Source organism: Lolium rigidum, chromosome 4, assembly GCF_022539505.1.
Source record: "Lolium rigidum isolate FL_2022 chromosome 4, APGP_CSIRO_Lrig_0.1, whole genome shotgun sequence".
NCBI classification, from domain to species: domain Eukaryota; kingdom Viridiplantae; phylum Streptophyta; class Magnoliopsida; order Poales; family Poaceae; genus Lolium; species Lolium rigidum.
In genome coordinates, this window is record NC_061511.1 from 278,923,435 (window position 1) to 278,994,730 (window position 71,296).

Genomic DNA, 71,296 nt, shown 5'->3' on the forward strand with positions numbered 1-71,296 from the left:
GGGAAGGTGCCACGTGTCCTCTGCGGGGCAAGCCATTACATCGTTGAGAATATGCTAGGCGACAAAACGCTATCACGCGACCTAATAATGGTGTAATTATTGGTCTGACACGACTGACACATGAGTTGGCTACATGGGGACCGCCCCCCGACAAGGAGTAACTCCGTCACAACACACCGGGCCAGCTGGGCTTTGGGCTTGGTCATAGCCGTCATGGATCTATGACGGACATGCCTAACCGTCAGTCGGACCATCTGTGACGCGAGGTTTGCCACGGTATTCCAAACCGTCAGGATCACGTCTCCGTGACGGTTTTTGCACATTCATCGACGAAATAAAATCGTTATGGACTGACGAGTTGTTTGTAGTGCATTGTGGCTCGACGCACACGGAGACTGAAGCAAATTGCGCCACACAGCTTGTCATCTTCATCAAAGTCGGATGAGTCATGAGCGGCGCATCTTGCACGTGGTTTGTCAACCTTACTCTTGGTGATAACATTACGGGCGTCATGCCGACACGACCTTTGCTCCCATGGTTTCCGCCACAGGCTGCAACGTCGTGGAGAATCGTTACCTCTTCGAGGTGAGTGTTTGGGTTAGCGCGGTTCGATTCTTTTTCTCCGCCTCACCCACCATCTGAGTTGAGCACCGCTCGTACCAGGCATAAGCCTACGATAGCTTCTCGATGAACCATGTCTCTAGGGTTGTTGTCCAGACGTTGGTTGGACAGTAGGTATGTTGTTGCGGCGAAGAAAACACCTTCCGTGTCTTAGCCACAAGGTTGCCTAACGTGTCCCATGTAAATGCTGACTCGAGGCTTCTGGATATCTTGTGTCTATCGCCTTCGCACACACGAGGCAATTGCAACCTTCTCTTATGTATGCCACCCCCGCCGGTAGCAGTGTCAAACCAGCACGAGGAAGACAGGATGGGAGACAATGTTGCACGTCATGTACTTGACGCATCTGCACATTGTTTACACTCTTTGAGTTATAGTTGAACTTTGAGCAAGGTTTTATGCTTTAGGGACATGAGTTTGTGGTAAGCCATCAGTTCCTCTTAAGTCGAGCCATCGAGCATAGCAGTCGAATCTTATATGGCTTTCCTAGCTTTGTCTCGAGCTGCTTGGGAGATGTTGACAACCGTGCAATTGATTTCTTCATTTGTGCCTCCGTTGTCGGTACCAGGTTCGATAACCGCACCCACAAACCGAGGAGGAGGTGTCATGGAGATAACTCTCGCACCCGTCGGACTCGTCATTGGGGTCTCATGAGCGGTCGGTGCCGCTCGGTGTATGGTAAGCGCCGCAGTCGATTAGTAGAGCGGGGTCAAGGCAGACATCGGCTCGCCATAGGAGCCGGCAGAGGATGTCGTGGGCAACGATGCAACATTCGAGGAAGTGGTCGATTCCGCCGCGGGCGAACAAGTCGGATTCGGAAGGTGGAGGGTGCCGAGCTAGTTGACGCAGAACCGTAGGTTTCCAAACGCCATATCGATTCCCTCGTGGAAGGAGCTGAAGTTCCACCGCTGGGCCGGCGAGTGCGGCGTGAAGGTGAAGGATCTGAAGCAGATAAATTCATCCCGCATCGCCGAGTCGTAGATCTTGAAGGTCGAAGAAGTAGAAGCCATGACTTAAGCGCACAAGCTTCCCACAGATGACGCTAATTGACGTGGGGTTACCACGACAATGCCCATGGGTTATGAACTTGAGATTTTAGGGAAGAAGATGCGCTGGTGGACTCGTGGGCGTGCAAACAATACAACACACGGAACATGATTTACCCAACTTCAGGCCCCCGGAGGGAAAATCCTACGTGCTGCTCTTGATTGATGAAGATTAGAGCTACATGATTGTCACGATGTCTAGGATGTGATATCATCTCATCTAATTGCTCTTCCCGTCGATTCCTCCTGGTTCTTGTATAGGAGGCCATGTCTCGTGACTCCAAGTCGGTTACATGTTGGACTATCTTTGTATGGGCTTTTTCTTGTGTTGCAGAACAGGTTATGGGCTTCAATTTCTTGTTGTGTCCTGGGTTTTGTGGGCCTTCTGTCAAACCACACGCTGGTATGTTAATGGTGGGTACCCGATAAGGTATGCCCACATCATCGACGACATCGACGACAAGCTGCCCCTATTTCCTCTCATCATCTCTTAGCATGTGCTTCAGATAAGAGTGATTGGACTAGTCACCCCGAGCTCCGACGTTGTATCCCAAGCGTCCTAGTGTTGCGGTGGTTTATCATCGTGTCTGAACTCCGGTGTGGACCCGTCCAGTCAGTAAGACAATGAGACTTTTCCTTGGGGTACCAAACAACTTCAGAGTTCTATTTAGATCCGGATTGGTGAGCTCAGATTTAAATTTATTGTTCATTTCATCCATCTTTATAAGAGTTTAAGGTTTAAAATAGATTTTGTTTTTCATTTTTTTAAGTAGATCGCCTAGTCGTGGAGGCGCGGACGCAGTTCGTGGGCCGGCCAATGATAGCGATGGCCTGCTAGTCTGCTACGACTCGCTCCGCAAGCGGGTAATATAGTGTCTCCCTCTGAAAAAAAAGGGGTAATATAGCGGAAATTCAATTCGGCTCCCGGGTGCGTATGCTCCCTCTACCAACAAAACATATTTTGAAGTGTGGAAAAATTTTGACGAAAAATTCTACATGTACATCTCCATAATATATGTGTATGCGTCAAGTTTCACGAAAAAATAATATTTTTTGTGGCCTATGTAAAAAAGAGAAAACTTATCCTGTGAAAAGCATTGTTTTCAGCACTGACTTTTGTCTTTTTTACACATGTCAAATGATAAGTTCATTTTTTATGAAACGACTTTGTGAGCGTAGCACGTGAAGATGTACGTGCGAATTTTTTGTTTCAATTTTTTTAAAATTTAAAATATGTGTAAGATGCATTTCAAAATATAGGGAGCATATGCTCCCATGTTCCAAAACACCACTCCCGGTAATATAGTGTCTCCCAAACTTGAACCCCACGGTAGCGGACACCGCCGTTTCCTATAAAATTCCGCCGCCACCACGCTGAATCCTCGTTCTCCTGCGAACGGGCGGATTCATTCCCGACGGATCGAGTACAGGGTGAGGAGTGCGGCTTGCCGGTGAGGACGATGTCGGGGCGGTCGAGCCGGATCGCGGTGGTGGCGGAGGACAGATGCCGGCCCAGCAAGTGCGGCCAGCAGTGCCGCAAGCGCTGCCCCGTCAACGCCACCGGTACGTGCGTGCCGCATCCTCTGCCAGAAAAAGGTCGTCTCATATTTGGATTGCTAGCTGCGCGATTAGGAGCAGGCTTTGGTAGTTCAAAATTTCGTTAGGGGTCTCTGGCAGAAAAAGGTCAACAGAGGTTGTCTCCTATACCATATCAATTGTCGAACATTACGTGTGTTGGGTTTCCAATCGATTATTAAACTTATGAAACCATGAACGTTCTTGAAAATTTAAAGGGGATCCTGTTCGTCTTTTCAGAAAGATAAGTTGTGAGAGGAGCTACTCTCTTCACCCCGATGTCTTTTCAGCACATCTACTTCCAATTGGCCTTAAGGCATTAACCAAATACACCTTCCTCACTCAAATATCTTTTCCATTGTTAGTTTGTGATAATCCTCTACTATATGTCTATATCTAGTACTTTAATGCGTGCTCACTTCAGTTTGCCCTTTTGATTTGTTACACACATTTTTCAGGGCGGCACTGCATAGAAGTTACTCCATCATCTAAAGTCTCTCTAATTTCAGAGGATCTATGCATTGGGTGCGCCATTTGTGTAAAGGTCCAAGTCAATTTACTTTTGGGGCTATCTCTGGGTATGATCTATCTTAATCTGCAATAGTCTAAATATCATTCTCTCTTCTTGTGCTCATGCAGGTATGCCCGTTTAATGCTATCCAAATTATTAACTTGCCAAGTAGTCTTGAAAAGGAGACGACACATCGCTATGGACCAAATTCCTTCAAGCTTCACAGGTACACAATTATTTCTCATGTCTATGATATTCAATCCCCCCGTACTGTTCTTAAGTTATATTAGAGTTTTCTTTTGCCACTATTGTAGGTGTAGTTGCTGACTGTTGTCTACCTGAGCTGTTGTTGATACTTACTGACATATATAACTATCTTTTGTAGGCTTCCTGTTCCAAGACCTGGGCAAGTTTTGGGCTTAGTAGGGACAAATGGTATTGGCAAATCAACTGCACTTCAAATATTGGCTGGGATTTTTAAACCCAACTTGGGTAAATTCACAGTAAGTGGCAGTGAGTTATGTTTGTTATCCCTTGTTGTGCCTATAACTCTGCATTGTGGAACTGTTCACAACCTTTGCAGGTCACCCCAAGTGCGGATGAAATTTTGAGGTATTTCCGTGGATCCCAACTTCAGAAATACTTCACTCGTCTAATGGAAGACAAAATGAAGGTACTCCAACTATAATTCACTAATGCAGATTATAAAGATAATACACTTGCTATTGTATTATGTTGCCTATCATGCCCACATTATTATTTCCCCTTGTCGATCTTCCATTTTCAGAAACTTATTGTTTTGATTAAGACCAAGATTTTTATGCCTATGTTATTTGTAGTTTTATTTCAAAATCATTACACATAAGTGATCTTATATGAAAATTCGAAATATGGTAATGTAACTGATAGTTCTAGAATATATATACTGTTTTGGATGTGCGGGATAACAGCTATTGATGAAGTGAGACTTGAATCTTGGTAGGTGGGTTATTAACCTGGACTCTAACTGAGTTCTCGATTTTAGGATAATTGGCTCATACCTATCCATTTCTAGCCTTCATTATAGTCTTCTTTTCTTGGACCCCAAATATTTTCTTTTAGATAGTTGTTAATTTTGGGATATGGTATTAACAACTGTTTGTAGCTGTATATTGTAATATTTATATTAAACTGTGTTATTCATGATGTCTGACAGACTGATGCTCGGTTTCAGGCAACTATTAAACCTCAGTATATTGATAATATTCGAAAATCTGTTAAAGGGAAGGTTGGGGACTATCTTAGTAAGGAAGACCAGAGACAAGTGAAGGATACATTATGTGATGTTCTTGAATTGAATCAAATTCTGGACAGAGATGTCTCAGATCTATCCGGCGGTGAGCTTCAGAGATTTGCAATTGCTGCTCGTGCTATGAAGGAAGCAGATGTTTATATATTTGATGAGCCATCCTGCTATCTTGATGTCAAACAAAGGCTGAAAGCTGCACAAGTTATTCGTTCCTTGCTACAACCCAAAAAGTAAAGAGGGCGTACATCTCACAAAATATAAGACAGCCCTAACATTTTATTTATTTATTACGCAGCTAAGAGAGAATTTTCACTGTATTTTTGCAGCTATGTAATTGTTGTGGAGCATGATCTTAGCATTCTTGACTACTTATCAGACTACATATGTTGTCTTTATGGAACTCCAGGAGCATATGGTGTTGTTACTTTACCCTCTTCAGTCAGAGACGGAATTAACCATTTCCTAAATGGCTTTATCCCAACAGAAAATTTACGTTTCCGTGAGGAGAAACTTACATTTAGAGTAAGGACTAGGATTGTGGCCAAACACTTGCTCTTGTGAGCGTTAGTTTTGCACTTTCTAAGTGCTCTGTTTCTAAGGCAATGTTGTTTTGTTTCTTAGGTCACCGAGTCTACGGAGCAGATCATAGAGGGACAGACTTACCAATACTATAAGTATCCTCCCATGGTGAAAACAGTTCGTGGTTTCAAGCTCTCAGTAACGGAAGGCAGCTTTAATGATTCCCAGATAATTGTCATGCTTGGTGAGAATGGTACCGGGAAGACAACATTTATTCGTATGCTGGTATAACCTTTTCCACTCAAATATGCTTGGCAGACACATACAGATCTACTTTTTTTAAATTACTCTCATCAACTGTATCTTCTTTTTCTTGTCAGGCAGGGGAAGTGAAACCAGACAAAGTTAGTGATGAGCAAGTTGGTATGCCTGCATATACTGTCTCATACAAGCGTCAGGAATTGGTCTCTAAATATAGCTCTACAGTGAGGGACCTTCTAGAGGAGAAAATACCTGGATCATTCACACAAGCTCAGTTCAAATCCGATGTCATGAAACCACTGAAAATTGAGGAACTCATGGACAGGCAGGTTGAAAATCTTTCTGGTGGAGAGCTGCAAAGGGTCAAACTCTGTGTTTGTCTCGGAAAGGTAGGCTTACATATATTCCCCCTCTGCAGTTCTTTCCATAGGCATATTAGGATTAACACCTTGAGACATCATAAACAAATCATGTGTTTTCATGTTGTGGAATTCGTAAAAAAATGGGTCGATGAAACCTCCCAATGTTGGGGCCGGCTTCTGCAATCTTCCAGATTCCAGAACCTGACTCGTACCTTTTCGCCTCAATTATGAATTTTACCCATCAATTTTTCTGCGTGCACACGATTTTCCATATGTTTCGGACAAGAAATTACCTGTTTGTACCGTTGGAACAGGACTACCAACTGTACTATTATTTTGGTTTTTAAAAATATATGTAACTTTTAGAAGCAAAATATTTTTGTTCTGATAAAACATGCATGTATGATGCATGGACAGCTCATAGTGGTCAATATCTGATTACTTAGTTACCATCATTGCCTAGTTGGGTGCCTATTTCATCTTTTAATGGAAGTTGTCATTTCCTCTTAGGCAACCGATTTTAATAAAAAAAATGCAAAAAATGAGCTGACATGTAAATTCGTGAGGTTTTGAGTCCTTATAAGAATGTCGTGAGGTTTTGCAAGTAGAAAAATGTGAAACTAAACAATGATTAGTACAAGTTACCGAGGGAAACAGTACAAAAGATAAAATGTTGCCCTGCAGTGATGGCCAACCATGAAAATGTGCATAGTGGTTTTCTGCAGAGGTTTCAATCAGTTCTCATCACTCATGAAGTTTTAATAGCGTAAATACAGAAATGTTTGTAACTTAAATTATCTATTTTAGGAATACATATTTTCTCAAGGAGTTAAATGTGTATTTAACAGTAGGATACCCTTATCAGTAACATATCTCAGTGCGTGTTCCGTTTTTATTTGATGATCGCTTCCACTAAACATCGACTTCTTTACCAATTACTTTTTTTTCGTCTGCAGCCTGCTGATATTTACCTCATAGATGAACCAAGTGCTCATCTTGATTCAGAACAACGCCTTCTTGCAGCAAAGGTGATAAAAATGTTTATCCTTCACCAAAAGAAAACGGCTTTCATCGTCGAGCATGATTTCATTATGGCAGCCTACCTTGCTGACAAGGTTCTCGTATTTGAGGGAAAACCTTCAGTTGATTGTACTGCAAATGCACCGGAATCCCTGGCTTCTGGAATGAACCGTTTTCTGTCAGTAAGTTCGATATATCCTTTCCCTTTCCTCCCTCAGACTACGTGTACTCTATGTTTTCGAGGATGAAATAATCAAGTAATGAATATCTCTGATGGGTTTCACAGCCATTTTCAATGGCAATCTTTTACTGCGCATTTTAACCCCTGTCTGCCCCCGCAGCATCTTGATGTCACGTTTAGGACGGATCCGACAACCTACAGGCCACGGATTAACAAGCTGGGTTCGATAAAGGACACTGAGCAGAAAGCTGCTGGATGCTACTACTACCTTGAGTATTAATGTAAAGAAAGAACACCAGCCTTACTCCACTTTGGCCATTTCATATACAACTCATAGCCTGTATAATATTTACTTCCTTCTGCAGAATGCTTTCGCAAAGGGCACCTCTACTCTGCAAAAGATCCTTCAGGATCGGACAGCTCAACAGCTTGGGCGGTACACCCTGCCTGTCTACCGACGCGTACATACGCCTCTGCCAGTGCTCACGGCATCCGTCGGTATGTGCTTGCACTGGTTTTCCGTGTCCATTCTTGATACATGTAGGTTCTTGACGCGGTAAGATCGTTGCTTGTTTTTTTTTGCAGGACTGCTTTCGCACCTGCCGGACATGGCTGGGTCGGCAATACAGGGAAAAGAACATTATGAGGTTGCAACTGAATATAAGCAGGGAGTGCCATGGCTTGGAAGGTAACTCTCCAATGGATTTCTCCTACGGTAGAGCTGTCAAAAAAAACTCTCCAATGGATTTCTTAAAGACACTTCTAGTCTATGTCTGTACAAACCTCTTGCCCGAAAAAAGAACTGTGGATTTGGATGGTGTTTTAATCTGATAGCACTTGTTATGTGCAGGTTTATCGATGAAATTTGGGACCAATCGGTTGAAATTTCTCCATGGATGATATTGGTTGAAACAAGAGATTGCATCAGGATCTATCGCTTGGTGGACCTTAATAAACAAGATGGTACAGCCTGAAGAAGCTGTACCACCAGAGTCTCGTGGAACTTCGTATCAAATTGAATCAACTATCTGGACAGTTTAGTAGCATGCATGTGTGTCTTGTGATTTTAGAAAACTCTATCGTTCGTTGTGATTTCTGGGGTTGTGCTTGCTTGCCCTTCAGTCATCGAGTGATTTGTCATACAGGTTTTGTTTCTCTCTGGTATGTTGCACTATTATCTTGCGCGTTCTTAATTAATTAATTTCTGTCAGCAATGTACCCTTGTGGAAAGCGTCACACACTCAACACACATATTGGGTGCAAACGATTCTGAGTTTGGGTGGAGGCTAAAGCTTGCCTCAACTCGTATTATAAAACGCGCGAGATCATTCTGGCTTGAGATGTTGTGTTGAGCAGTTGCTCTTAATCGTCTTGTAACTATCTCAAGGCACTTTACCCTAGCTATATTGTGCCCATGTAGAATACCAAAAAATATCACGCCTATAAAAGGGTGACGAACTTTCTCGTAGAAACAAATCTATACATATTATTGTAATAATAAATAAACGGATTTTCTATTGGGAAAACATGCCTGCATTTGCCCTTTGGCGCCACGCAGCAAACAAGTTGCCAGGGTAAATTCCATGTGGACCTTGGCAACTTTGACATTTTTTTGGAAAAATGTGTCGCTGTTGGAGCCTTGGATGGGTGGCACACATGTCGTCGCATGCCCGTGCCAGAATCCACACGAGTTCACGCGCGAGCAGCGGCCATAGGTTTTCTTGGTTTCGTCCGTCCGTCATTGCAATTACCCATGAAGTTTGAAAATATAACCCACCGTTGTCATCGATAAGTTATCGCTTTAAAAAAGAGTAGCAAACTATATGCATTTCATGATAATCTCGATCGTTTTCACACAAAGACGCGCTGCCACTTCTACAAATACAAAAACCCAAAGGCTCAACCCCAGCCTACCAAACCCCAGCCCACCACATTAGCTCCCATCAACAACCCTGCAAACAACCTAAAAAAAAAACGTGCAAACTGTTACATCGACTTGGCCAGTTTTTATTTTTGTTTGTGACAAAGTCCTAGGTCAGTTCGACTGCTGTGAAGGACTCACGTCTGAACAAACAGTTGGGCAACGAACTGCAGACCACACACCATTCCACCCAAGAAAACAAAGCATGAAGATCATTTCAGATAATACGATCAGCAAAGCATCTGAATGCCTTTCAAGCAGTAATTCTTGTGGAAATGGGCCAAACAGGCAAGTGAAACACAAACATTAGCCACATTACTGATGTTAGTAAACAGAAATCAATGCAAAGATAGGACGGTAATCATGCGTGTACTGTATAGACAAAATATCGTGCTCATATTTTTTTGGTAATACAAGTCCATTTATTTGATTGCCTCTGTACAGTTCCCACACACTACGTAATACATTGTCATGCTAATTGAATCATGGAGTATATATCACAATAAACTAGACTTCAAATAAAGCATGCAGCTAGAGTGGATGAGGTAGGCTACCTCAACGCGTCCTCGATTTCAACATAGCATGGCATCAATTTGAGACCGTCGAGAAATGCATCACATGCCTTTTCATACTCCTAAGAATGAAGATATAGAGTTGAGTGGATCATCGAGAAGGTTTAGCCGCAAGATTTAAACAGGTGTGAAATAGTGATTCTGTATCACCTTTAGTTGCACATATGAGTAGCCCTGCAGCCCACATGTCTGCGCACAGTTAGGTCGCATTGTCCTGCAAAGAAGGGCATCACTTAAAGCACCCTCTCCATTGCCCAGTTGAAGGCGGCAAAACCCCCTATTGCCAAGCATGAATGCATCAACATCTTCAGAATCAACCAACAAAGCCTACAGCCAACAAACCGAACAAACATCACATATTTTCTGACAAATCCATATAGAACACAGATTTCTAGGACAAAGACTAGGTAAATAAATGAATAGGCAGTACCAAGCAAAGAAAGAGAACATACATCATAAACGACGAGATAAATCACATGTGGAGGTGTCTCTTCGAAAAGTGGAAACAGCTTTAAGTCAAAACTGCTCCCACAAGCAGCTAATTAATCAAGGCTGTTGATGCATATGTCAGGAAGTGAGAAGTAATGAGTGTATGCACACATCTACACTTAGCAAGGTAATGCTAAAACCTTTGACACCCTACCTAAAACATACCAAGCAAAGATTTGGAGATACACCCTTTTTTTTTTGCAGATGTGGCATACTAGAGCTATTAAATTTTATATAGCAGAGGGATAAAGACGAAAATGGAAAAAAAAATGGCTAGATCATCTGGTAGGCATGCACTGATCACATTTTCCCATAATTGTCGCCATTCCACAACAAACTTAAGCTTTCCCCATTATATCAGGAAATACAAATTCAAATGCTAAATGTAACCATGAAGAACAGGATAGACCTTTTCAGTATTTTCTCACTCTAAATGATCTACCAAATGGTATACTATTTTACATCTACGTTTTAATCATTGTACATAACCTAGATTAACAAACAAAGTGATTGACCAATAAATCCCAACACCACCCAATTCCCAAACTAAACCACTCTGATGAAAGCGCTGATCATGACCCACCATGGTTTCAATGAACTGTCTTAATTTAAGGGAATACGCTGAGACGGTTTCCGGACATGGTGATAGTCATATTAGCAGAGACGTGACCAGGCTTGTGCCAGGGACCCATATGATCATTAGTTCCACCCTGGTGCTATTGGGGTCATTGTGAAGGTCACACTGCTCAAGAATGTTAATATGTGTGAAGGCAAGAAATCACCCTAGCGATGACACGCTAAAAAAGCGACTCCATTGTGCAGGCCAACAAGCGTATGTGTGTTGGCACTAACAAGGTCACCGTCAAGCCATAACTCATAAGCGTGGATATTATAAGGGCATGTACAATGGGGGGCGCTAAAGCCAGGCGCCAGGGTTAATTTCCTGGACAATCGGCAGTTTCGGCTTCTAATCCTAGCGCCCGTGTTGCATCGACGCAACAATATGCGTCGGCCGCTTAGCCCTTTTCTCTGTGTACGGCGTGAAGCGGGGATGCTAGCGCGCATGAGTAGCTCGGCAGTTTTGCGGCCTTGATTAGCGCCTCGCGTTGAGCAGACAGGCGCTTAAATATGTTCTGATTTAATTACAATTATTTTATTCTTCTTAAGCGCCTGGATAGGCGTCCGCCATTGGACATGCCCTAAAGAGTATAAGTGCCTATACACTTTGTCCTTGAGTGTCCATGACCCTTGTGATACATATTTGTCCCTTGGGCTATGCAGTACAATTAGCAATTCACACTTGAACTCCTATTCTTATATCAAGAAATAAAACATTAAAAAGAGTAGGAAAATGTGAGCGAAGAGCAATAAAGCACGGTCAGTGACGGACAGCAGCAGAGCGACGTTTCTCTCTCCCTCCCGTGCTGCTCAGCACGGGGGCACCCGACATGGCGATCAGAGATCCTCCCTAAGTCTCCCTGGCAGCACCGGAGCGCCTGAGAGCATGTATAATGGAAGGTGCTTAAAGGGGTGCTTAGAAAAATAAATCAGTTTTTTCTCTAAACACCAGTGCTTAGCAAAATGCTTGGTTTATTTTCCTAAGCACCCCTCTAAGCATCTTCCATTGTACATGGCCTGACCTAGCTAACAGGGGAGCTCCACCCTAGCTCCCCCTGGACGCCGTGGTGGCGGGCCTCTATCCATGGGCATGCCTCTACCCCAAGGTGGAGGGCAGTGGCGTTGGCTTCGCAGGGCTCTCGTGGGCCCTTGTCCAGACGGTGGCTGGTGGATGGAGCCCAAAGGTGGCGGCTCGACGTGGATTGAGGTCCGCGATGGCTGGCCTGTGATGAGCAGGAGCCAGATTTGGTTGCGGTGATCTTCTGGCTGATGATCCTGGTCGTTGGGTGCTGCCGTGGTGGTAGGGCGGGTGCTCATGGACCTGGCTGGCGGTTGCGGCGGCCTCTGGCAATGATCAAATCTCCAGATCTGAGATGGGGGGCCGTGGTGGATGTGGGTGAAACCCCAACCCTGATTCTTATTGGGGCCAGCGACGTCTTCAGACATCGTCCAATCTTGGAGACGTCGCCTTGCAGCACCGGTGCCTCTTCCACCCTCACAGTTGTGGTTTTCCGGGTGAAAACCACAGACCGGTTTTGCCATGTCAAACAACAACCGCGTCACCCCCTCCTTAGAGGCTTCGTCTTCAAGATCACTACTAGCATCGGAGGCTGGCCTGAAGTGATGTGAATCTTGCTTGGGCCTGGCCTGTGGTTGCGGCTTCGGGGAAGTGGGAGCTCATCATCGATTGAGTGGCATTGGTCAAGGCAGTTGTCATATCTGCCTACATTTACTGGCGTAAGGATCTGGCTTCACTCTCCGGCCTGGAGCTCTGGCAGAGGATTGTTTTGCCAATGGGACTTTTTGGTGCAGCGATGCTTTGTGCCTAGGTTCCTAGGTTGCTTATCCATAGTCAGGGTTTTGCATGGTTTTCCTTGAATAAACGCTTTGTATGGTTCTCCTCATAAACCGGGTCAATTCTCTCTTTATAAATGAATTGCAGGTGCTCCCTGCCCTTCTTTGAGGCGTTCCTCAAAAAAATAAAAAATATAGCTTGCACAAGCATCCAGAAAAAACATCAGATAGTGATGTAAGCCATTGCAATGGATACAAATCAAATGAGATAACGATGGTAGGGGAACAGAAACAAGCATCAGGAGCAAGCATAGTGCAATAGTGTACCATGTTATAGAATTCTATTGCCGCGTTGTAATCCTTTTTGCACAAAGCTTTGTCTCCTTCTTCTTTCAACTTAGCTAATGACATTTTAGACAAAGGGAGATCCTGAAAATGTAAACAGAAATTAAACGGCATCGAGATTGAGGACATTGGTGTGCAAAGAACTTAAAAAGGAATAGAATTTTTTCATATTTAACTGCGTCATAATTTCATTTATGTGGTACGATTGCATGCTAGTGAAAACAAGCAGAAATTCAGGTACCATGTTGACTCCAAACCCCACAAGGTCAGTTGCACAATTACCTTTGTCATACTCTGACAAGCCCCAGAGGATCTCATTGTTTTTTCTTCATGAAATTTGTATGGTGCATCACAATTGAATGAAAACCAAAAACAGGGAATGTCATCTAGTGTAAGTTTTATAGTTCAAAAATATCAAAACGAGAATTCACGAAAAATGCAAGACCAAAGGTCTTTACGAATGAGAGATTAATTTTAAGTTTCTTGCCTAAACAGTTCCATTCAATATTTATCTTAAGACTACGGCACATAAGGAAATATATTCTAATAAGCACATGATGATCTTTCTCGTACCTCCAACTTTGGCTCTGACTTTATATAACTAATTATACCATCAACGCTCCAATCATGTAAAGCTGGAATACGAGAAGAAGTAACTTCAAACAGGATCTCAACATCTCTGCGTGTACCAAAGTATGCCGCAAGTTGTATTGGCAAGTGACCAAACTGTTAAGAAAAAGACAAAGTTGAATCTCATCAATGTACTTGTAGGAGAAATAGATTAACAGAAATTCAGCCAGATGCAAAGGTGTATAACTAAAAATATGCCCAATAGTATTCCATTCATGCCAAACTGTAGGTCATGGGATAAGTTCATCCTTATCCATAAGGCAGGGCACACACAAACCACTCGCCCAACATGCTTCCCTTGTTCTTCACCAGATCTGGGGACGGTCGGCCCCTCCCCTCTCCTCTCCAGTGGTGGCCGTCGGCCAGAAGGGTGAGTCCCTAGTAGTAGTCTAGGGTTACTTCTAGTGCTAGGGTTTGTGTTTGGCGCTATGCCCAAGCCCGGCGACTTCTAGTGGTAGCTCTCTTCTCCTTGGTGCTCCTATGGCGGGAGATGGAGGCGGAGGATGGTACCGCCGACATCTCCTTCAACAATGTGGCCCTTACTCGTGGCAGGAGACTGGGTTGACGCGGTAGTGTCCGATGTCTTCTTCGTTAGCATGGTGTCGATTGGGAGGAGCATGCTGATGCTGCTGTCGACGATTCCAGGTGGTCGAGGGGAAGATCAGTGCTGCAAATCCGAGATCTCCACATGGTTGCCTTGTCTCGCCAGTGTGATCTTTGGCTGAAGAGGCAGCCCCTCCGGACACCATTGAGGGCATTCATTCAATCTCCGGTCGGAGGCCCTTCCTAGGATTCTCATCGGTGTTCATCGCGCTTGCTGCCTCAAGTGTTTCTATCCCCGGTGGTGGCTCCGGCATATATGCCTCCAAGGGTAACCCCGTGTGTCGCACCCAAGGGCGACACCGGGGCGACTCCTCGCGCCGCCGCCAGAGCTCCACGCAGCCTCTGCTCCTCACGCCGCAGGCCCTCACGGCGGCGACGGGCCCAGCTGTCGTAGGTGGTTTGGGGGCAGAGGTCGTCGGGGATGGCCGCCCTAGGGCGGTGTTGGCTGGCTCGTCGTCGAGCAGCGACCACAGCAGCACCCCTGGTCGGGGTGGTGGCGGTATTCCTCTCCCGGCGGTGCCATGACCGGCGGTAAAGGTGCAGGGCCGGCGGGTGGTGGTGGTGGAAACCCTAGATCTCGATCTGGGTGTCCCATGCCGCCTCCCTGATCCGCTTCGGTGCGTGGTTGGGCCGGATCCGGTGGGGGATTGACCCTGCTATGTTATCTCCTTTCCCGTTGCTGGCCTAGCCCTCTAGGCTGCTGGTAGGGTTTGGTGTGGCGGCTTCCAGGGTGCCGACGGGTAGCACGGGTGCTGCTCGTACGGCATGAATAAAGGTGGTGGTCCTAGGATCTCACTCACGCCATGACGATGATCTGCTTGATGCATGCCTCCATTGATCTGGCCGGGGTGTCGAGTTCCGGAAGGCTCCACCGGCGAACTCCAAATGGACAACATGCCTGGAGGTTGCCGGATCGAATGGTATTCGGTCATGCGCAAGCATGTTTTTTTCTGACAGTTTGTTTTCAGAGGAAGCGAGGCGAAGCTTGTTCCCATCATGGGACATGTCTTTAGTTCCATGGTGAAGTCAATCGCGGAGAATGGCATGGAAGCCGAGTTCTGAGGACTATAAATGGTGGTTCACGTGCTAGTGGTGATGAGGAATTGGCTTTGGTGATTTGTAGGGTGAAAATCTGTAGAGATCAGAGGTGGCGGCTAACCTTGTGGGTGGAAGCTCACTCTCTATTCTGTCTAGGGTTACACGGTACTGAGGTGAGAATATATATAGCTCAGCCACATACACAGCAGATGGGCCACATGGGCCAGAAACATAAAGCCCAGTAACGGTTCAACATTCCCCCTCAAGATGGGTGATATATATCTATCATCCCCATCTTGTCACAAGCCAAGTTGCATTCCTTTGTTCCTAGTCCTTTTGTTAAACAATCTGCAATCTGCTGCCTAGTGTTCACATAATCAATCTTGATAATTCCAGCATCTAATTTCTCCTTGATAAAGAATCTGTCAATCTCTATATGTTTGGTTCTGTCATGTTGGACTGGATTGTTTGCTATACATATTGCTGACTTGTTATCACACCAAACATTTAAATGACCATCTCTTAGCACCTTCAGCTCACTTAAGAGATTTTTTACCCATAGCATATCACTCAATCCTTCAGACATGGCACGGTATTCAGCTTCAGCGGATGACTTTGATAAAACTTGTTGCTTTTTACTCCTCCATGATACTAGGTTACCTCCAACAAATACACAATATCCTGAAGTTGACCTCCTGTCATCAAGACAACTTGCCCAATCAGCATCACTATAACCATCTATTACTAGATGTCCATTACTTCTGAACCATAACCCTTTTCCTGGAGTTCCTCAGAATTCGATGTACTGCATCTAGGTGACCAGTCCTTGGTTCATGCATATATCTACTTACAATGCTCACTGCATAAGCAATGTCTGGCCTTGTATGACATAAATATAGCAACCTTCCTACAAGTCTTTGATAAGTTTCCTTTTCCACCAATTCTCCAGATTCAAATTCGTTATCTTATAATTTTGATCAATGGGGGTTGCGGCTGCTCGACACTGCATCATTCCTGTGTCATTCAACAGGTCTAGAACATACTTGCGTTGTGACAACACTATGCCCCTTGCCGATCGAGTTGGCCAAGATCCTTCACCTCAAAAACCCTACTTAGACACTTCTTCAATTTGAGTATTTCAGCTTCATCATCCCCAGTAATTATGATATCATCCACATAAACAGCCAGAATAGTAATCCTTTGGTTTGAATGCCTGTAAAATACAGTGTGATCACCATTGCACTGTCTATATCCCATGGCACATACGACCCTTCTAAACCGATCAAACCAGACTCTTGGAGATTGTTTCAGACCATAGAGAGCCTTTTTTAGTTTGCACACTTTACCTCCATTTTCAGCAGCAGCCATTCCTGGTGGCACCTCCATATACACCTCTTCCTGAAGGTCACCATGCAAGAAGGCATTCTTCACATCAAGCCGATGTAGTGGCCATCCAAAATTAGTCGCACAAGATATCAAGATCCTCACAGGTGTTCATTTTCGCCACAGGGGCAAAGGTTTCGTCATAGTCAATCCCATATGTTTGACTATATCCCCTTGCAACCAACCTTGCCTTATACCTTTCTATCTTTCCCTCCGGACTTTGTTTGACTGTAAACACCCACTTGCATCCAACAGCTTTCTTTCCATCTGGTAAGGTAGTCAACTCCCAAGTTTGATTCTTCCTTAATGCTTCCAACTCTTCTCTCATAGCAGCACACCATTTAGGATCTTGTTTTGCAACTTGTCCAATCGGTAGGAATATGCACTAATTGGAGAGACGCAACAAATGCCAGATGGGAGGGTGACAAGGCTTCATAAGACACATAGTTGCTGATATCATGAACATTAAACCCATATTTCTTCACAGGTCTGCTTGTAGCTGCTCTAGTCCCCTTTCTTAGTGCAATTGGTAGGTCTGCCGATCCTCTAGTGATATTTGAGTTCACCTCCAACGGTGCACTCGATGAACTGTCTTCAGCAGATTGTCTGTCTTCAGCAGATTGTTCTTCCTCTTGTATCTGTGACCCCTGTACCAAATTATCTTCCTCCCCTCGTTCGAGCATTCTCCCCCTGTTCAACATTCTCACGTCGCCTCCTTGTGTACACTTGAAGTTGCTTTTCTTGGCCCTGTTGTAGAGCGGTTACATGGGCACCTGTTGTGGTGCGGTTACATGGGCACCATCGGCTTCGGACTACGAAGAGATCGGATCCGATCCAATCACCGGCGGAGAAGGTTGACCCTTTGTTGTTGCATCGGAATTTTCGCGAGGTGTGACTGTACCGTTTGTATTCTCCCCCTCTTGATCAGCGCTCAACTGTGACAGATGATCAAGACCTTCAAACAATATGCTTAAGTCTGTTTGCTCACCATAAAAGGGTTCAGATTCACAAAAGGTGACATCCATACTCACAAAAGTTACGCGCTCGCGTTGGATTCCAGCATTTATATCCTTGTTGTCCGGGAGGATAGCCAATAAAAATGCATTTCACGAGCCTTGGGATCAAGCTTACTTGCCGATGGTCCGTGATCCCCGACAAAGCAAGTGCGTACGAAGACCTTGGGGGCAACAGGAAATTTGTTTTCTCCAAATAAAAGTTCACATGGCGATTTCATGCCCAAAATCCGTGAAGGCATGCGATTAATAAGAAAGGTAGCAGTTAGAACTGCCTCACTCCATAGAAATTTTGGTACATTCATAGTGTACATGAGAGAGCGAGTTACCTCTAATATGTGTCGATTCTTTCTTTCAGCTACTCCATTTTGGGGAGGAGTATCTGGGCAGGAAGTTTGATGCATGATACCTTTCTCGGATAAGAAACTGCCAAATCTGTTGTTAACATACTCTCTCCCGTTATCAGATCTGAGCATTTGTACCTGCACCCTAAATTGAGTGTTTACATATGCACAGAAATCCTGAAAGCATTGAAACACCTCATCTTTGTGGCGTAAAAGATACACCCAGGTCATGCGGGTATAACAATCAATGAAGGTTACAAAATATTTCATTCCACTAATCGACATAGTAGGACATGTCCATACATCAGAGTGCACAAGAGCGAAGGGAGCTATACTTCTCAGCCCCTTACTCACATAAGAGCATCTCCACTCGTCCCCCCGAACAGGCCCCCGGCGAGCGTTTTTTCCATCCGGACGGCGTAATTCGGCCCAGTCGCGCCCCCGGTTCCTCGTTTTCGTCCGGATTTGGGCCTAAATTCATCCGGCGATCCCACGACATCCCCGGCCCCCGGGAGCGCTCGGGGACTCCGGACGAAACGCAGCGCGCGAAACGGCGAGGAAACTTCCCGCGCGTCCGGTGGCCCCAACTTGTCGGCGAGAGAAACCGATCGTCGTCCTCATCGCACCGTCTTCCGCGCGGCTGTAAAGCCCGCCGCCGGTGCACGTCGCCGGCCACGCGGCGAGTTAATGTCGTCGTCTTCCGCGCACGCATCGTCTTCCGCGCGCACTAAAGGCTGCCGCCGGTCAGCTCGCCGCGGACGCGTCGCAATCCACGCGGCATTTAATCCCCGCGCCGGCCCACGCCTATATACGCCGGTCCGCTCGCCGCGAGGCGCACCCCGTGCTCCACTCTCCCTCCACTCTCCCTCTACTCTCAAGATGGCGTTCTACGACGACGACGGCGCAGCCAACAACGGCTTCCCCGCCGGTCGGCTCCACGCGTGGGAGGGGCACCTCCTCCACCGAGCGGGGTACCCCCGCCCGCCGGGACACGAGGCCTCCCGGAGGCGGCCGGCGGCTAAGTGCCGGTGGCGTTCCAATCCCGCCGCCGCCGCGGGGCCATGCCCTCGACGTCGCCATCGAGGAGGCGAGGATGACGATGACCGACGAGGAGCGCGCCGACCCGCGCCACCACCCCGAGAACTACACGCGGTGGAACTCCTACTTCCTCCCGGCGGTGGGAGCGGGAGCGGCGGCGCCTACGACGGCCCGCCGCCTCCGCCTGCGCGCAACAACGCCGCGGGCCGCCGACGGTGGTGGAGCGCGCCGGAAAGGACGTTGGCGAACGTCCTCGCGCACATCGAGGGCGGCAACTTCCGGTGCTCACGATGCCCCCTCTATCGGCATCGAGGGCATCGGCGAGCCGCCGTCGGGGAAGCGTCCCGGCAGCCACGGCGCATGGCTGCCGGCTCGTCGTCTTCGGATCGGCATCAAGGTCATCCTTGGCGCCGGTGAAGAGGAGGAGAGCGACGTCGCCTTCGACGCCGGTGCGCATCAAGAAGGAGCCGGCGTCTCCGCCGGCGACCGGAGGGCGCAGCAGCGGCGCCCTCGTCATCCGAGAACAGCCTTCCGCGCCGCGGGCGGCCGGAAGAAGACGAAGAAAGAGGCCGCCGCAAGCCGGCTCGCCGAGGAGGAGGCGAAGCGCGCGGAGGACGCCGCGATGGCGGAGGCGATCGCCGAGTCGGCTGCACGACATGGAGGAGGAGAAGCGCGCGGACGACGCCGCACCGGACCGGGCCGAGCGCGACCGGGAGCGCGAGGAGGCGGAGCAGACGGCGGCGGCTGCCTGGACCCGGCCGCCGCACGCCAACTCGCCGCCCGCGTCGCTCCAACCGCCAACGACGATGTCGCGCGGTACCGCCGTCCTGCGACACCTCCATCCGGCCGTCATCGTCCCCGTCGTCGACCTCGAGTCCTCCGACGACAAGCCGGTACAAGCCATCCCCGGGGTGGGGAGACGCCGGCCGGTGGCAGCGGCGAGCCGGGCCGCGCAGCCGAAGGCCAACGACGACGGCTCCGACGACGACGGCGGCGACTACACGGTGTTCTACCGCCATTTCGGCATGTAGAGCGCCGTGTTTTAAAATTAGCGTTTGAATTCCCTAGCCGAATTCGAAATATAGTCGAATTCGGCCTCTATGTATGAACTCCTCCTGTAATGTAATAAATATCATTAAATTTAGTCTATATTCACCCGTTTTTAGCCGTAGTTTGTCAAGTTTCCGTTTTTTAAATTCGCATCATCGACTTCGCCTGGGCACGCGGCTGGGAAACTACTACTCCCCACGCCAAATCTTCCTCCAATCCGGACGAAAATTTCGCCGGATTTGGGCGTGGGGAGCGCCAACGAGTGGGGATGCTCTAAGATGTTCTGGTATGTTTAGCATACTCACATGCATCACATTTCAGTTTGTTCATGTCTACTCTACTCATTACATCAGGACAAACTTTGCTCATCTTATCAAAGGAAATGTGCCCCATTCGGCAATGATGGATCATGGCCTTGCTCTCTTTATCACCTTGGACCGCTGCGAGCACCACCGAGTATCCCAGCAACTTAGGCTTCTCTCGGTCCAGGTACCATAACCCTCTACATCTGATTCCGTCCCCAAGCTTCCTTCCAGTCATCCTCTCCTGAATTAAACACATATACTTATCAAGAATAATGCGGCAATCAATCTGATCCACCAGGTTACTCAAAGAGATCAAGCTCACTGGAAATGCAGGCACATGTAGGACAGAGGATAACTTTATGTTAGATGAACACTGGACATCTCCAACACCTTTTACAGGTTGAGCAGTACCATCTGCAGTTTGAATGGTTTCATGGTATGTAGATGGGTACTGATTATACATCTCAAACTCTCTACTATTACCAGTAACATGCCTTGAGGCACCAGAATCTAATACCCAATCAGAATCAAGCTTATGAGCAGCCAGAGAGACATTTTCTGTATTACCTTTGGTGTAGACAAAATGAGCAAACTGCCCGAAGCTCGTTTCTCCTTGCTGTTCATTTTTCTTCACTTCCCCTTCAACACTTCCCTGATTCTGAGTTACTGATCTACCTCCCTCTGTAAATGTCATATTGGCTCTGGCCCCTCCTTGTGGACCGCCTGAGTTGTGGTAGTAATTTCCTCCGTTTCTGCCTCTACCACCTCTATAGTATCCCCCGCCATACCTGCTGCCTCTGAAACCTCCTCTGCCTCGGCGAGGTGGAGCTGTACATTGATGGACAAGGTGGCCACTTACTCCACAGTTGAAGCACTCTCTGGTCTGCTGCCACTCAGACACAAGATAGGCAGGCCTTTGTGTAAGTTCCCCTTTTCCATTGCACTTCAATCTTGTTTCCTCTTGTGCAATAGCGGCAATAGCAGCTTCAAGTGAAGGCAACTGAGTTTCATGCATCAGATTCGCCCTCCTATTCTCAAAGTTTTGATTCAGACCCTTCAAAAACTTGAGCACTCGCTTGCCTTCAATCCATTTCTTTGCTGCCACAACACATTCAGTATGGGTGAGCACCAAAGGATCAAGATGATCCAAATCAGCCCACAACTGCTTCAGCTCCCCCACATAAGTCATCACTGACTTTTCACCTTGAGTGAGATCATGCAGTCTATCCTCAAGTTGAGAAACAAGCATCACATTTCCCTTACCGGAATACATCCGAGACAAAGCTTCCCATACCTCTTTTGCGATGAGGCGGTGCCTCAACGGATGCAAAGAATCGGCGGGGTTAAAGAGCTGAGCAACCACGCAAGTATTCCTGAATCAGTAGTGCTCCATTTCTTCCACTCGGCACCTTGCTTCTCAACAGGTTCAACAACTTCTCCCAGAACATATCCTTCCAAAGCTTTCGTCTTCAGCAACAGCCGTCCTCTCCTAGACCAGCTCAAATAATTGCTAACACCCTCCAGTTTAATCTCGTTTGGTGCCGGTTCCGGCTTTTGCACCCCTCCGCCCGTGAGACTCCGGCAAGTAGAGCCCCATCTCCCGACCTGACCACAGCCCGTAGCCTCCGTAGTCTTGGCGGTGAGGATCTCCGCCGACCTGTCCGGTGCCTTTGCCAAATCGTCTCCCATGGCTCAGCCTTGCCACAACACTTCCCTCGGACCTCCCGATGCGGAACCACCAAATCCCTCGCAGCCTCCAACGAGATCCACTCACCGGGTCTTCATCTCCAGCCGCCACCCCCTCCATCCTCTAGAGCTCGATACCATGTAGAGATCGGAGGTGGCGGCTAACCTTGTGGGTGGAAGCTCACTCTCTATTCCGTCTAGGGTTACACGCATGCGAGGTGAGAATATATATAGCTCAGCCACATACACAGCAGATGGGCCACATGGGCCAGAAACATAAAGCCCAGTAACGGTTCAACAAAATCCAATGTCTGGCCTTAATTGGTTGTGTCTGGCAATGGCCTTGTTGAAGGCATTGTTTTGCGAGTGCGGACTTTCTCCAGGGTTAAAACCTATGATCTATGATCTATGATCAGGGCAGCGGTGGTACTTGTGCACTGTTTCCTTCTTGGAGGCGTCGCCTTTGGAGAAGATGGGTCTCTGGTGGTGATGAGGAATTGGCTTTGGTGATTTGTAGGGTGAAAATCCAATGTCCGGCCTTAATTGGTTGTGTCCGGCAATGGCCTTGTTGAAGGCATTGTTTTGCGAGTGCGGACTTTCTCCAGTGGTTAAAACCTATGATCTATGATCGGGGCAGCGGCGATACTTGTGCACCTGTTTCCTTCTTGGAGGCGTCGCTTTTGGAGAAGATGGATTTCGATGCTGCATTGGTGGTGTTTGGTTTAATGCTACAAAGAATAGATCCTCAGTAGCGGGACTTTTCTTTTATGTAATTCTTCTTTTTTTGGATGTGTGCATCCGTATTGCCATTAGGGGCATGCGTTGTTGCAGAGGCTGGGTGTAATTGGTATCTTCTTGATATTAATATATACTCTTTATCGAAAAAAATCCCCGGTGGTGGCAAGGGCAGCCGACAATGGAGTCCTCGTTCAGGTGGCGGAGGAGAAGAACACGATCATGTTTCCTGTCAGATGTTTAGGGTTCTTTCTGTAAAATTTGAGGACTGCTTTGTGTTTTCCTGTTTTGCCGATGTCCTCTCGTAACTCGTACTCCCCCAACGTTAGTAATGTAGCAGCTAGGCCCTTCCGGGCCTTTCCCTTGTTCAAAAATAATAAGGCAGTGCACATGTCTCCAAATAATCCAGCAAGTTTTTTTGTTGTCTTAAACTTATGGCTGTGTGTTATCTAGATGCGAGAGGCCGGGAGATTAACCCATCCATTATCTAAAAATCAGGCAACAAGTTCCTAAGCAACCTTTCATCACTACTTATTTTACTACTAGTATTTTTCATATTTAATTTACATGTCACTATTACTAGTTGACATCACCGAGTTTATATTAGCGCACTTAACCATAGTTAACTATTAGTTAGATACGACTGACTATGGTAATCATATTTCCACAGTTTAAGTATGTGCACCTACCTGAGTTAACTGTTATTAGATATGACTCGACAATGGGACTTGTATTACCAAAGGTCAAGGATGGACAATGCATAGTTATTTAATGTAAACAACCAACCATGATGTGATTGTGTACACCAGTGAACATGGAACTTACTTCATTTCGAACATTGGGATCTGCACCAGCGTCCAATAGGGGCTTGAGGACGTCAGTTAGGCCATTTCTTGCAGCAGCTTGCAAGGGGGTTGCAGTAAGCACGCCCTTCACATCCGCACCAGCCTAGCATATAACAGAATCAATGTTTCCTCTTGAGTAATATGTCTCATAATTCATCTGTCCGCATCTTCCCTACACCTAGATGCATTTTTAGCTTAACACATGAGATGGAGCCGTACCTCTAGCAGTAGGTTCACACATTTCACTGAGCGACTACAGATAGCAATTATGAGAGGTGAGTTGAAAATGCCCTGAATCTTGTTAAACCGAAAAGAGATGCAAGTAATTAGCTCAACAAATTCATGATACATAAATAACAAATAATACATATAATCACAATAAGATGAAACCATGTCACATGACAATGAACCTTAGTGAATGGAAGAAAACGAGGGCAGTTGGTGCAGCATTGCAAAAAAAAAAAAAAAAAAAAAAAAAGCACATCATCAACAATTCAACATGGCAATATTTGGTAACACAGTGCATCGCTAGTCAATTCTTCACTATTAGTCCTTATACCAATATGACAACCAACAACTTATTTGAGATATAAAGATAACAACTAAGACTTATGTATTGCTTCAATCGCCGATGTTCCATATTTTGGGCCATCACATCCGAAAAAACAAGCTCAAGAAGAAATACATGGTGACCTTGACGAGTTCGCTTGGGTACAGCGTACACCCAAAGAAGTTTAGAATCGAGGTAGAGAAGTTCAATTCATCGAAGTGGTCTTATTTGCAACCAACTTCGTGTCTGCCTCACCATCACATACAAGTTCCGCCTCTACCACTAAATATGTCCCCCAACCCACCATTTGCACGATAGGTACCACCTTTCCTCCCCATTTTGTATTGATGCTCGCATCTGTTGCCCTCCTTGTTCTCTAACTCCCTTAATGCTCCTTCTCAGCTCCACATATCTTTGAACTGAATCTAACCATCTCCAACAATTCATCCGTTTCCCCCACACAAAAAAAACAATTCATCTGTTTAGCATGACCATAGCAACACTCACAAAGAAGGAAAGCTTCTGCAAGTAGATGTTATTTCCAATGTGATAGGCCACCAAGTGCTGGTCATTCTTTAAAAAAATCAATTATCAGTTTGTTGACTTATTCCTAAATGGCTATTGCTCCGGTGTCCCCCCCTTTCTAAACTTTGTTCTATTTAGACGGCTAGGATCTGCTGATACCCCTTCGTGGGTTGACTTAACGTGTGTGTTTGGTTCATGGGCAAATATGTACGGGATGGGATGGGATAAAATCTGTTTAATTAAGGATTAATAGAAATATTAACACACTGGTTAATATGTAATTAAAGGGTCCTTTTCCCTTCGTGGCAGAGCCGGACCTAGCGGAGCGGCCGCCTACCCATGCCTAGCAAGGTCACTGCCCGCACGTATTTAGCGAGGCCGTTTCTGTCGATTGGGTGTGGCGTAGACGTAGCAAGCTCGCTGCTCACCATGCCATGAAGGCCACCGCCGCCGAGCTAGGGAGCCACGTTGAAAATCAAGCCCGCCGCTCACCGCGCCCTGGAGGCCGCTGATGCCGAGCTGGGGAGCCACGCGGAAAAGCAAGCCCACCGCTCGCCACGACATGGTGGCCGCCGCCGAGCTGGGGAGCCAGACATACGACGGTGGTAGGTGTCGGAGTCGCGTCGATGGCCATGGATTCTCAGGTGGCTAGTGAGATTAGTCATGAAATTCACGGATCATATGGTCCAGCCTTTCTCAGAAATATTCAGTTTTTGGGATGGGATCATCCATATTTTCTGGTCACGAACCAAACGCACGTTTACCCCCTTCAAGTTTGGTTGGAAGGGGGGGACACTGAAGCACGGCCCTTCCTAAATTTTGTGATGCAGTTAGCAGTAGTAAGCGTAGCTATTTGGGTGGGGTATCTTGGGGTTGACATGTGTGAAATATTAGATTCCTAAACAGAATGCGTTATGATAATCCTTTTCAACCTTAGAAGGTGAAACTATGTGTACACGAGAAGCATATAATCAAAGAAAGAGCCCATGACTCTCTGCTTACTACAGAACAGCATGTACGGTGAAACTAGTTTTCCAGCATCACTTAAAATTTCGCAGGACATCATTGTATACCCAATTGATCCGTAAAAGGAGAATGATAATCTAATTTCCAAATGTTCACAACTGTGTGTACTTCTCCAGATTCCAGAGACAAACCAGTAAAATATTAACTAATCTTACTGTCAAGATTCAACTAAAAGTAAAATGGAGAAAGCAGAAGGGCAAAGATTATCAACAAACGCAACTGCAAGAAAACTATAAAGAAACGCATGATGGAACTTACATCTGCACGGTGATCCAACAAAATCTTCATGGCAGCGTGCTGCTTATGCTCAGCAGCAACATGCAACGGTGTTCCATGATGAGTAGAAATTGGATCGACATAAGCGCCTCTAGAGAGCAAGAGTTCTACTGCTTCACAGTGCCCTGAATCAGACGTTTGGGAAGTAAATATAACCGACTCGCAAAGAAGAGAGTAAATGTAACCATTATTTTATTAGCAAGTCTTATATGCTCTACTTCAGTTCTTTCGACTCGTATCAATTGAGTTGAGACACGAAGCAGTTCAACAAAGCCATAGATCACTACGCGTGTATTGCGCACAAAATGGACCATGCACAGAATGAACAGTTTGTGAACATGTTCTATGCCAAAGAATTTTTTTTTTTTGCATCTTCTACTCTATTAGCACAGGCACAGAAATTAATCCCTTTTGTCTCTCTTCATCCACCTAGTGGAGACCCAACAGTATATAAATATGTTCACAACATTCATCACTTTTTTTCCTTTTTGCGAATGACAACATTCAACACTTGAAGACATGGAGTACTCAACGACATGTTGACGAAAGTAATGGCAGCACTGCAATGCATAGGAGAGAGAGAGAGAGAGAGAGAGAGAGAGAGAGAGAGGGAGAGAGAGTTGCCTATTTTGGTGGCCTCATGGAGAGGAGTACACCCTGTTTTGTCGACGTGATTTGGATTGGCACCATGATCAAGAAGATACCTGACAATATCCATCTTCCCTTTTTTACAACTAATTGCCCAAACGAGAGGTGTTCTACCTGTTAAGAACAAGAACAACAAGGAAAGGTTACGCATTTACATCAGAACAAACAAATAAAGTTGTCTATGCATATATTCAGATTTTCTACTGAGAGAGCAGACAGACCACACATGTCAAGTGCATCCACATCCACCCGGACATCCTCGACAAGGAACTCGCACACTTCGGCTTTCTTGCCCCCGGCGGCGAGGTGCAGCGCCCCAATGCCGTTATCTTTGACGGCTTCCACCGCCTCCGCAAGGCGGCCGCGACCACCATCGAGCTGAATCGCCATCCCTGCACGCACGTACGTACGGATCGATCGGCTCCCCAAAACCAAAAAAGATACTAAAATCGGGGCCGGCGCACACCAAAAAGGCCAGAAAGAAGAGAGGTGGGAGAGGGGCAGAACCGTACGCTCGAGGAGGGCGAGGTCGCCCGTGGTCGCCGCGCCGAGGAGCCGCATCTCCGGCGTCCCGTCAGCTGCAGGGAGAGGAGGATCCGTAACGGTTAGGTTTGGGGCGGCGGAGGGAGAGAGGGGGAGGATAGGCGCTTACCGTAGGCGAAGTCGTGGCTAGGGCGCGCCATGGCGGCGGGAATGGGAGCGAGCTGGTAGGGTTTGGTGGTCTGAAGCAGAGAAGCAGGAGATGGGGAGTGGAAGTGGGAGACAGCTGTTGTACTGTGTACTGGGCGGGAAGAGGAGATACCGAGGTCGCAACTCGGAAGGCTAGCTTTTGAGAGAAATTGCAGCCGTGACCAAAATTGCTATTCTACGGAGTACAAGAATTTAGGAGCTACAATTGTTCAGCAAGAATTTCCGGGACACCTATGTTCCGTTTGGATCTTCCATAGATACTACTCCCTCCGCCGTGAATAATTTAATTTTCCTTTTTTTGGAAATTAACATTTTACATTTAATCATTTTTTTAATAACATAACTTATATTAAAGAGGTAGTGCTAGCAATCCTCAGGAGGATTTTTTCCCCTCCCAGCCTCCTAGTCCACAGCGTGACATATGCCCAATTTCTGTCAAAATCATTAATTTGCTTCATCGCAGCAGAAAAAGCCTATTTTTGCTTCATTGAAGCAAAAAACGGTCCGCATAGATTGAAGACGCAGACCTCGTCGGAGATCTGGTAGCAAAAACTTTGTGCTATTGAAGCAAAACCGACATCACCGAAGACCTCATCGGAGATCTTATAGCAACAATTATGTACTAAAATAGAAAAACAATAGAATATTTGTAGAAAAAATATACTATCGTAGCACCGTTAGCTACTCGTCGGCACACCGTTGGCAAGTATCCTAACTCCGGCTAGAAGCACCCTCACATGCTTCTTGCAGCATTGACTGTTTGTAACACCGCGGCTAACATTTTGAAGCACATGCGCTGACTGTTTGCAGCACCGCTGATGACTGTTAGTAGCACCGTTTTCAACATCGATGGTGACAATTTTCAAATCTGCTGCTCGAAATTTGTAGCATCGCCGCTGACCAATTGTAGCTCGCGCACGCGCTCGTTGCAACTTCGGGATCCGCCCTCACCGGGAGTTGGCGGTGGAGGAACTCCGAAGAACTCATTGGGCACACCAGCGGCGTCGGTGGTGGAAGAGGCGCTACAGGCGCCACAGTGGAGGTCCTTCGCGATGAGCACGTCCTCGCTGGTTCGTGGAGGTCGACGACGGCCCCCTCATGGCATAGGGCGTCGGAGTGGAGGTCAGCGGCAGACCCCCTCGGAGTAGGTCGACGAGTTGGAGGTCAGCGGCAGCGGACTACGTAGTGGACGTCGGCGGCGGGCCCCCGGGGTACAAGGCGGTGCAGCGGAGGATGGTGGCGGCTCTCTCCGATGACGCGTGGCTCCAAGAGGCGGAGGTTAATGTCAACGGTGGCGGCGCTACGAAGGCACGGTGGTGGGTCTACCGAGAACGGGGCGTGCTGTGATCTGGATCACATGGGGGAAAAGATGGGGTGACGTTGACTTGTGGATGAGAACATGGGCGTGCTCCATGATAGTGTGTCAAGCGTTGGTCTGGTCCAGAGGATGAAGGCTATCCAACGGGCGTAGAGCCCGGAGGTTGCGCTAAATTAAATTACTATGTTAAAACTACATTAGTTTAGTATCATAAATGATGCTACTTATCTTAAGGAGTTGGTTAAGTTAATACAATTTATCTTAAGATACATCTAAACATATACTTATTTGTGGACGGTGAAAATACACTATATGGTACCCAGCCGGGCAAGATTTTGTAGCTAGCGCTACATATTGTCTGCAAGGGCTAAGCCGCTCGTTTGGTTCATCTAGTTTGCTGCTCCGTCAACTTTGCCACAAAATTAACCAATTAAACATGTGCTACGTGCTATAAAAAAATATACTGTTGGATTTTTTCAAATAAATGGTTAAAGTTGATGCAATAAAACAAGGACGCCATGTAAATGTGAGGGGTGGCGGGAGGGGGAGTACATACTAGCTAACCACGAACTATGAGCAAAACAATTAGAAATTGTCAAAGGACGACAAATGCCCATTTACCTAAAAGTAGATATTTGTTCTGGACAAATTTACATATTGCACTGAATTTACCTATTTGTCCAGCACAATGTTCAATTGTCCCTTCCTCTCGTTCCTTTATTTTTATTTTTCTGTTCTATTACAGAACATATTTGTTGGCACATTTAAATTCAACTATGAATACTGGAGTATTTACAAATTCAACAGCGTTCAAAAAATCAAATAATATAAACTAAAATTTAAAGTTTCTTTCAAATATCCTAAAATCTACATTGGCTTGCAAATTTGGCAGTGGACACTGAGATTTAAAAATCCACATCCCAAATTGACATAAATTAAATATTGTAAAATTTGATAGCAAATTAAATTGGGCTTTATTAGCAAAGTTAAGAATGCAAATTAAACAATGCACTTCTTTATTTATTTTCCCCATATCTTTTATCATTTCTTCTTTTTTATCTTACATCGAGAAATGGGAACGTAAGTGGTGCCAAACGCCAGCACGGAGGAGCTGAAGAACACAGTCATGATGCAACAACGGAGGAAGCGCCTGGACAAATGGCAGTGAGATCATGATGCAACAACGGAGGAAGCGCCTGGACAAATGGCAGTGAGGGAACCGAGAACATGGTTAGAGCATGTCTAACAGGCCCCGTATTTTTTCGCCCCTTAAAACGAGAGTAGAGGGCCCTGTATTCACTTTTCGCCGGCCGAAAACTTGGACGAGCTAGCAGACCCCGTATCCCCACCCCGTAAAACAGAATTCTGTTTTACATTCTGTTTTACGGGGTGGGGATACGGGAGCTGCTAGCTCGTCCGAGTTTTCAACCCCTTAAAACAGGGTTTTTTGACAAATTGCATATTAGAACCAACACACCATTCACATAAAATAAATGTTTTACATCACACAATAATCGTCTTAATTATTACAATAATGTTTTTCGGAAATGTCAACAAATGTTCTAATGGAAGAATTAAACAAATAACAAATGTTTCACACATACAACAAATAGGAAATGAATGTTTCACACATACAATAATGGGAAATGAATGTAATAAATCATTGGCCATGCAAGCTGCCAATGGTGATCAATCAAATCTTGGGTGAGCTGGTGATGAGTCTCGGCATTTTCAATGCCTCGATGAGCTGCAAGAAAAGCTTCAATCCGACCGAGGGTTCCTCTCGGGCTGCACTCGGGTGCCAACATTGTCATAGAAACATGGCAAGTTTAAACCTCTTTCATCTTCAATGATCATGTTGTGAAGAATCACACAACATGTCATGACATCAACAAGAGTTTCCTTGTCCCAAAACCTAGCAGGACCCCGGACAATTGCAAACCTTGCTTGCAAGACACCAAAAGCTCTCTCAATATCCTTGCGGCATGCCTCTTGATTTCTGGTGAAGCAAGCTTCCTTTCTTGTCAAAGCCCTGTCCTTTTTCTCTTTTATGGACTTGACAAGGGTTGCATAGTTAGGGTAAATACCATCTGTGAGATAGTGCCCCATGGTGTACTCATTGTTCATAACTTTGTAGTTACAAGGTGGAGCTTCACCCTTAACTAGTCTTGCAAACAAAGGGGATTTATTCAAGATGTTGATGTCGTTGAGTGTCCCCGGCAATCCAAAAAAAGCATGCCAAATCCATAAGTCTTGAGAGGCCACAGCTTCAAGAACAATGGTAGCATCACGGCTTTTGCCACAATAAATTCCATGCCATGCTTTTGGACAATTTTTCCATGTCCAATGCATGCAATCCAAACTACCAAGCATCCCCGGCCACCCCCTCTTTTCATTGATCTCCATGAGCCTTTTTGTATCATCCTCATTTGGAGCTCGGAGATACGTCTCTCCATACAACTTGATCACCATCTTGGCAAACATACGCACGCAATCCGTGGTTGTTTGCACACCAATGCGAAGGTACTATCGGTATAATCTGCTGGTATACCGTATGCAATAACCCTCATGGCGGCAGAAATTTTTTGATATGGGCTAAATCCCATGACTTGGGCAGCATTTCTTCTTTGCTTGAAATAATCGCAATTGGCCTCGCAATCTTTGACGATTCTCTCGAACAAAGACCTACGCATTCGGTACCGTCTACGGAAGAGGCGGGGAGGATAGGTCGGTACCTCGGCGAAATAATCTTGCATCAGCTGTTCGTGGCCGAGCGCGCGGTTCCGCGGAATGCACATACGCCCCATCACGGATCCTTTCCGCTGATCCAGCAGCTTCATGCGGTCCTCCGTTTGCTTCAAGCCGAACAGGAGCAGCATCATCTCCGTCTCGTCGTCGTTGAGCAACTCGTCGATATCCGAATCGTCGGAATCCGACGACGACCAATCGGTCGACGTCGCGTCCAAATTCGCCATGTGCACATCCTCCGAAGCCATCTACCACGGTGTACCATACATCAGCCCCAAATCCGACCAATTTTACCGGCGGCAACGAAGAAGAACGCGGCGGAATACTCACCGGCGACAAACGGCGGAGAAGACCACGGCGGGAGGGCGGGCGGCGCGCGCAGAGGGACGCGGAACTTCGGCGGGGGTGCGGCAGAGGTGCGGCGGGCGTCGACGCAGCACGATGCGGCTCGGCGGACGGCGGAGGGGCGCGGATCTGACGGATTCCGATGGCGGCGCACGGGTGGCGGCAGCGGCGCGCGGGGGAAAATGGGTGGGGGGAACTGAAATGTCCGCGCGCGCTTTCGGAATTGGGATACTGGTTTCGCCCACTATCCCCGCTCCCACCCCGCACAAGTAGGGGGCGACGACCCGCCCCGTACTCGAAAACAGCAAAAAACGATGCGGGGGCCGTTTTTACGGGGCGTGCTAGACGGCCGGGTAGAGCCGAAACCCTCAAATCGGCGGTTATTATACGGGTTTGCCCCTTTTACGGGGTCTGTTAGACCTGCTCTTAGGACGGCGATGGCGCATAGGGTGCGCGAGACAACATCGGTGGTTCGAACTCTCCCTATTGCAAATTTACGGCAGGCGCATGTCCTAGAGCCCTCCTTGGACCGTACACCACCGACGTTCTGCGCAGACTCATCAGTTTCTTTCCTCTCAACCTACTTGCAAATAGAGAACATCGGTTCGAACAAATAGATGGACAGCGAACTGGAGATCATCCCACCAAAAATAGGCGCGCATAGCCCAATCATCACTGATGTAAGTCTTTTTAAACAGCTAATTCAGCTTTACAAAACGGCTTACATTTCGGAACGGAGGTGTAATAGATATTAACATCAGTTTCTACTTTGTAGCACTACGCAGCCAGTATGCATATGACAACAAAATGTTCAGGGTTGCAGCCGCAGACACAAAGAACCTACAGTCCAACCGGCAATCAAGCACCACGTTCTTCACCTTCAGCACGCAGCAGGCAATTTGTCAAAAGAGTCAAGACGTCTCAAATTGCTCTCTTCAAAGGAAAAAAAAACGTGCTTCACGATATTGTCCTTCCGAGCCGTTCTTCTTGTCAGCGTGAGATTCTTTCAATAATCTCAGAGCTTCCCTGCACATTCCAGATGATATGATCAGCAAAGCATCTGGATGCCTTTCCAGTAGTAATATTCATGTTGAAATGGGCCAAACAGAAATGAAACAGAACGGTGATGTTACGGTGGAAAACATCAGCCATATCATTTATGTAGCAAACAAAAATTCATGATCGTATTCATGGGTTCTGTACAAACACAAAATATCATGCTCATATTTTTTTTGGCAATACAAGTTTGCTATCCGATTGCTTTTGTACAGTCTCGACACACTCCCTAACTGTCTAAACATTACCATACTAATTGAAGCATGGAACTGATGCCGCTAAGCAGTCGCAACAAACTGGACTTTAAACAAAGAAGGCTACTAAAGTATATCAAATATGCTACCTTAACGCCTTCTCGATTCCAACAAACCCTGGCTTCAATTTGAGACCATCAAGAAATGCATCACATGCCTTTTCATACACCTGAGAATGAAGATGTAGAGATGAGTGGATCGTCTAAAAGGTTTAGCGGCAAGATTTAAACAAGTGCCAACTCGTGATTCTGTATCACCTTTAGTTGCACATATGAATAGCCCAGCAGCCAGCATGAATCTGCACAGTCAGGTCGTACTGTCCTGCAAAAAGGGCATCATTTAAAGCACCCTCTCCATTGCCCAGTAGAAGCCGGCAAAAACCCCTATTGCCCATCAAGGTTGAATCAGCATTGTCAGGATCAATAACCATAGCCTACAGCCAATAAATCAAATGAACAATTACATATTTTCTGACAAATCTGCATATAATCCTCACATTTCTAGGACAAAGACTCGGAAAGTAAATGAATTGACAAATATGTAATACCAACCAAAGAACAACTTTTATCATGAATGACGAGATAAATCACATATGGAGGTCTTCGAAAAGTGGAAACAGTTTTAAGTCAAAACTGCTCCCACAAGCAGCTAACTAATCAAGGCTGTCCATGTGCACGTCAAGAAGTGAGAGGAGTTTCTATGTTCCCATTGTGCCTCTTCTTCAACAATGCATGGTATGTATACATGCACGCATTTCTTATACATAGTTCAACCTTGGTCAATGAGTCTATGCACACATCTACACTTACCAAGGTAAAGCTAAACCGTTTGATAGCCTATCCAAACATACAAGCAAAGATTTGGAGATACACCGAAAAACATAAGTGGCGATGTGGCATCTAAAGCTATTAAGATTTTGTAGCAGAGGCATAAAGAAGCAAATGGAAAAATTAAGATACGTTTCGATCATCTGCTAGGCACGCACTGATCACATTTTCCCATAATTGTCCCCATTCCACGACGAACTTGGACTTCCCCTTATAACAGGGAGCACAAATTCAAATCGTAAACGTAATGATGAGGGACAATATATAAAATAAAATAAAAATAAAACAGAAGTACGATCCAGTACTAGCTTCTACACACTTCTACTATATTCTAGGTAATATGGTCCTCTAGTTATGTGTGTTGTAGTGGTTTCCAGAGTATTTTAGTATAAGTTGTAACTAGGATATTTGTAGTTCTTTCCTTAGTTTATGTAGTGTTCTCTAGAACACTCTAGTTGTAAGTAGAGCTAAGTAGTGAAGGCTCATGCAGCCTATAAATAGAGGTCCAACCTCTACATATGGAATCGAACTATGTACCCCCTACTTATCAAATAAATGTAACCTTGTGTTCTGTCTTAAGATCTTGGACTAGATCTTGTGTTGAGAGTTTCAGATTGAACTTTTGACAGCCCCGCCCCTAGAGCGATATCTAGCGCAGCACGTTGAAGCGGTTCCTTCAACAATTGTGCTGCCCACGTTGTAGCAACACGGTGGAGTTGTTCCTCCACAACCTTGTGCTGCTTCAGGTGGTATCAGAGCCTTGCTGATCCGATCCAGTTGTTGGTCTCCTCATTGAGAGCTGCACCAAGCAATGGAGGAATTGGGGAAAAGAGTCGATGTTGTAGATCAACAAATTCAAGCGCTCCGTGAAGACCTTAACCGCAGATTTGATCAGCTAGTTGAGATGGTAAGAAAGGGTGTTCCTCCTGTTGCCAATGAAGAATCATCAAAGGAGGCAGATGATAGGCGTCGAAGAATGGGAGGTCGTATTGAAGCAAAAACACCTCATTCACGTGTTGTTCAGCGTACTTCAAGGAGGGCAATGTATGTTGAAGCTTCCGAAGGTGACGAATATGACGAGGGCCTTGAAGAACCTGATCTTCATACATATCCGAGAGTACACAGCTCTACATATGCGAGGGATACATACAAGGTGAGAGCTGAGATCCCCACTTTTAATGGAAATGTTGATATTGAGGGGTGCCTTGATTGGTTGTATGAGGTGGAGACTTTCTTTGAGGTTATGGATATTCCGGAAGATCGTAGAGTTTCTTTGGTTGCATACAAGCTAAAAGGAGGAGCTGGTGCATGGTGGCATCGCCTTCAAGGAGATCGCGAGGCTAAGAGGAGAACCTCGTGTGAGATCTTGGCGGCGAGATGAAGAATCTTTTGAAAGGGAGATTTTTGCTCACAGATTACGATCGGATCCTATTTATCCGGTTTCAGAATTGTGCTCAAGGAAATAGGACCGTTTCAGAATACACAGAGGAGTTCCTAAGGCTACAAGTGAGGTGCCACCTTGGTGAAACTGAAGATCAACAAGTTGCAAAGTACATCAATGGTCTCAATGATGCTATCCAGGATCGTTTGATGATGCAGCAAATTTGGTCCCTTGATCAAGCACAAGCTCTAGCATTAAAGGCAGAGAGATTGGTAAAGGCAAGAAAGGCAAGTAAGGCTCCATATTCTCATATGGAAGACTCATCTCGGAGTCACTCCCACAGAATGGAAGAAGTGACCACTCAACCCGATGCAAAAGAAACTGTCCCAAAGCAAGCCGGAGGTAAGAGTAGGGCAAAGCCTGTGATAAAATGCTATAAATGTGGTGAAGAGGGACATGTATCTAGCAATTGCGCATTGAGGAAATTTGTCAACACAACAATCCATGATGGCAAAGGTGGCGAAGGATATGAATCTGAAGATGTAGAAGGACAAGATATTTGTGAAGAAGGGGGAGAAGAGGTGATATGCATGATTCGGCCCCTCGTGTGCTCAACACCATATCCCGACAACACACAACGGAAGAAAATATTTGAGAGCAAATGCTCGGTGAATGGCAAGGTATGCAAATTAGTGATTGATAGTTGCAGTTGTGAAAATCTTATCTCTCAGAATTTGGTGAACCATTTAAAGCTTGAGACACATGATCATCCAAACCCCTACACTATTGGGTGGATCAAGAAAGGAGTGAATATGAGGGTCACCAAACAATGCAACCTGCCACTCTCTTTGGGCAAGCACTATCGCGCAAATGTGTTATGTGATGTTGTTGATATGGATGCCATCCATGTTCTTCTTGGGAGACCTTGGCAATATGATGTGAATACAACACACAAAGGGAAGGAAAATTCTTACTCTTTCACTTGGAACAAGCGAAAGATCATCATTCTACCAAATCAATCAAATCGTAATAGCTCCAAGGAGAAGGAGAAAAGTAACCGCAAACGGAGGCTAAAATCATTCCAGGTTGGTGATAAGGTGATGGTATACCTCCGGAAAGAAGGACCGCCATTAGACATCAAAGAGAAACTTAGATGGTGGAAATATGGGCCCTTCTCTGTTCTAAGGAAGATAAATGATAATGCTTACATGATAGATCTTCCAGCTGAAATGGGAATATCCAACATATTCAATGTGGCGGACTTGGCTCTTTATCATCCAGAACAAGCACTCTATGAAGATAACTCGAGGTCGAGTTCTAAACAACCAGGGGAGAATGATGAGGGACAATATATAAAATAAAATAAAAATAAAACAGAAGTACGATCCAGTACTAGCTTCTACACACTTCTACTATATTCTAGGTAATATGGTCCTCTAGTTATGTGTGTTGTAGTGGTTTCCGAGTATTTTAGTATAAGTTGTAACTAGGATATTTGTAGTTCTTTCCTTAGTTTATGTAGTGTTCTCTAGAACACTCTAGTTGTAAGTAGAGCTAAGTAGTGAAGGCTCATGCAGCCTATAAATAGAGGTCCAACCTCTACATATGGAATCGGACTATGTACCCCCTACTTATCAAATAAATGGAACCTTGTGTTCTGTCTTAAGATCTTGGACTAGATCTTGTGTTGAGAGTTTCAGATTGAACTCTTGACAGCCCCGCCCCGCCCCTAGAGCGATATCTAGCCTACGCCCCTAGAGCGATATCTAGCGCAGCACGTTGAAGCGGTTCCTTCAACAATTGTGCTGCCCACGTTGTAGCAACACGGTGGAGTTGTTCCTCCACAACCTTGTGCTGCTTCATGTAACCATGAAAAACTAACAGGATAGACCTTTTCTTTATTTCTTAATCCTAGACGATATACTACATGGTATACTATTTTCCATTATGTTCTAAACTTTGTACCGTACATAGGTGCAAACAAAACCCAACACCACCCAAACCCAAACTAAAACCACTGTGATGAAAGTGGTTATCATGATCCACCATGGTCTCAATATGCTCAGACGGTTTCTGGGCGTGGTGATGGTCATATTTGCAGAGACGTGACCAGTGTAGGTTGTGCCAGGAAACCAAATGCTCATTGCTTCACCCGTAGTGCTTCAGGGGCATTGTGAAGGTGACACTGCTCAGTGATGTCAATATAAAAGTCTTACAAGGGGGCAATCACTCAAGCAGTGACATGCTCAAGAGAACCACCATTCTGCAGGCCCGCAGGTATGCCTGTGCTGGCGCTAACAAGGGCACCGTCACGCCATAATTCACAAGCGTGAATACTGTAAAGGCTATACACTTTCGGACATGGTTTTGAGTGTCAATGAGCGTTGTGATACATATTTGTCCTTGGGGTATGCAATACAATTAACCGTTCACACTCCTCTCCTTATATCGAGAAATACAACATAAAAAGTGTAAAAAAAATGCGAATAAAGCCCATGCATTGTTTGCACGAGCATTTAGTGATGTAAGCCAATGCAATGGATACAAATGAGACAAAGATAGTAGGGGAAAAGAAATTAACTTCAGGACCATAAATAGTGCAATAGCATACCATGGTATAGAATTCTAATGCAGCATTGTAATCCTCTTTATGCATAGCTTTGTCGCCTTCTTCTTTCAACTTAGCTACTGGCATTTTAGACAAAGGGTGATCCTGAAAATTTAAATAGAAATTAAACAGCCTCGAGATTGCCGGCATTTATGTGCAAGGAACTTAAAAGGGAATGGAAATATTTTCATATTCAAATGTGTTACAACTTCAATTATTTGGTACGATTTTACCATAAACAAGCAGAAACTCAGGTACCACAGGATCTCATTGTATCCATCTTTGATTGTTTTTTCTTCATGATTTTTTTATGGCGAGTTACAATTTTGAATGAAACACCAAAAACAAGGAATGTTATCTAGTGTCAAGGATATAAGTTTTATCTTCCTTAAGTGTCTAAAGGGAGAATTCATGAAAAATGCAAGATCAACAGTCTTTACAGTATGAGAGATGGATACAGAGTTTCTTACCTAAACAGTTTCATTCACAAATTTACTTAGGACTACGGCACATAAGTAAATATATTCTAATATACCCATGATGTTCTTAATCATATATACCTCCAACTTTGGCTCTGATTTTGCAGTATAACTCATTATTCCATCAACGCTCCAATCATGTACAGCTGGAATACGAGAAGAAGTAACTTCAAACAGGATCTCGACATCTTTGCGTGTACCAAAGTATGCCGCGAGTTGTATTGGTAAGAGACCAAGCTGTTAAGAAAAGAAGAAGTTGAATCTCACCAATGTATTTGTAGGAGAAAAACAACAAAAATTAAGCAGCATGCAAGGTGTACAGACGAAATTTGACCAATAGCACTTCATTCATGCCAAAAATGTAGGTCATAAGATGAGTTTGTCCTTATCCATAAGGCAGTGCACATGTCTTCAAATAATCCAGCAACTCCCTTTTGTCATAGTCTATTGACTGTGTGCATCCTAGATGCAGAAGGAAGAAGATTAACTCATCCTTTTATCCAAAAAAGAGGCAGCAAGTTCCTAAATAATGTTTCATCACTAGCAATTTTACTACTCCCTCCGATCTATAATACTTGTCGCTAAATCGCATGTATGTCGACATATTTTAGTGTGTCTATTCACTCGTTTCAGCGACAAGTATTATGGGTTGGGGGGAGTAGTACCTTCTATTACTAATGCTATATTACCTTTTATTTTTACCCCTTTCACGTCTTTTGGTTCTTGTGGTTTTTTTTTTGTTGGGTTTCATCTCTATCCTACACCAACTTGTTTGGGACTATTTTGCAAAAAAAATTGTTTGGGAGTTGGGACTGAAGTTTTTGTTCATTTTTTATCTTTTGACGTCGTTTGGTTGTTGTAAGTCCCTAGGTGGCTAGGTAATATAAAAGACATACTATTTGGCAGGTTCAAAAACTAGCACGTCTTCCTAATATAAGAAATTCAAATTGCAAGGGAAGGAAAGGCATTTAAAATTGGCAGGATACATCAATGAAAATTATTTCTTTGAAATTGTAGTAATTTTAAGAATTTTGATGTGTTGTCATTCCAAAAGATTATTTTTCAAGAGAAAATAAAAAGGCTAGTAAGTTACACCTGACAAAGAGATATCAGTAGGCATAAAATTGTAGTATTACAGTTTACATGTTACTATTACAATTTTTCATCACTGAGTTTATATTTGTGCACCTAACCTGAGTTAACTATTACTAAGATATGACTGACTATGAGAATCATATTACCAAAGTTTAAGAATGGACAATGCTTAGGTATTTAATGTTACACCCACATGTTTGAACAAACAACCATGGTGTGATTAAAATACACACCGGTAGAACACAAAACTTACTTCATCTCGGACATCAGGATCTGCACCAGCATCCAACAGGGGCTTCAAGACGTCAGTTAGGCCACCCATTGCAGCACTTTGCAAGGGGGTCGAAGTACGCATACCCTTCACATCGGCACCAGCCTAGCATATAACAGAATCATAGATGGTTCCTCTGAGCAATATTTGACACAATTTATCTCTCCACATCTTCGCTAAACTGGGATACATTTTCAGCTTAATGCATAAAATGGAGCAGTACCTCAAGCAGTAGGTTCACACATTTCACTGAGCGACTATGGATAGCAAGCATGAGAGGTGAGCAGAAACTGCCGAGAATCTTGTTGCACTAAAAAGAGAAACAGGTAACTAGGTCAGCATATTAGTGACAAATACCAAATACATAAACAAAAAATAATATACATTCACAAAAGGTGGAACCATGCCGCTGTGACAATGAACCTTAGTGGGTGAAAAAAAAGGGCAGTTGGGCAGCATTGCAAAAGAAGAGATGAGGAAAATGCACATCATCAATAATCTAACATTATATGTCCACTTTCTATCAGATCGGTCTCTTAGGATAGTTGGTTAGTAGGAATATCCAACAGCTCGCGCATGTTGCCCTCCTTGTTCTCTAGTTCCCTCGATGCTCCTCATCAGTTCCATGATCCTTGTACCGACTGTAATCATCTCCAACATTTCATCCTTTTAGCATGACTGTAGCAGCACCCACGAGCAAGGAAGCTTCCCAAAGTAGATCTTATCTCCAATATAATAGGACACCAAGTGTTGATCATTCTTTTAAAACATCGTTATCAGTTTGTGGGACTTATACCACCATTTCCTAATATAGTTACGGCAGTAAGTGTGGCTATTTGCATGGGATACTTTTTAGTTGACAGATGTGATATATCATGTTCCTAACAAAAATGCATAAGGTCTAATCTTTATTACAGGTGTATATGAAGTGATTCTTGCGTTACAAATTTTATTAATTTGCAAAAAGGGAAATAATATCGAACAGGCCCTAGGAAACTACTAATCAATTAAGCTACTTCTTGTCAGGGCAAGCAATCTGCAGAGAGAAACGGCATCAGAATATCAGTGGTTTAGCACGTGCAAACTTCGATCTTGAAAATTTTGTCATACTAACAGATAATAAAGGTGGAGACATGAAATTTCACTGGAAATGAGTGGAGGTCTGTCTATTGAAATTTGCTATGATCCTTTTCAACTTTAGAAGTGAAACTATGTGTACACAAGAAGCATGTAATTCAGAGAAAGAGCCCACGACTCTCTGCTTACTACAGAACAGGCATGTATAGTGAAACTAGTTTTTCAGCATCACTTAAAATTCTGACGGGACATGATTGTACAACCAATTAATGAGTAAAAGGAGAATGTAAATCTGGTTTTCAAATGTGCACAACTCTGTGTACTTCTTCAGATTCCAGAGATAAAATAGCAAAACAGAACTGTGAGAAATAGAGAAAGCAGATGGCCCAAGATTATCAAATACAGCTGTGAGAAGACTGTAAGGAAACGTATAGTGGAACTTACATCTGCATGGTGATCTAGCAAAATCTTCATGACGCTGTCCTGCTTATGCTTAGCAGCAACATGCAACGGTGTTCCATGATCAGTAGAAAATGTATCAACATAAGCGCCTCTAGAGAGCAAGAGTTCTACTACTTCACAGTGCCCTGAATCAGATGTTTGAAATGCAAATATAATAAACTACCTGACAATTCATTTTATTAGAACATTCTTACATGCTCCACTTCAGTTATTTCGACTCATACCAATTTAGTTGTGACATGAATCAACGATAACTGCGTGCATGCCGCGTGCTTTGCACACAAAATGGGCCATGCACAGAGCCATAGAGGAACAATCTGTGACCTGGTTCTATGGCAGAGAAAATATTTTGTTTATATTTTCTACTCTGTTAGCGCAAATACAACAATCTATCTCCCACAATTGCAATCCCATTTGTCCCTCTTCATCCAGCGAATGGAGATTCCACGGTTTACCAAACATTCACTTTAAGACATGCCGATAAAAGTAATGGCAACAGTGCAATTCATAGGAGTAACCAACTAAGAGAGGGAGAAAAGGAGAGAGATTTTAGAGAATAACCGACTCTCAAAAAAATATAACCATTATTTATTAGCAACCCTTATGTGCTCCACTTCAGTTCTTTTGACTTGTATCAATTTAGTTGTGACACGAACTGATTTTGAAAAGCCATAGATCACTACGTGTGCATTCCGCACAAAATGAACCATGCACAGATGAACAATTTGTGACCATGTTCTATGCCAGAGAATTTTTTTCTTTGTATTTTCTACTCTATTAGCACAGCTACAGAAATTTATCTCCACAATTGTAATCCCTTTTGTCTTTCTTCATCCACAGAATGGAGACCCAACAGTAGTTTATTTCACAACATTCATCACTTGAAGACATGATGATGAAAGTAATGGCGACAGTGCAATGCATATGAGTAACCAGGAGAGAGAGAGTTGCCTATTTTGGTGGCCTCATGGAGAGGAGTACACCCTGTTTTGTCGACGTGATTTGGATTGGCACCATGATCAAGAAGATACCTGACAATATCCATCTTCCCTTTTTTACAACTAATTGCCCAAACGAGAGGTGTTCTACCTGTTAAGAACAAGAACAACAAGGAAAGGTTACGCATTTACATCGGAACAAACAAATAAAGTTGTCTATGCATATATTCAGATTTTCTACTGAGAGAGCAGACAGACCACACATGTCAAGTGCATCCACATCCACCCGGACATCCTCGACAAGGAACTCGCACACTTCGGCTTTCTTGCCCCCGGCGGCGAGGTGCAGCGCCCCAATGCCGTTATCTTTGACGGCTTCCACCGCCTCCGCAAGGCGGCCGCGACCACCATCGAGCTGAATCGCCATCCCTGCACGCACGTACGTACGGATCGATCGGCTCCCCAAAACCAAAAAGGAAAAAATCGGGACGGGCGCACACCACGGCCAGAAGGAAGGAAGAGAGGTAGGGGGAGGGGCAGAACCGTACGCTCGAGGAGGGCGAGGTCGCCCGTGGTCGCCGCGCCGAGGAGCTGCATCTCCGGCGTCCCGTCAGCTGCAGGGAGAGGAGGATCCGTTACGGTTAAGTTTGGGGCGGCGGAGGGAGAGAGGGGAAGGGGAGGCGCTTACCGTAGGCGAATTCGTGGCTAGGGCGCGCCATGGCGGCGGGAATGGGAGCGAGCTGGTAGGGTTTGGTGGTCTGAAGCAGAGAAGCAGGAGCGGAGCTGGTAGGAAGTGGGAGACAGCTGTACTGTGTACTGCGCGGGAAGAGGAGATACCGAGGTCGGAAGATTTGCTGCGAAAGGGAAATTGCAGTACCCGTGGCCAAAATTGCTATTCTACTACTTCAAAGCAACGCATTTCGGATGTCTAAAATGTTCGCACGCGTTTGTTTGGGTCGGTTTAAATGATCGAAATCGATCGTGCTTCCGTTTGTTTTGGGTGACTCCACAGACACGACGCATTTTTTCGATTTTGCATTTTTCAACATAAAAAACATAATTTACATAGTAAAGAAATGAAAATATAAATATAAAACCTAATAACGCATGCGCCTGCTCGTCGTCGTCGTCGATCACGATGAACTCCGGTACCGGCCATAGCCAGTTGGGAACCGGCGGAACATACGCCGGTGCCGTCGGTGATGGTGGAGGTGGACCAGCTCACGCCGGTGGCGGAGGTGGAGCAAACCACACCGGTGGTGGAGGTGGAGCCGCCCATGGATTGTACGGTGGAGGTGGAGGCGGCGGTTGCACCGGTTGCGGGGCCGAGTCCTCGAGCGCCCGTCGTAGGGCCTCTTCCTCCGTGAGGCCCGGCGACATGATGTCGGTGGCATACCGAGGCAGCGGCAGCTGCACCGGTCAGTCCACCTCTGAGACGAGGACGCCGAGCCTCTCGAGCTCGTCGTCCGTCATCGTTGTCGGGTTCTTGTGCATGAGCTGCGCCACCTCGACGGGTAGCGACACCCTGTTCGGTCGCGCCTCCTTCTTGGTGCCGCTGCCGGACGCCTCGAAGTCCTTCTTCTTCCCCATGGTGATGCGGCGACATGCGGTGGTGCGGGTAGGAGCGTAGGTGTCGGTGGTGTGGGCGATGGCAGGGACGATGCCGATCGACTTTTAAGGCTGGGCGCGCGCGGCACACGATGCCATTGATGGCGGCGCAGAAGCCCAGCCGCCGCCCGCTAGTGCACGTGCAGAAGAGGCAGCCGTGACATTGATGGCGAAGGCTGCGGCGCAGACGCGGAAGCGAAGCGATACGCTCGATATAGCCCTATGGCTCGCTGCCAAGCAGGCCCGGGAGAAAAGAGTCATTTGGGGCGTCCGCACAGCGTTTGTCGTGACGCATCCCAGACACAAATATGCGCCGCGTTTATGTCTCCGCGGACGGCTCGGTCAATATGTATCGGGGCGCGGACGACCTGGTTCTAGCGCATTTTTAACCCGTGTGGACGCAAATGGTCGCTCAGTGTCCGTTTGCGTCGCCCGGCTGAAGATGTCCTCATTTAGGTACATGCAGATTTTCAAACTGTTGAGGGGCAAGAATTTCCGGGACACCTCAGTACTCCCTCAACTTTGCTACAAATTTAACCAATGAAACATGTGTTATGTGCTTTAAAAAAACATACTGCTGGATTCAAATAAAGTTTCTAGTAGTGTATTTATATGACATAATTCACATGTATTATTGGTCAAATAAATGGTTAAAGTTGATGCAATAAAACAAGGACGACATGTAAATTTGACGGGGGAAGTACTCAAGTACTACATACTAGCTAACAACAAACTATGAGCAAAACAATTAGAAATTGTCAAAGGGCCAGCGGACAAATGCCCATTTATTATCCTAAAAGTACATATTTGTTCTAGGCAAATTTACCTAATGCGTCGAATTTACCTTTCTACCTATTTTTCCAGCACAATGTTCAATTGTCCATTCCTCTCTTTCCATTTTTATCATTTATTTCTTTTTCATTTTTCTAGTCTATTGCAAAATATATTTGTTGACACATTTAATAAATGATGGAATATTTATAAATTCAACAGCAGTTCAAAAAACAAATGATATAGTTAAAATTTGAAGTTTCTTTCAAAATATCCTAAAATGCCCAATGACTTGCAAATTTAACACTGGACACCGAGATAAAATATTCCACATCACAAATTGACAGAAATTAAATATTGTAAAGTTCTATAGCAAATTAAATTTGCAACCTTTATAGCAAAGTTAAAATTGCAAATTAAACATGCACTTCTTTATTTCTTCTCCCACTATCTTTTATTCTTTCTTCTCTTTTTTCTTGCATCGAAAAGTGGAACGTGAGTGCAGAGGAACTGAAGAACACAGTAGGGCACGCCTGGACAACAACACCACGACGAACACAGACAAAATCAAGTCATCGGCGACACGAGGAACAACATGGGCAGCCATAGCGAGCTGGTGGAGGCGCCGGTCTGCACAAGCGCCCTGTCACGCCAGAGGTGCCTAGCCCTGAGCCCCTAGAGAGGCTTTGATGTTGAGCTCGTAGAGTCTTCCCACGTCGCTAGTGCTCCGCACGAGCTCATAGAAGTGGTTTGGAAGGCGGTGAGGGCACAGAGAACATGGTTAGGACAGCAGCGATGGCGTGGAGGAGGTGGAAGACAACATCAGCAGTTCAAGTCCACCCCTACTGCAAATTTACGGCAGGCGCATCTGGATCTTCCACCACCGACGTCGGCATCAGTTTCTTTCCTCTCGACCTGATTGCACAGAGAGAACATCGATTCGAACAAATAGATGGACAACGAACTGCATATCATCCCACCAAAAAAAAGGCCCGCATACATCTGTTTGGAAGAAAATAAAAATATGCAGAGCGCCAAAACTACCGATACACAGCCAAATCATCACCGTGATGTAAGCCTTTTTGGACAGCTAATTTAGCTTTCTAAAAAGGATTACATTTCAGAACGGAGGTAATAGATATTAAGAGCAGTTTCTACTTTGTAGCACTACGCAGCCAGTATGCATATGACAACAAAATGTTCAGGCTTTCAGGGTTGCAGCCGCAGGCACAAAGAACCTACAGTCCAACCGGCAATCAAGCACCAGGTTCTTCACCTTCAGCACGCAGCAGGCAATTTGTCAAAAGAGTCAAGACGTCTCAAATTGCTCTCTTCAAAGGAAAAAAACGTGCTTCACGATATTGTCCTTCCGAGCCGTTCTTCTTGTCAGCGTGAGATTCTTTCAATAATCTCAGAGCTTCCCTGCACATTCCAGATGATATGATCAGCAAAGCATCTGGATGCCTTTCCAGTAGTAATATTCATGTTGAAATGGGCCAAACAGAAATGAAACAGAACGGTGATGTTACGGTGGAAAACATCAGCCATATCATTTATGTAGCAAACAAAAATTCATGATCGTATTCATGGGTTCTGTACAAACACAAAATATCATGCTCATATTTTTTTGGCAATACAAGTTTGCTATTTGATTGCTTTTGTACAGTCTCGACACACTCCCTAACTGTCTAAACATTACCATACTAATTGAAGCATGGAACTGATGCCGCTAAGCAGTCGCAACAAACTGGACTTTAAACAAAGAAGGCTACTAAAGTATATCAAATATGCTACCTTAACGCCTTCTCGATTCCAACAAACCCTGGCTTCAATTTGAGACCATCAAGAAATGCATCACATGCCTTTTCATACACCTGAGAATGAAGATGTAGAGATGAGTGGATCGTCTAAAAGGTTTAGCGGCAAGATTTAAACAAGTGCCAACACGTGATTCTGTATCACCTTTAGTTGCACATATGAGTAGCCCAGCAGCCAGCATGAATCTGCGCAGTCAGGTCGTACTGTCCTGCAAAAAAGGGCATCATTTAAAGCACCCTCTCCATTGCCCAGTAGAAGCCGGCAAAAACCCCTATTGCCCATCAAGGTTGAATCAGCATTGTCAGGATCAATAACCATAGCCTACAACCAATAAATCAAATGAACAATTACATATTTTCTGACAAATCTGCATATAATCCTCACATTTCTAGGACAAAGACTCGGAAAGTAAATGAATTGACAAATATGTAATACCAACCAAAGAACAACTTTTATCATGAATGACGAGATAAATCACATATGGAGGTCTTCGAAAAGTGGAAACAGTTTTAAGTCAAAACTGCTCCCACAAGCAGCTAACTAATCAAGGCTGTCCATGTGCACGTCAAGAAGTGAGAGGAGTTTCTATGTTCCCATTGTGCCTCTTCTTCAACAATGCATGGTATGTATACATGCACGCATTTCTTATACATAGTTCAACCTTGGTCAATGAGTCTATGCACACATCTACACTTACCAAGGTAAAGCTAAACCGTTTGATAGCCTATCCAAACATACAAGCAAAGATTTGGAGATACACCGAAAAACATATAAGTGGCGATGTGACATCTAAAGCTATTAAGATTTTGTAGCAGAGGCATAAAGAAGCAAATGGAAAAATTAAGATACGTTTCGATCATCTGCTAGGCACGCACTGATCACATTTTCCCATAATTGTCCCCATTCCACGACGAACTTGGACTTCCCCTTATAACAGGGAGCACAAATTCAAATCGTAAATGTAACCATGAAAAACTAACAGGATAGACCTTTTCTTTATTTCTTAATCCTAGACGATATACTACATGGTATACTATTTTCCATTATGTTCTAAACTTTGTACCGTACATAGGTGCAAACAAAACCCAACACCACCCAAACCCAAACTAAAACCACTGTGATGAAAGTGGTTATCATGATCCACCATGGTCTCAATATGCTCAGACGGTTTCTGGGCGTGGTGATGGTCATATTTGCAGCGACGTGACCAGTGTAGGTTGTGCCAGGAAACCAAATGCTCATTGCTTCACCCGTAGTGCTTCAGGGGCATTGTGAAGGTGACACTGCTCAGTGATGTCAATATAAAAGTCTTACAAGGGGGGCAATCACTCAAGCAGTGACATGCTCAAGAGAACCACCATTCTGCAGGCCCGCAGGTATGCCTGTGCTGGCGCTAACAAGGGCACCGTCACGCCATAATTCACAAGCGTGAATACTGTAAAGGCTATACACTTTCGGACATGGTTTTGAGTGTCAATGAGCGTTGTGATACATATTTGTCCTTGGGGTATGCAATACAATTAACTGCTCACACTCCTCTCCTTATATCGAGAAATACAACATAAAAAGTGTAAAAAAAATGCGAATAAAGCCCATGCATTGTTTGCACGAGCATTTAGTGATGTAAGCCAATGCAATGGATACAAATGAGACAAAGATAGTAGGGGAAAAGAAATTAACTTCAGGACCATAAATAGTGCAATAGCATACCATGGTATAGAATTCTAATGCAGCATTGTAATCCTCTTTATGCATAGCTTTGTCGCCTTCTTCTTTCAACTTAGCTACTGGCATTTTAGACAAAGGGTGATCCTGAAAATTTAAATAGAAATTAAACAGCCTCGAGATTGCCGGCATTTATGTGCAAGGAACTTAAAAAGGAATGGAAATATTTTCATATTCAAATGTGTTACAACTTCAATTATTTGGTACGATTTTACCATAAACAAGCAGAAACTCAGGTACCACAGGATCTCATTGTATCCATCTTTGATTGTTTTTTCTTCATGATTTTTTTATGGCGAGTTACAATTTTGAATGAAACACCAAAAACAAGGAATGTTATCTAGTGTCAAGGATATAAGTTTTATCTTCCTTAAGTGTCTAAAGGGAGAATTCATGAAAAATGTCAAGGGTATGAGAGATGGATACAGAGTTTCTTACCTAAACAGTTTCATTCACAAATTTACTTAGGACTACGGCACATAAGTAAATATATTCTAATATACCCATGATGTTCTTAATCAAATATACCTCCAACTTTGGCTCTGATTTTGCAGTATAACTCATTATTCCATCAACGCTCCAATCATGTACAGCTGGAATACGAGAAGAAGTAACTTCAAACAGGATCTCGACATCTTTGCGTGTACCAAAGTATGCCGCGAGTTGTATTGGTAAGAGACCAAGCTGTTAAGAAAAGAAGAAGTTGAATCTCACCAATGTATTTGTAGGAGAAAAACAACAAAAATTAAGCAGCATGCAAGGTGTACAGACGAAATTTGACCAATAGCACTTCATTCATGCCAAAAAAGTAGGTCATAAGATGAGTTTGTCCTTATCCATAAGGCAGTGCACATGTCTTCAAATAATCCAGCAACTCCCTTTTGTCATAGTCTATTGACTGTGTGCATCCTAGATGCAGAAGGCAGAAGATTAACTCATCCTTTTATCCAAAAAAGAGGCAGCAAGTTCCTAAATAATGTTTCATCACTAGCAATTTTACTACTCCCTCCGATCTATAATACTTGTCGCTAAATCGCATGTATGTCGACATATTTTAGTGTGTCTATTCACTCGTTTCAGCGACAAGTATTATGGGTTGGGGGGAGTACCTTCTATTACTAATGCTATATTACCTTTTATTTTTACCCCTTTCACGTCTTTTGGTTCTTGTGGTTTTTTTTTTGTTGGGTTTCATCTCTATCCTACACCAACTTGTTTGGGACTATTTTGCAAAAAAATTGTTTGGGAGTTGGGACTGAAGTTGTTGTTCATTTTTTATCTTTTGACGTCGTTTGGTTGTTGTAAGTCCCTAGGTGGCTAGGTAATATAAAGACATACTATTTGGCAGGTTCAAAAACTAGCACGTCTTCCTAATATAAGAAATTCAAATTGCAAGGGAAGGAAAGGCATTTAAAATTGGCAGGATACATCAATGAAAATTATTTCTTTGAAATTGTAGTAATTTTAAGAATTTTGATGTGTTGTCATTCCAAAAGATTATTTTTCAAGAGAAAATAAAAAGGCTAGTAAGTTACACCTGACAAAGAGATATCAGTAGGCATAAAATTGTAGTATTACAGTTTACATGTTACTATTACAATTTTTCATCACTGAGTTTATATTAGTGCACCTAACCTGAGTTAACTATTACTAAGATATGACTGACTATGAGAATCATATTACCAAAGTTTAAGAATGGACAATGCTTAGGTATTTAATGTTACACCCACATGTTTGAACAAACAACCATGGTGTGATTAAAATACACACCGGTAGAACACAAAACTTACTTCATCTCGGACATCAGGATCTGCACCAGCATCCAACAGGGGCTTCAAGACGTCAGTTAGGCCACCCATTGCAGCACTTTGCAAGGGGGTCGAAGTACGCATACCCTTCACATCGGCACCAGCCTAGCATATAACAGAATCATAGATGGTTCCTCTGAGCAATATTTGACACAATTTATCTCTCCACATCTTCGCTAAACTGGGATACATTTTCAGCTTAATGCATAAAATGGAGCAGTACCTCAAGCAGTAGGTTCACACATTTCACTGAGCGACTATGGATAGCAAGCATGAGAGGTGAGCAGAAACTGCCGAGAATCTTGTTGCACTAAAAAGAGAAACAGGTAACTAGGTCAGCATATTAGTGACAAATACCAAATACATAAACAAAAAATAATATACATTCACAAAAGGTGGAACCATGCCGCTGTGACAATGAACCTTAGTGGGTGAAAAAAAAAGGCAGTTGGGCAGCATTGCAAAAGAAGAGATGGGGAAAATGCACATCATCAATAATCTAACATTATATGTCCACTTTCTATCAGATCGGTCTCTTAGGATAGTTGGTTAGTAGGAATATCCAACAGCTCGCGCATGTTGCCCTCCTTGTTCTCTAGTTCCCTCGATGCTCCTCATCAGTTCCATGATCCTTGTACCGACTATAATCATCTCCAACATTTCATCCTTTTAGCATGACTGTAGCAGCACCCACGAGCAAGGAAGCTTCCCAAAGTAGATCTTATCTCCAATATAATAGGACACCAAGTGTTGATCATTCTTTTAAAACATCGTTATCAGTTTGTGGGACTTATACCACCATTTCCTAATATAGTTACGGCAGTAAGTGTGGCTATTTGCATGGGATACTTTTTAGTTGACAGATGTGATATATCATGTTCCTAACAAAAATGCATAAGGTCTAATCTTTATTACAGGTGTATATGAAGTGATTCTTGCGTTACAAATTTTATTAATTTGCAAAAAGGGAAATAATATCGAACAGGCCCTAGGAAACTACTAATCAATTAAGCTACTTCTTGTCAGGGCAAGCAATCTGCAGAGAGAAACGGCATCAGAATATCAGTGGTTTAGCACGTGCAAACTTCGATCTTGAAAATTTTGTCATACTAACAGATAATAAAGGTGGAGACATGAAATTTCACTGGAAGTGAGTGGAGGTCTGTCTATTGAAATTTGCTATATGATGATCCTTTTCAACTTTAGAAGTGAAACTATGTGTACACAAGAAGCATGTAATTCAGAGAAAGAGCCCACGACTCTCTGCTTACTACAGAACAGGCATGTATAGTGAAACTAGTTTTTCAGCATCACTTAAAATTCTGACGGGACATGATTGTACAACCAATTAATGAGTAGAAGGAGAATGTAAATCTGGTTTTCAAATGTGCACAACTCTGTGTACTTCTTCAGATTCCAGAGATAAAATAGCAAAACAGAACTGTGAGAAATAGAGAAAGCAGATGGCCCAAGATTATCAAATACAGCTGTGAGAAGACTGTAAGGAAACGTATAGTGGAACTTACATCTGCATGGTGATCTAGCAAAATCTTCATGACGCTGTCCTGCTTATGCTTAGCAGCAACATGCAACGGTGTTCCATGATCAGTAGAAAATGTATCAACATAAGCGCCTCTAGAGAGCAAGAGTTCTACTACTTCACAGTGCCCTGAATCAGATGTTTGAAATGCAAATATAATAAACTACCTGACAATTCATTTTATTAGAACATTCTTACATGCTCCACTTCAGTTATTTCGACTCATACCAATTTAGTTGTGACATGAATCAACGATAACTGCGTGCATGCCGCGTGCTTTGCACACAAAATGGGCCATGCACAGAGCCATAGAGGAACAATCTGTGACCTGGTTCTATGGCAGAGAAAATATTTTGTTTATATTTTCTACTCTGTTAGCGCAAATACAACAATCTATCTCCCACAATTGCAATCCCATTTGTCCCTCTTCATCCAGCGAATGGAGATTCCACGGTTTACCAAACATTCACTTTAAGACATGCCGATAAAAGTAATGGCAACAGTGCAATTCATAGGAGTAACCAACTAAGAGAGGGAGAAAAGGAGAGAGATTTTAGAGAATAACCGACTCTCAAAAAAATATAACCATTATTTTATTAGCAACCCTTATGTGCTCCACTTCAGTTCTTTTGACTTGTATCAATTTAGTTGTGACACGAACTGATTTTGAAAAGCCATAGATCACTACGTGTGCATTCCGCACAAAATGAACCATGCACAGATGAACAATTTGTGACCATGTTCTATGCCAGAGAATTTTTTCTTTGTATTTTCTACTCTATTAGCACAGCTACAGAAATCTATCTCCACAATTGTAATCCCTTTTGTATTTCTTCATCCACACAATGGAGACCCAACAGTAGTTTATTTCACAACATTCATCACTTGAAGACATGATGATGAAAGTAATGGCGACAGTGCAATGCATATGAGTAACCAGGAGAGAGAGAGTTGCCTATTTTGGTGGCCTCATGGAGAGGAGTACACCCTGTTTTGTCGACATGATTTGGATTGGCACCATGATCAAGAAGATACCTGACAATATCCATCTTCCCTTTTTTACAACTAATTGCCCAAACGAGAGGTGTTCTACCTGTTAAGAACAAGAACAACAAGGAAAGGTTACGGATTTACATCGGAAAAAACAAATAAAGTTGTCTATGCATATATTCAGATTTTCTACTGAGAGAGCAGACAGACCACACATGTCAAGTGCATCCACATCCACCCGGATATCCTCGACAAGGAACTCGCAGACTTCGGCTTTCTTGCCCCCGGCGGCGAGGTGCAGCGCCCCAACGCCGTTATCTTTGACGGCTTCCACCGCCTCCGCAAGGCGGCCGCGACCACCATCGAGCTTAATCGCCATCCCTGCACGCACGTACGTACGGATCGATCGGCTCCCCAAAACCAAAAAGGAAAAAATCGGGACCGGCGCACACCACGGCCAGAAGGAAGGAAGAGAGGTAGGGGGAGGGGCAGAACCGTACGCTCGAGGAGGGCGAGGTCGCCCGTGGTCGCCGCGCCGAGGAGCTGCATCTCCGGCGTCCCATCAGCTGCAGGGAGAGGAGGATCCGACCCAGTGAGTTACGGAGCGGCGGAGGGGGAGAGGGGGAAGGGAGGCGCTTACCGTAGGCGAATTCGTGGCTAGGGCGCGCCATGGCGGCGGGAATGGGAGCGAGCTGGTAGGGTTTGGTGGTCTGAAGCAGAGAAGCATGAGATGGGGAGTGGAAGTGGGAGACAGCTGTAATGTGTACTGCGCGGGAAGAGAAGATACCGAGGTCGGAAGATTTGCTGCGAAAGGGAAATTGCACTACCCGTGGCCAAAATTGCTATTCAACGCATTTCGGATGTCTAAAATGTTCGCACGTATTTGTTTAGGTCGGTTTAAATGGTCGAAATCGATCGCGCGTTCGTTTGCTTTGGGGTGACTCCACGGACACGACGCATTTTTTCGATTTTGCATTTTTCAACATAAAAACATAATTTACATATTAAAGAAATGAAAATATAAATATAAAACCTAATAAGGCATGCGCCTGCTCCTCGTCGTCGTCGTCGTAGATCACGACGAACTCCGGTACCGGCCACAGCTAGTTGGGAACCGGCGTAACATACGCCGGTGCCGTCGGCGGTGGTGGAGGTGGAGCAGCTCACGCCAGTGCCGGAGGTGGAGCAGCTCACGCCGGTGGTGGAGGTGGAGCCGCCCACGGATTGTACGCCAGAGGTGGAGGCAGCGGTTGCACCGGTTGCGGGGCCGAGTCCTCGAGCGCCCGTCGCAGGGCCTCTTCCCCCGTGAGGCCCGGTGACATGATGTCGGTGGCATACCGAGGCAGCGGCGGCTGCACCGGTCGGTCCACCTCCGAGACAAGGACGCCGAGCCTCTCGATCTCGTCGTCCGTCATCGTTGTCGGGTTCTTGTGCATGAGCCGCGCCACCTTGACGGGCGGCACCCTGTTCGGTCGGCGCCTCCTTCTTGGTGTCGCTGCCGGACGCTTTGAAGTCCTTCTTTTTCCCCATGGTGATGCGGCGACACGCGGTGGTGCGGGTAGGAGCGGAGATGTCGGTGGTGTGGGCGATGGCAGGGACGATGTCGGTCGACTTTTAAGGTCGGGCGCGCGCAGCACACGATGTCATTGATGGCGACGCAGAAGCCCAGCCATCGCCCGCTAGTGCGTGTAACATCCCAAAATTTCAAAACAAAGAAAAATCAATTTCCTTTATTCCAAAATTTTGAGCCAACAAAAACTTGGTTTGATTTTAAGTTGTGTGCATAATGTTCATGCATAAATGTTTGATGTTGCCATGATGTTTGTTTGAAGTATTTGGCAATGTTTCTAAACCCTAACCATGCCTATTTGGATCCAAGAGAAACAAAGAAAAAGATAAGAAAATAAAAATAGAATTATATATGAGCCTATGGCCACATTTGCAAATCTTAACCTATGCCATGTTTACTTTGTGTAAATGGTTTGAAAATATTACTAAACTCAAAATAATAACATTTGTGACAAAGAAAAGCAAAACAGATGAAAAGAAAAAGGAAAAATCAATGCACATATGATAATGGTCACTTTTGACTATTTTAGTATGATGCCTACTTTGAGCATCTGTAGTTTTTCTTTTCTAAATCAAACCTCCTCGTCTTTTTGCCCAGATCTCAAGTACACATAAAAATGAGTAGATTGGTGTTGGCCAAACTTGCTGAATCAATTTCAATTGCTTATAATAAGCATCCAAAGTGGAAATGGTGAAACAGATTTAGATCAACTCAATTTTGATTTTCATCAAATCAACTCCATTTTGCAAACCAATACCACCAAGAGATGCCAAACATTATTTGAATCACACCCATAAAATATTTTGGCAAAATTCAAATTTAAATCTCTTGCGGCCATTTTGTCAAACACCTTATATGCATAATTCAGAAATGTGCATACACCTCAATATCCAACAGGTTTTAGCCTAAACCATTTGTGCTGGTGTCATCATCAGTGCCTCCTTGCATCCTCTGAACAATGTCAAGCCTTGGCACCACTGTTCATGGGAGAAACATGACCAAGACATGCCTATGTCACTCACCATGCCACTCCTCATGCCACACCTCACCCCTGCCCTCTCTCTCACTTCCACCATGTCCTGCAGGTACCCCTTAATCCTCTGATCACGCTGGTACTCGTCCTTGGCCAAGGAGAGCTCGGCATTGACCAGACAAGGACATGCCCGCGTCACCCAGGCATGTCACGACCGGCATGGTCACGACGCCAGAGCGCACCAGGACGCCGTGACGCGCCCGTTGACCTAGCCCTCGCCTCGCCATCAGCGCCCGCCAGGAGAGTCGCCATGACGCCAGGAACCTGCCAGACACCCTCCCTCTCTCTCCCGTGCAGGGCAAGCTATTACCAATCAGGGCAACTTTGATCATTGTACCAATCAGGGCAAGCTATTACCAATGCAAGCTCTACTAATACAAGCTATACTATTGCAAGATACTCTTGCAATATTATTGTGTTTAAGGATTTGTCCAAGCCCAAGTTTTTAGCTTGCCATATTTTACTTTGTTTATCAAGGCTTATTTTTATAGTTAACTTTGGTCTAAACGTAGAGTACTACAAGAGCATCAAACTTAGCCTAGAGAGCTAAAATTTAGTTAGCACCCCTCATGACTAGTTGCTAGTGCTAAAACTAAAATTGACTACTCTAGATGGGAACTTGTGAATCAAATGACTTCGAAAACCTTAGAATGATGAGCCATTCTACTGGAAGTTTTGAAGGTGAATATGACTTGTGAATGACAAGGTGAATTTGACAAAAACTGATGGTTGAGTTCGGATGCGATACCATTCCAACTTTATAGTACCCTCATAATACCTGATAATGGGTAGGGCTTAATTGGAAATTTATGTATTTTAGTATGGGTTCCCTCTGAACAAGCGTCATAGGGGTTATGCTGAGGCTGCCTCTGTGAAAAGTGAAATGACGTGAAATAGAGGTGAATGTCCTACCCAAGCCCTGTGCAGTTCCCAGGATGGCAGACTGCCATCGCTGGGAGGCCAAGCTCATAGGGGAGGTGTGACAAGGGATTAACTTGTCAATGCCTATGGATTGTAGGCTAGGGTTTAGTTAGAAGTAGAGGGCAAGTAGATCTCGAAGGTTTCAGCCGAAAAGTACTCGACGAATATGAAAACTAGGGTTTTCAGACAATGATTCGATGATCTCTTCGTCCCTCGACTCCCCCTTTATATAAGAGGTGGAGCCGAGGGTTTCGTTTTGTACAAGTTACAGAGTCCGGGACGGTTTCTAACTCATCCCGCCAGATTACAAATAACACTTCCTATTACAACTCTATCTTTTCCTTTAACACATCTTGGGCTTCCGAATCTTCTTATCCTTCGGGTAGTGGGCCTTCAATAAACCCCGGGTACTATATTCGGCGGGCCCATTTGGGATGCCTATGTCAGGTAGCCCCCGAGATTTTGCTTGAATCATAGAGTCGGGGAAAATCTCTACCGTTTATTTTTACTCGAAAGCTCTAACTTTCATACTTTTTCCCATAAAATCCTATATTGTACAGGGATATTGGTAGTTGGGGCTAGTTCATCCGACGGATCGTGTACTAGTTAACTCGCTCTAGTGGCAATCCGCAACAACCTACTTCAAAATCACGTCCCTGGACATGATCTCGGGATACCGGTGTAAACTTCGACGAGCGCCGCTTAAGGTCTTACCATTCCGTCGAGTCCCGGTCAAATTTATCGAGTACCTAACGCGTCCGTTAGGATTTTTCTTCGTATCCGTTGATACGGATAAAAGTAGCGAGCGCGAGTCTTTGGCGATGCCACGCCCAGTGAGAATAGTTCGGGGTCTTACCTTCGCAAATTTGCGGCATTCAGAAATTGATCGCAACTTTGGCGTTCCGAGAACATATTGTCGAGTGCTTTTCCGACTGTTGGAATGGCACATTTTATCGAGTCAAATATGACTTATATTGCTCTCCCGATGGGAGTATATGTAGAGTTAATTATAACTCGAAATATACTCTCTTGTCTGTTCTATTTTTCCTTTGTTAATTTCATCGGGCACGCGAACAGCGTTCCCGATGGGAGTAGCCCCCGAGGCTACAGCCAAGAACTTGTGCTTGGTTGTAGGCTCAACATTTTAGTCCACCTTGTCGCTATACCGCCATTATCTCCCGATATTCTTTCCTCTTCTTCTTCTTCTCTCTTTCTTTTTTCTTTCTTTTCTTTTTTTTTTTTTTTATATCTCTCGGGTGCGCGAACAGCGCTCCCGATGGGAGTAGCCCCCGAGGCTACAGCCAAGAGCTTGTGCTTGACTGTAGGCTCAACATTTTCTATATTTGCCATAATCGAAACTTTACTTTTTTTCGAAGTAGCCCCCGAGCATTTGGGCAAAAACTTGTTTCTGACCAAAGGCTCCCGAAGTATGCAAATAAGTCATCCTGTCGCCATTCTCCTTTTATTTTTCTTGTCGACACATTTTCCCTTGGCAAATTTTCTTCAACTCCATCAATGGCCGAGATTTTTCTGTTTTGTGGGTCCATCGTTTCCACCACGTTGACACGTCGTGCAAGTGGGGGACACACGTCCTCCGCTTTTTCTGGCGCACGTACTGTAACGCCTATCCCAATAAAAATACTTTTTTGCCCTTGTGTCTAGAAGATCTATTCTCACCACACGATTTCCTCATCCAACGGCACACTCGCTTCACCCAATTCTTATATAAACCTGTCTTCAACCTCCGTTCATCCCTCGCTTGCGCCGCTCACCTGTTCCTCTTCGCAAAACTTTCCCTGCGCCCAACTCTCTCGATTTCCCGCACTCGCATACATTGCTCTGCCCATTGCCGTTGATGCCACCGCGCGCGCGCCCGACTCGCCACGAAGCACTCCGGAATCCGCGATGGCTGCCGAAGATCTTGAGTGGGAGAGATCTAAAATCTCCAATCAAGACGTCAACCCGATGAAAAGGCTTGGCCTTATGAAGAAGGAAGACGCCATCCGCTTTCCCGAGAAGAAAGCTATCCCAACCCTCCAATGGAGTATCGGGTTAGTTTTGTTGATCATCTCATCCGTGGCCTCTCTCCCCCAATCCATGATTTCCTCCGCGGTCTTCTCTTTGTTTACGGGATTCAGCTGCACCAGCTGACTCCCAATTCGATCCTCCATATTTCTATTTTTATCACTCTTTGTGAATGCTTCCTTGGAGTCGCTCCCAATTGGGCTCTTTGGAAGCGCATTTTCTGCCTTCGCCGCAATGGCGCGCACAACGCCACCTACAACATAGGTGGCGTAGTTATCCGTGTCCGAACCGATGTCGATTATTTCGACGTCAAATTTCCCGACTCTGTCCAAGGATGGCGCAAGAGGTGGCTCTATATACACGAAGAAAGCGCCAATTCCGTGGAACACAACATAGTTCCCTTCGACGGAAACGCGAAGATTCAACGCCGCCACTCCGGGACGCCGAAGCTTCCGAAGAAGAGAAGAAAGCGACGAAGCTCTTATGTCTCGTATTCACCAGCTCCAAAATACTCGAGGCAAAGAGTTATCCGGTGTCCAAATCACAGCCTATTTTCTTAGAATTAGAGTGCAGCCTCTTCGAGCTCGCAAAAATCCCCTTTGGACGTACTCGGTGCCAATGACGCCAATAGGCTCTCCGGTGATCTTTCCGTGCGGGACTTGGAGAAGCTTATTCGAAGAATTACCTCTCCGAGTAAGAAGGATCCTATTCCTTCCTCCCTGTCGCGTGGCACCCTACAACTCCACCAATCCTCTCCCCGAGGTATTTTGTCTTCTCGAATTTTTACCTTGTTCTGAATTTTCCCTGCATCTCATTGTATTAATATCTCGCTATTTTTCCCTTTGTCGCTATTTTTTTATAGAATCACCCTACTATGGCTTCCCTTCCTCCTAAATCTGCGGCTTCTCATGAGAAAGAAGTTGAGTCTGAGGCCAGTGAATCGACTGAATCCCTTCCTCCTGCTGTTTCTCCAAGGAACAAAAGGAAAAGGACCGATGCCGAAGATTCTGGCATTTCTAAGGCTGAAGAAGTTGTTCCTTCTCATCCGAAGGCAGCTTACGATCCTTATGTTGAATCCCTCATCAGCTCGTAAGTCGACTTTTATCTCTCCTCCCCTTTTTTATGTACTCGAAAGATTTATCTTGTCTTGCTTTTTATACTGTCGATTTTTGTTCACTAGTGATGAGGAAGAAGAAGTACCGATTCATCGACGTAGCTCCTCGGACCAGCACGTCACGTACCGTGCTTGTTTCGGTACACGCTAGTTGAAGGAGATGAAACATCGCCTCCCCAACAAAACGTCGTCACCACTACTCCACCATCGAGCCCCCTTGTCCCTTCGCCAAAAAGGGCAAGGGTTGAAATGATCGTTGAGCCTCCTCCTCAATTGAGCAGCTCTTCGTCGCAGCCTCTTGGATGATGTAAGTTTGTCGAGATCTATCTTTCCTCTATTTTGCTTTTATGGACCCTTACTTTTTGTAATGCCGAAGTTTTTCCCCTTCTTTTCTTCTTCTTTGACAGCCTATGATCAAGGATCTTATCCGCATCGGGTCCCAATTTATTGGGTACCGCGAGTATGCCAGCAGAGCCGAAGGTAACGACTTTTATACTTGCTGTTTTTCCCTGGTTTCCTGCTGCCTGTCGTTATTTTTGATCTTTCTTTTCCACATCTCAACAGAAAAACTTGCAGAGGCGAACCAACGTGCCGAGACACTTGCTCGAAAACTCGAGCAAAGTGAGACGGCTCGTAAGAAGGCTGAGCTTGCCGCTAGCGAAGCTAGAGCTGAAGCTGATGATGCCAAAGCAAAGGCCGCTAGTGTCGAAGAATTGCAGCAAAGGCTCAAAGATGCTGAATCCGCCTTACACGAGCAAAAAACTGCACAAGCTGCACGTGAGCAAGGGGTCATCAAGCGTTTGAAGTCGCAATGTCGACGTACGCTGAGTAATATCCTTAATTTCTTCTATTTTGTTGCATTTCCTGTATCTTGGTTTTCGACTAACATTTTGTCTCGCGTGGCAGCCCAAACAGATCAGGATTTTGATCTGGAAAATCCCGTCAACGACCCTCTCCTTGACGCACTCTCTCTTTTGGAATTGCATGGGCGCGAAATTCGTGAAGGCGTGGCCAATGCCGGTGCGGGTTTGTCGGCGTTGTTCCCCTACTTCTTTCCGAAGAAAGAGGAACCTTCGACTTTCCTTGACCTTGCCAAGCTTTTCAATCCATCGGAAGATCTTGGGCTGAAGATGCGCCATGAAAATATGAAGGTGGCCGTTGAAAATACTCGTTGCTCGGTTGCCGACAGCCAGCGGACTCTCGACTCGGATGAAGGTTGGCGACACCGATCGGATAGAACAGTCGAGGTGGAAGTCATCGATGAAGGCGGCCAAGCCCAATACGAAGAAAATCTTGGCGTATCTCGGGATCAAGCCAACTTCGACTCCTAGCTCCTCGAGGCCGGAGGTCTAGTGGCATGCCTCCTTGTTTCCTTTTCGTTTCTTTTGCTCTTGTCGCCATTTTAGCCTTGGCGACAATTACTCACTTAGTCTTCCTGGAGAACTTTCTTTTGTAATACCCATGTAAATATTCTAGTAAGTAATGAAATTTCCCTTCGTGCTTTTCATTGATCCCGGGCCTTTCTTTTCCGGTTAATATTTGATAACTACTCGACTCCTCCTTGCTCGCCGCTGCTTCACCCGCAACTTCCTTCTCGAAGAAAATATTAGTCGACCCTAGTCTCCTCAAGAGTTCATCAAGCGGACATTTGTCGGAAGATTTACAAGAACTTCGACAACAACTTCGAGCCTATGAAGAAACAAACTTTGGCCATGATGGAACAATCTCGAAAAGCCTCTCGAAGGAGAAAAACTTGCTCTTCATCAAGCCGAAGAAGTCTGTGGCTGCTAGGGATGCCGTCTGTACTGGAAGCAAAGGGAGCCACAACCCGAGAGAATAGTATGCTTGAGCTGATGCTAGAGGCTAGCACAGATATGCTAGGTGCGTTTTTGCCTTCTTTTGATGCCTCTTCTTTATCTTGCTGTGCCTTTCTTCCAATTTCTTGCCTCCGTTGCTTTTAACGAGCTCGGCTCTTGATTCTCGCTGCCGAAGATCGTAGGGTGAATGAGAGGACAAATCTTCTTGTTAACCTCTCCCTTAATCATGGGTGTTTGTTCGGGCCACTCCGGAACGAACCCAACAAATTGTTAGGTTCCAAGATCGTGCTTGCCAGGTGCGCGATTTTCTCAGCTTTTGCACGTCGACATTGACCCTTGTCTATAGGAATCTGTTTCCGAGAAACGAGGTTCCAAAAACTCTTCCCGAATTATTGGAGGTATTCAGAGATGCTCCTCGCATCCATAACTTTGTGCGGGCTCAACTCACTGCTGGAGCTAGATTTGCCATGATTATGATAAACATTTGTTATCCAAAGTTGGACCTGACGAAGATTGTTGCTGGTTGCCTGGCCAAGAAAACGCGTCGGAAAAATGATATTGACTCAATCGATGCCATGGTAGCTCCTGTGGCTGAGTCAATGATAGATGAACTTCTTCGGATGGACTCCGAGTTCTTTACCAAGGGTTCTTATGCTTGAACATAAAATAACCAGGGGTTTGTCTGTAGATACTATTTTGGGATTTAATTGACTTGTATCATGTTAGAAACCTTGTATCTCATATGTCCGAAGGAACTCATTGTATGTTGCTGAGGTCCTCTATGTTGTTGAAGCCCCGAGCCTAACTTGGCGAAGATTGCACTATTTTTCCTTCCTTGAAATCTATTTTTTCTGCTGGAATAAGACATCTTTGTTTGTCCTTTGGGTAGATTGCCCATTTTTGAGTGTCTTTGATGTCGAAGTTCTATGTTTGTATGGCGAGGTTTTTAAACCAAGGCACATGTTTTTTGATGTGTACGCTGTATTTATGATTGCTGTCTCCCGATTTTTTTTTTTATATTTGACGAGGTATTAATGTACCAAGGCGAAATATTGCATTGAATCTATATTGTATGTATTTTGAGACTTGGGCGTTTGAGCCCCCGAGCGTGTCGAAAAATAAGAAGTATATCTCCACTATCTTTATTATATTGTAGCACCACGAGCCCGCCTCATTAAAAACCTTTCCCGGCCCCACTCGGTGCCCCGAAAAGGAAAAGAGTGCGTCTCGAAAACTCGTGGGCGTTTCAAGACATTGAAGTTTTACAAGGACTATATTTCGACTCTAGGCGTAGAACCGCCTAAGTTGCGCCACGTTCCGGGGTTTGGCTCCTCCACCCTCGTCTTCTTGTCTTTTATCCCGTATGCTCCTCCTCCGATTACTTCCGTGACGATGTAGGGACCAAGCCATGGTGACTCGAGTTTTTCATGACTTTTTTGCGTGAGCCGAAGAACTAAGTCCCCCACTTGAAAAGATCTTGGCCGCAAACGTCGATCGTGATAATTTTTCAAGTCCCGTTGATATTTGGTGACCCTTGATAATACTTCGTCTCGAGCTTCGTCAAGTGCATCTACATCGTCTTCCAATGCTGTTTTTGACGCTTCTTCATCATATGCTGTGACTCTAGGGGAGTCGTGCTCTATTTCTATTGGAAGTATCGCTTCCGCGCCATGGACTAGAAAAAACGGGGTTTCTTGTGTCGCCGTGTTTGGTGTTGTTCGGATGCTCCACAGCACACTTGGTAGTTCATCAGGCCAGGTATGTCGAGCTTTTTCCAAAGGCCCCAACAGACGTTTCTTGATGCCATTGCAGATGATGCCATTGGCTTTCTCGACTTGCCCATTGGTTTGAGGATGTGCAACTGACGCAAAGTTCAGCTTGATACCCACCTCTTTGCAATAGTCTTTGAATTCATTGGATGTGAAATTGCCGCCGTTGTCCGTGACGATGCTATGGGGCACTCCAAATCGAAGACGAGGCCTTGTATGAATTTTACTCGCAGATGCTCCGTCCGGTGAATTTATCGGCTTCGCTTCTATCCACTTTGTAAATTTGTCGACTGCTACTAGCATGTATTCCTTTCCTCCTGGCCACGATTTGTGTAACTTGCCCACCATATCGAGTCCCCATTGTGCAAAGGGCCACGACAAAGGTATTGGTGCTAACTCGGCTGCTGGAGAGTGAGGTTTTGCGGCAAACCTTTGACACGCGTCGCAAGTTCGTACTATGTCCTTAGCGTCCTCAATTGCTGTTAACCAGTAGAATCCTGCCCGAAAAACCTTGGCTGCGATAGCTCGACTACTTGCGTGGTGGCCACATATTCCTTCGTGTACATCCTTTAGAATTATTCTTCCTTCTTCAGGTGTGACGCACCTTTGCAAGACGCCTCGAAATACTTCTCTTATATAATTCCCCCTTAACCACCGTGAAAGCTTTGGAGCGTCGAATTACTCGCCTTGCCTCGACTGGATCGTCGGGTATTTCTTTCCTGAGTATATATGATATGTATGGCTGCATCCATGGTATCTGTATTACCATGACCAGGTCTTGCTCTTCTTCTTCTTCTTCTTCTTCTTGCTTTTCCTTGGTAGCCCCCGAGGGTTTCTTCTCCTTCTTTTTTGACTTTGTCGACTCAGTGGATCTCTCTGTTATCTCTTCCCAAAATACACCTGGTGGGACTGCAAGGCATTGCGACCCGATGTTTGCCATAACGTCGGCTTCGTCGTTGCTCAATCTACTAATATGATTTACTTCGCATCCATCGAACAACTTCTCGAGCTCATTGTACACCTCCTTGTATGCCATCATGCTATCGTTGATCGCGTCACATTGGTTCATAACTTGCTGAGCTACCAACCGTGAATCGCCAAAGATTTTTAATCGAGTTGCTCCGCTGAGCTTTCGCCATCTTCATCCCATGTATGAGAGCCTCATATTCTCGCTTCATTGTTGGATGCGTTTGGGAACGTCATCCGAAGGATGTACTTCAACTTGTCGCCTTCGAGTGATATGAGTACTACTCCTGCGCCAGCCCCTTCTAGTCTCTTGGACCCATCAAAGTTCATAGTCCGGGTTCTCGATAAATCCGGGGGTCCTGTATTTTGCAACTCCATCCACTCGCGATGAAGTCCGGTAGTATTTGCGACTTTATTGCTTTTCTTTTTTCATACGTGATGTCCCGAGGGGAAAGTTCTATTCCCCAAAGGGAGACACGACCCGTAGCTTCTGGGTTGTTCAGTATATTTGACAAAGGAGCTTCGTTGACCACTATGATCGGGTGTGCCGAAAAATAGTGGCGCAATTTTCGTGCTGTCGTGAACACTCCATATGCTAGCTTTTGGTACTGAGGGTACCTTTGTTTTGAGGGCGACAAGACTTCGCTCACGAAGTATACCGGTCGCCGTACTCCATGGATTTTCCCTTCTTCTTCTCTTTCGACAACTAACACCGTGCTAACCACTTGGGGTGTGGCTGCAATATACAGCAGGAGAGGTTCCTTTTCCTTTGGAGCCACCAGGATTGGTGGTGTCGATATTTTTCGCTTCGGATCCTCGAAAGCTCTATCGGCTTCTTCGTTCCACCGGAACTTATCTCCTTGTTTTATCGGCGCATAAAATGGTAATGCTTTTTCTCCTAACCCGGCGACGAATCTGCTCAAAGTCGCGACTCGCCCAGCTAGCTCGTCGTATTTCTTTCAACTTCGTTGGCTTCCTCATTGTTACTATGGCTTGTATTTTGTCGGGATTTGCTTCAATCCCTCTTGCTGAAACTAGAAACCCCGTAAGTTCTCCTGTCGGGACGCCAAAATAACACTTCGTCGGGTTCGGCTTGAGGCGTAATTTGTCGAGGTTGTCAAAAGTTTCTTTGAGATCCTCGATCGGTGTTGTCCCCTTTTTTGATGTTATGACGACATCATCGATGTATACTTGCACGTTTTTCCCGATCCGTGTTGCTAAACACTTCGCATCATCCTCTGATATGTTGCTCCCGCATTTTTTAGACCGAAGGGCATTGTCTTGTAGCAAAACACGCCGTAAGGTGTAATAAACGCTGTTTTGGCTTCATCATCTTCTTTTAATCTGATCTGGTTATAACCAGAGTATGCATCCAAAAAGGAAAGACGTTCACAACCTGCCGTGGAGTCGATAATTTGATCGATCCTTGGGAGGGGAAAGTGATCCTTAGGGCAATGTTTGTTGAGACACGTGAAGTCGACGCACATGCGAAGGACCTGTCGTGTTTTTCTTCGGCACCATCACCGGGTTAGCTACCCATGTGGCTTCGTAGATATCTCTCTCGATAAAACCAGCTTCCTCTAGTCGATTTATTTCGATAGCATGGATTTGCGGTTTGGTTCCGAAAACGCCGCAAAGGTTGTCTCGATTGGTTTTGCTCGTTGGATCCAAATTTAGGTGGTGCTCGGCAAGTTCCCCGGGTACTCCCGGCATGTCAGCTGGACACCATGCGAAGATTTTCCAGTTCTCACGGAGGAACTCGACGAGCGCGCTTTCCTATGCGATATCCATGTTATTTGCAATGGATGTCGTCTTTTTTGGATCCGTCGGGTGAATCCGCACCTCCTTAGAATTTTTCTCTCGTGTTGAAAGTTGATTCTTTGTTTGGCCTTCCAACGTCCGGCGCACGTCGTAATCGGTCATGCTTTTCGACGCCAAGTATTCAGCTTGCATCCCGAAGGTTTCGATAACCGATGGAAATCCTTGTCGCACTTATCGCCTAAGGCGAAACTCCCTTTGACCGTGATTGGTCCCTTGGGTCCAGTGCAATCTCCATAACGTGTATGTATAGTGTGGTACTGCCATAAATCTAGCGTATGCCGGTCGTCCCAACAAAGCGTGGTACCGCGATGGAAAATCCACGACTTCGAACTCCGGTTCTCGATTCTATAATTTTCTCGGGTCCCAAACCGAACGTCGAGGTTGATCTTCCCCAATGGGTAACTTGGTTTCTCCGGTGTGATGCCGTGGAACCTTGTGTCCGTTGGCTTCAGGTTTGCTAAGGATATGTTCATCTTCCTCAATGTATCTCGCATACATAAGGTTTAAGCTGCTGCCACCATCTATGAATACTCGAGAAACGTCAAATCCTGCGATAACCGCCGGCGTATAAGTGCTGACCGCCCCGGTCGAGGAACCTGTTGCGGGTGGTCTCGCTATGGTGAAACCGATGTCTTGCCCCGACCAATTGAGGTACTCAACTCGTTGGTGGAGGCATTTTCTCCGCCATGAACACCTGTCGCGAGATTACTTTTTGAGCTCTATTGGAAGGCCTTCCCTTCGAATCATCGACATCGCTCCGTTGGAGTTAGGATCAACATAGGGTGGTGGTGCAAGTGCTGCCGCTATTCCGAGCTGGTGTCGATTGTCCTCTCGTAATCGCGGGAGGTGGCGGTAGATGAACTTCGCTCCTAGGCTCCCGAGGGTTTCTTTGTGCTGCTCGTGCGTGAGCGTTTTCTGCACATCTGAACATTGCTTGAAAATTTCGACAATCTTTCTGTAGATGCCCTGACTGTCTTTTCCCATTGCTGTCGAGGAAGAAGTGCATCTGGCACCACTACAAGAAATCTGCCATAATATGACGTTTTTTTTATGACTGGAAATCAAAATGTCATAGCTTTATGACGTTCCTAGGTTTGACCGTCCTTGGCCACTCGGGGAGGGCAAAACCCTAGAAAATCGTGACGTTATTGGGCAAAAATGTCATTGGTAATTTAGGTCAAAACGTCATTAGCAAAATTAAGTAGCCTACGACGTTTTTCCACTGCCGATTGCGACAAATCAATATCGTCATTGGCATGCCAAAAAAAATTAGCCAATCAGAAAACAGAAAACAACCTACGAAGGATCAGCTACAAACTTGAATCTCAACCGTCCAAAGCATCCAACGCACCAAACCACGCGCAGGATTTTCCCATTGGCGCCTAAAATTTTTGGGTCACGCGCGCGACCGACCAAACCACGCGCGTGACCGACCAGACCACTTAATTTTGCTTCCAACCCGCGCGCCAGACTCAGACCGCCCCGCAGGCCAGAAACCCTAGCAAATTTCCCTTCCGCCGCCCCTCCTCTCCGGCCTAGATCCCCACGCGCGGGCGGCTGCGACAGTGCGACCGCTTCCCTCCCCAGCTCCCTCCCATGGCCGGCGACCGCGACAAGAAGCCGACGTCGTCCGCTCCGGAGCGGGTCGCCAGGGCGGTGGAGGCCGTGGCGGCGGCGGGGGAATTCCGCAACGCGTACCGGCGCCAGCTGCTGGTGCTGTCCCGCAGGATTCGCCTCCTCGGGCCCTTCGCCGAGGAGCTCCGCGAGCGCCGGCGCCGGGTGGACGAGACGGAGGAGCGCGCGCTGGCGCCGCTCGCCGCCGCGCTGGAGAGGGCGCTCGACCTGCTCCGCCTCGGCCGCGACGGGAGCAGGATCTCCTTGGTACGTGCGTGCGTGCGTAGTTACCTCCCTCCTTCCTTCCTTTACCTACCTGCCTACGCGGCCGCCGGCAGCGGTTCCTGATTTCCTCAGATTCCTCGTCCCTTGGCTGCTTCCGTGGGCGAATTGGGTGCGTGATTCGCTAGTAGTAGTATTATTGATATTTTACAGAGATGCAAAAGCGCTTCATCACTTTGCATCAACCAGATTACTTCAGTATCCTATATTAACAAAATGATATCTTTCTAGGATAACAGTTAGTCCATTACAGGGCAATACTGCGATATGAGGTGGTGGATTAAGGGGCGGGTATTCACATTCTCCAAACCTAGTGTATGGATTAAACGCTTGGACTTGTTCTTCCCTTGAGCATCATGTTCTACCAAACCTAGCTTGTTTGATCAAATTTGGTGTTTCATTTCCCTCTAAACATTCATGCTATCATGCCTTGATACGTTCGCTTATTCTTTACTTAATGGTTTGACCTACAAATGGAGCTAGTCTGTTACATCATAGGGATTGTTTCCAGTCTGGGTAACGTTTACATTTGTTTTGTGAGGGAATTTCTGAGGTAGGATTCGGATCTTCCAAGTAGTGGTTGGTTTTGGTTCAGGTTAGGCCGTCTGTTTTTTTGAAGACAATGCATTACATACTGTGCCTATATAATTCCTATCTGCCTCGCGTTTCAGCTATCAAGCCTATGTTTAGATTCTGCAGCTGTGGAGTTTATGTCTATGTTGCCACTTGTATGTTTTCCATATGTATGTGCTACCAGAAATGGCGTGTACTGAGTGGATCATGATGATTTTGTTGGCTCACAAGAACCTGCAGTAGATTTGTTAACATTTCAATAACCTGCAACAGTATGTTATGTGCTGTTCCAGAATCTGTGCTTTTCGCTGCCAAGCATTTTTTGGTCTTGTTAGGTTGGTAATTTTACTATGTAATGATGTACTGCTCGTTATTCCTAATTGCTTACCAGACATGAGTATATTGAACTGTCCCTGAGCTTGAGAATTTTCAATAATAACTAATAGTATTGAAGTAAATCACTGCTTGCCTAATTCGAATATCATCCACTAGTTTCAACATTGACCGTCGAAAATTTGAAGAATTATATCCTAAAAAAAATGAAGCATCAATTTGCTTCCTGGTGTAAAAAGCTATTAACATGCTATTGGTACTCCATTTCTTTCCAGCTGAATGTCGCATTTGTTTCTATCTTGTTTAATACCTGCTAACTAAAATGCATCTCATGCTTGCACAGGTGTCCAGCTTGCAGAAACTACAAGGTATAGAGCCTATTGCACTGGACTGTATCATATAATGATCTAAAATGCTACTGTTGTTAATCTTGAAATGCTACTGTTGCTAATCTTGATTTCTATATATATGCAAAACATTTGCAATGTTACTAGCATAGGTCTACAGAACATTCCATTGTTTCTATATACGATGTAATATATCTACAGCTAAAGTTCCTTATCCATTTTGTTACAGCACTCGGGTAGTATGCACGTATGGGAATATTACAGGCCATTATCCGGTATCCGGGGAAGCTATTTCCTTTAGTGGCTGTGATGATCACCGGATATATCATCAGTAAGTTCTAATCTGATTCATTTTCTTGTAATAATAGTTGGTATTATAATCAATATTTGATATTCTTCTGCAACTATCTCTTTTTCTACAGTACTTGTTCTCCCAAGTTTTATTTGGCTCAAGTCTCATGTGTGTACATATTATACATCATGCTGTAATTATTTCATGCTAATATTTAATTGGCCCTTACTGTACTTGGTTTTACCTGTAGCAGCATCCTTGAAGCTTGGTAACACCTATCTCGCTTGGTTGTTCTTGCATACCTGGTGGAGTGTGTGCTGCAACTGAAGCCATGGCACAAGATTCTCGGTGTTGTGCTCACAGGGAGAACAGGTTGCTGTGTCGCTGGTGGAGTGGAGAGATCCTGATGATGCAGCATTAAGAAGGCGACCTGGAGATTGGGTTAGTTATGACAGCCGAGTCAGGCTGTCTGGAATGGCATGCTTTGGTTCTTATGATTTGACTCAATAGATGTTGCGTGCTGTAATAGTCTTGCCGGTTTGTTTTCATTATCCTTTGGATTCAGCTGCAGCCTCGTCATTCCTGTATGTGTTTTTTGGAAAAATACTGGAATAGACTTCATGTATTCATCTTTTGGCGTCTAAATATTATCAGATCGTGTGAAATAAATGTTGACAAGTGGGACCAATGGGAAATGGAACCTGACACGTGGGGTCTTTATATGTAATTGTCAAAAAAAAAGCTAAAAAGGCCGAGGTAATTGGGCCAGTTACGGGCCAAGGCCTAACAAAGCCGAAAAAAATAATCAGAACGTGGCCCCAACAAAGATGAAAAATAATCAGAACTAATGGGCTCAGCCCACATAAGGAGCTTAATGGACCGGGCTGAATTTAGATAAAGACGTTTCTAATTCGTCACAATTTTGCCACGTCGGATTGCCACGCTGGACTCGGGGCAGGTGCCCATGACGTTTTGGGAACGTCATGCCGTCAGTGACATTTTAAAACGTCACAAAGCTCTACGACGTTTTCAAGTGGAATGTCTTAAGCAGTCACTGCTGACTCCCAGCTTTCGACGTTTTGAAAAGCGTCACCGTAACGTCACAAGTAGCCATTATTGACGTTTCAGTGACACCTTTATTTTGTCAACTTATGGCAGATTTCTTGTAGTGCACGGTCCGTTCAGCATTTCTTCGGGAGACACAAAAGGTCGTGGAAACCTTGGCCCACTATTTTGCCTGTTGCGGGAGTCGTCCCTATTATCGCTTCGCTGCTCATTGCTTCTCTGATAATCGTCTCTGTTGCTTCCTCCTGTATTTGCCCGAAATCCTGCCGAAATTTGCCCTAGGGCGTCATAATTCGGATACTGCCGAGGAAATCGTCGCCTCGCCTGATAATTTCGACCACGGTCCTCTTCTGGCGACCTGTGTCGTTTATTGTGGACAGCGTCTTCTCCGTCTGCCCATCTATTTGCTATCTCCATCAACGCGGATACTTGTTTTTGGATTGGTCCTTCCCAAATCCTCGACAAAATCTCCGCGCTCGATTCTCGCGACAAACGCATCTATTGCTCTCTCGTCGGATATATTTTTCGCCGAGTTTTTTATGATGTTCCACCTTTGGATGTATTTTCTCATTGACTCATCGGCTTTTGTCGACACGCCCTCAGCTCTTCCAACGATGCGGGCTTCTTGCATGTGGACCTGAAGTTTTTGACGAATATGTCCTCGAAACTTTCCCGGCTGTCGATGGATCTGGCGGGAGTTTTTTGATCCAAGATCGTGCGGCTCCACTTAAGTGCACCTGAATACTTTGCATCGCTGTTGCTCTAGTTCCTCCGAGTTAGCTTCACCGTCTCGAGGTAATCAATTAACCGGTCCTCCGGATCTTGCGGGCCGTCGAACTTTTTGAAGTGATCGGGTAACTTGAATCTGAGGGGACTCGAGTTTTTCGAACTCTTCTTGTGAAGCACGGTAGACCGCACATATCCTCGTCATTAAGCTCCGGGGACTGCCGATGATCCCTTCTGCTTTGCCTCGCTCTATCGATCCTTGCTTGTGCTCCTGTATCTCTTGCTCTACTTGGCCCTTCCGGAGCTGCCGCCGTTGCTGCCGCAGGTCGTGGACTATTTTGCCTTGCCGCTTCTTCGGGAGGCGTTGCTACGAACGCTGTCCCCATAGCTCCAACCCCTGC

The 71,296-nt window shown here is 45.1% G+C and overlaps 4 protein-coding genes and 1 long non-coding RNA gene across 5 annotated transcripts; 1 reads left to right on the forward strand and 4 right to left on the reverse strand.

Moving 5' to 3' along the window:
* Positions 1-3,127: 3,127 nt before the first annotated feature.
* LOC124705358 (ABC transporter E family member 2-like) lies at positions 3,128-8,581 on the forward strand. The gene is made up of 14 exons (XM_047237091.1): positions 3,128-3,230; positions 3,701-3,786; positions 3,882-3,979; positions 4,139-4,256; positions 4,337-4,426; positions 4,967-5,271; positions 5,368-5,563; positions 5,663-5,845; positions 5,941-6,210; positions 7,140-7,385; positions 7,545-7,665; positions 7,750-7,882; positions 7,970-8,072; positions 8,235-8,581. The coding sequence occupies exons 1-11, from the start codon at positions 3,128-3,130 to the stop codon at positions 7,662-7,664; spliced, it is 1,815 nt and encodes a 604-aa protein (XP_047093047.1). The 3' UTR covers position 7,665; positions 7,750-7,882; positions 7,970-8,072; positions 8,235-8,581.
* Positions 8,582-9,855: 1,274 nt separating this feature from the next.
* LOC124648847 lies at positions 9,856-25,432 on the reverse strand. Its single transcript, XM_047188540.1, has 7 exons — positions 25,361-25,432; positions 24,013-24,090; positions 23,774-23,896; positions 13,697-13,849; positions 13,106-13,207; positions 10,028-10,204; positions 9,856-9,939 (listed from the first exon to the last, which is right to left on the reverse strand). Exons 1-7 carry the CDS (start codon positions 25,430-25,432, stop codon positions 9,856-9,858), a joined length of 789 nt encoding a protein of 262 aa, XP_047044496.1.
* A 7,308-nt stretch (positions 25,433-32,740) lies between these two features.
* Positions 32,741-33,540, reverse strand: LOC124707848. The gene is made up of 3 exons (XR_007005008.1): positions 33,487-33,540; positions 33,319-33,398; positions 32,741-32,945 (listed from the first exon to the last, which is right to left on the reverse strand). It is a non-coding gene; the product is annotated as an uncharacterized LOC124707848 (long non-coding RNA).
* Positions 33,541-33,542: 2 nt separating this feature from the next.
* LOC124648848 (ankyrin-1-like) lies at positions 33,543-42,794 on the reverse strand (the record flags this gene model as incomplete). Its single annotated transcript, XM_047188541.1, has 8 exons — positions 42,626-42,794; positions 42,381-42,518; positions 41,412-41,554; positions 40,114-40,200; positions 39,873-39,995; positions 38,606-38,761; positions 38,049-38,150; positions 33,543-33,662 (listed from the first exon to the last, which is right to left on the reverse strand). Coding segments are annotated over exons 1-8 (1,038 nt in total), but the record flags the coding sequence as incomplete, so codon positions are not given.
* Positions 42,795-45,685: 2,891 nt separating this feature from the next.
* On the reverse strand, positions 45,686-53,385 carry LOC124707849 (ankyrin-1-like). The gene is made up of 12 exons (XM_047239546.1): positions 53,268-53,385; positions 53,128-53,193; positions 52,838-53,008; positions 52,593-52,730; positions 51,624-51,766; positions 50,321-50,407; positions 50,080-50,202; positions 48,818-48,973; positions 48,275-48,376; positions 46,709-46,885; positions 46,541-46,620; positions 45,686-46,168 (listed from the first exon to the last, which is right to left on the reverse strand). The coding sequence occupies exons 1-12, from the start codon at positions 53,296-53,298 to the stop codon at positions 46,066-46,068; spliced, it is 1,377 nt and encodes a 458-aa protein (XP_047095502.1). The 5' UTR covers positions 53,299-53,385; the 3' UTR covers positions 45,686-46,065.
* Positions 53,386-71,296: the final 17,911 nt, after the last annotated feature.

Excerpts from the sequence above, each read along its gene's own strand:
- LOC124707849 (XM_047239546.1), bottom strand. The coding sequence starts at position 53,298 with ATGGCGCGCCCTAGCCACGAATTCGCCTACG. Across the intron at positions 53,009-53,127 it reads CGACCTCGCCCTCCTCGAGC|GGATGGCGATTAAGCTCGAT; the intron begins GTACGGTTCTGC and ends ACGTGCGTGCAG. Across the intron at positions 50,203-50,320 it reads GTGTGAACCTACTGCTTGAG|GCTGGTGCCGATGTGAAGGG; the intron begins GTACTGCTCCAT and ends GTTATATGCTAG.
- LOC124648847 (XM_047188540.1), bottom strand. The coding sequence starts at position 25,432 with ATGTCGTGGCGAGCGGTGGGCTTGCTTTTCCGCGTGGCTCCCCAGCTC. Across the intron at positions 24,091-25,360 it reads TCAGCGGCCTCCAGGGCGCG|ATTCAGGGCATTTTCAACTC; the intron begins GTGAGCGGCGGG and ends CGGTTTAACAAG. Across the intron at positions 13,850-23,773 it reads ATCCCAATGTTCGAAATGAA|TTTGGTCACTTGCCAATACA; the intron begins GTAAGTTCCATG and ends TTTTCTTAACAG.
- LOC124705358 (XM_047237091.1), top strand. The coding sequence starts at position 3,128 with ATGTCGGGGCGGTCGAGCCGGATCGCGGTGGTGGCGGAGGACAGATGC. Across the intron at positions 3,231-3,700 it reads CTGCCCCGTCAACGCCACCG|GGCGGCACTGCATAGAAGTT; the intron begins GTACGTGCGTGC and ends CACATTTTTCAG. Across the intron at positions 5,846-5,940 it reads CAACATTTATTCGTATGCTG|GCAGGGGAAGTGAAACCAGA; the intron begins GTATAACCTTTT and ends TTTTCTTGTCAG.